The 72089-nt window shown below is 30.0% G+C and overlaps 4 protein-coding genes across 20 annotated transcripts; 2 read left to right on the forward strand and 2 right to left on the reverse strand.

Moving 5' to 3' along the window:
- Window positions 1-8513: 8513 nt before the first annotated feature.
- LOC111306289 (HMG-Y-related protein B-like) lies at window positions 8514-10136 on the forward strand. The gene is made up of 2 exons (XM_022904190.2): window positions 8514-8831; window positions 9393-10136. The coding sequence occupies exons 1-2, from the start codon at window positions 8766-8768 to the stop codon at window positions 9891-9893; spliced, it is 567 nt and encodes a 188-aa protein (XP_022759925.2). The 5' UTR covers window positions 8514-8765; the 3' UTR covers window positions 9894-10136.
- Window positions 10137-27147: 17011 nt separating this feature from the next.
- On the forward strand, window positions 27148-30194 carry LOC111306574 (repressor of RNA polymerase III transcription maf1-like). Of its 7 annotated transcripts, none has more exons than XM_089750386.1 (8): window positions 27158-27461; window positions 28330-28421; window positions 28543-28613; window positions 28691-28740; window positions 28840-28910; window positions 28999-29061; window positions 29398-29475; window positions 29707-30194. In XM_089750386.1, the coding sequence occupies exons 2-8, from the start codon at window positions 28390-28392 to the stop codon at window positions 29771-29773; spliced, it is 432 nt and encodes a 143-aa protein (XP_089606512.1). In that variant the 5' UTR covers window positions 27158-27461; window positions 28330-28389; the 3' UTR covers window positions 29774-30194. The 7 variants fall into 7 exon arrangements, with proteins under 7 accessions (XP_089606516.1, XP_089606514.1, XP_089606512.1 ...); XM_089750385.1 differs by having other exon boundaries at window positions 27160-27461; window positions 29398-29557; XM_089750387.1 differs by having other exon boundaries at window positions 27163-27461; window positions 29755-30194.
- Window positions 30195-31515: 1321 nt separating this feature from the next.
- On the reverse strand, window positions 31516-40103 carry RAD4 (DNA repair protein Rad4 family). 11 transcript variants are annotated; one of them, XR_016331696.1, is made up of 14 exons: window positions 39888-40057; window positions 39296-39367; window positions 38786-39201; window positions 38594-38686; window positions 38423-38515; window positions 38237-38338; window positions 37797-37846; window positions 35360-36136; window positions 34445-34820; window positions 34164-34358; window positions 33891-34043; window positions 33081-33290; window positions 32364-32478; window positions 31516-32202 (listed from the first exon to the last, which is right to left on the reverse strand). XR_016331696.1 is itself a non-coding variant. In XM_022903470.2 (13 exons), the coding sequence occupies exons 1-13, from the start codon at window positions 39928-39930 to the stop codon at window positions 31825-31827; spliced, it is 2958 nt and encodes a 985-aa protein (XP_022759205.2). In that variant the 5' UTR covers window positions 39931-40103; the 3' UTR covers window positions 31516-31824. The 11 variants fall into 11 exon arrangements, 6 of the variants coding, with proteins under 6 accessions (XP_022759205.2, XP_022759200.2, XP_022759201.2 ...); XR_016331695.1 differs by having other exon boundaries at window positions 39296-39370; XR_002692041.2 differs by having other exon boundaries at window positions 32065-32202; window positions 33852-34043; window positions 39296-39370.
- A 1806-nt stretch (window positions 40104-41909) lies between these two features.
- Window positions 41910-54971, reverse strand: LOC111306575 (protein TIC 40, chloroplastic-like). The gene is given in 12 exon segments (XM_089751127.1): window positions 41910-42291; window positions 47527-47574; window positions 47684-47787; window positions 47868-47962; window positions 48866-48911; window positions 51442-51511; window positions 51620-51717; window positions 52541-52814; window positions 54103-54120; window positions 54230-54312; window positions 54592-54705; window positions 54779-54971. Coding segments are annotated over 12 exon segments (1203 nt in total). The 3' UTR covers window positions 41910-42231.
- Between the last annotated feature and the right edge of the window lie 17118 nt (window positions 54972-72089).

Here is a 72089-nt window from a genome sequence, read left to right on the forward strand (position 1 = left end):
TGCCCATATACTTCACAATAAAATGGTTGAGCTAAAAGAAAACATCGTCATATTCTTAACATAGTTCATGCCATTCTCATTTTCACTTTCCTTTTTGAACATTTTTAAGGTGCAGCTGCTTTCACTGTTGTTTACACTATTAATCATGTTCCTATTTAGTATTAGGTACATGGTCTCCCTATGAGTATTTATACAATAAGGTACTTAATTATCATTCTCTCAAAGTTTTTGGATGTGTTTGCTTTATTCCACTTATTACTCATGAAAGGACTAAACTTAAACCTAGAGCTAAATTATGTTATTTTTTTGGGTTATGATATAAAACACAAAGGGTATAGGTGTTATGATCCAGTGTCTAAATGTCTTTGCATCTCAAGACATAGTTTTTTGGAAATAAAAAGTTCACTAATGTGTCCTCATTACATTTGTCATGTTCTTCTCCATGTATTTTTATAAATTCATTTTTTAATTTTTTTTCAAATGAAAAGACTATTATAGGTACTTCTTACTCACATAGAGATCCATCTTCTTTCACTCCTACTACGTCTAATCTAACAAAGGCTTTTATTGATATAGTTGTCTCTTTACCATTCATATCACTTTCATTTCATCATTTCATTCGGGTAAAAGAACCTAACACTCACCTTTATGATTTTCACTTTTATTATGCTTTAGCCACGTTACATGAACCTCACAATTTTCATGAAGCTGATTCTAATCCTATTTGGCAACAAGTAATGGCAGAGAAACTTCAAGCTCTTAAAAAAACTCATACTTGGGATATTGTTGAACGACCTTCTAATAAGTCGGTGATTGATTGTAAACAGGCTTACAAGATCAAGACTAAATCTGATAAGTCAGTGAATTATTACAAAACTCGTCTTGTTGCTTGAGGATTTACACAAAAATATGGCTTGACTATGAAAAGACTTTTACCCCAATTGCACGTCTCATATATGTTCATTCACTATTAGCAGTTGTTGCAACCAAAAAGTCACCAACCTTTCAAATGGATGTTAAAAATACCTTTTTAAATGGTGATCTATCTGAGAAAGTCTATATAAAGCCACCTCCTAGTTATCTATACCTTTCAATATGGTCTGCTATCTTTAATGTACTTTATATGGTCTTAAGCAAGCCTCTAGAACTTGGTTCTCAAAGTATAGTACCACTATTACACAACTTGGTTTTACATCTAGTAATCATGATTTTACCATTTTTACTCTAACTACTAAAAATGGTACTACTCTTCTCTTACTTTATGTGGATGACATAATCATTACAGGTAATTACGTAAACGGTATTCAAGATTTGAAGATTTTTCTTCATTCTAAGTTTGAGATGAAAGATCTTGGTCATTTTAGTTATTTTTTGGGCCTTAAAGTCACTAATGATTCTATTAGCTTACATTTATCTCAAACAAACTATGCTTCTGATCTTCTTGCTCAAGCAAGTTTAATTGATAGCAAGATTGCATTATCACCACTTGAACAAAATTTAAAGCTTTCTCCTTCGATGCTGCAACACTTTCAGACTCTTTTTTGTAGCAAACTTTGATGTGTAGTCTGGTATTCTTAACAGTTACTAGTCTAGATATTGCCTATACTATTCATCCGGTTAGTCAATTTTTGTTTGCTCCTCAATCTACTTGTTTTGTTATTGTCTTTTGGATCTTATGATATGTCAAGGGTACTATGTTTCACGATTTGTATTTTTTCTCTAGTTCCTCTTTGGACTTGCATTGTTATTGTGATTTTGATTGGGTAGGAAATCCCACTGATCATCATTCTATCACAAGCTATTATTTCTTTCTTGGTTTTTCTCTTATTTATTAGCGAAGTAAAACAAATTATAGTGTCCCATTCTAGCATTGAAGTTGCGTATCAAGCTCTTATAGATGCCACATCAAAACTTCTATGGTTATGATGGCTACTTCAAGATATGGGTATTTCTCATCACTCTAGTACTCTTATATTTTGTGATAATCAAAGTACCATTTAGATAGCTCACAATGATGTTGTTCGTGAGTGTACTAAACATATTAAAATTGACTGTCACTTCATTCATTAACATCTACTTACTTAAACTTATTGACTTGTTTCTGTTACCAGTGTTGATCAAAAAGCAAATATTTTCACCAAATCACATCCACCTAGTCAATATTTTGTCCAAGTTTCCAAACTCAAGTTGGCTTCTACATTACCATCTTAAGTTTTCATGATGGTGTTAATGATATTCTAGTAATATTTTGGTAATATTCTAGATTAATGATATTATTCTAATAATATTTCAGTAATATTCTAAATTGATTTGATATTAATTTAAAGAATATTAGATATTGATTTAACTGATTATAAGAATTGATTTAATCATTATTTTTATTTATTGTATTTTTTATTTTGTAATATTTTACCTCTATATAAATAAGTTTTAAGCCTCATTGTAATATAAAAATCATTACAATAAAATTTTCATCATTTTTTTCTTTTTCAGTTTTCATTTCAGTGGTAGTGCGAACTGCTTCTTCCTTTTCACTTTTCATCTTTCGTCAAATGCTTCTCTTAAAATGCAGGCAGGAGGCATGTAACATTGTACCATATGTTGATAGAAATTTTAGTCCATGCATCCTTTACTAGCCTATATATATTGCTTTATTTCCATAAACGACAAATTATATTGAGAAAATTGTTGTTTTGTTGATTGTAATCATCTTTTCAATGGTGACTAACACATAGTCTTTGGGAGTTTCTTGAATGTAATTGCTTTTGAAAATTTCTTGACTATAGGCCTTTTAAACAAAAAGAAAAACCAAAATTTTAATTGTTGATAGAAAGAAATTATTGTAAGAACAAGAATTTGAACTTTTTTAGGTTTTTGGGTAATTGATTATTTTGAATTTATGTAGCATATAAATTAAAATATGGATCTTTATTTATTAAAAAAAAAAGCGTTGATTTGGTTTAGGTGATATAATTAAAAAGTATTGGTTGAGAATTTGAAAATTAATTCAACTATTTAATAAGTATTTTTAAAATGTGATATCCAACAGATTTAAAATGTAAATCTCAATATCTTTACCCATTTCCCTATTTCCAAGTGATGACCTTTTTTATATATAGAAAGACACCAGTTTTAAAGTTGCATTTTAGAAGGAAAAGAGTTGCACCAAAATAAACAAACTTGAGTATCCATGATTCTTATTAAACATTCATGAGTAAAGCATAATTAACAAGCTTGCAATTGATTTTATGTAACAACAAAATTGAAACTATGCTAAAGGTTTTTGTATTCTATTAAAATTTGAAATTTAGCTTCATATTGTAATTCGTATAAATTTAGCTTTTCTATTACTTTGATTTGACAACCTCAGTCTAATTACTAACTTCGTCAGTTTTTTGTTATTAAAGATGTTGACATAGCCATTAATTTGATGATGCGTGACTTAGATGTATGAATTCAATTATTAAATTATGTAAATAGTTTACGTACTCACACGAAATTTGAAACTTAGTGCCTCTAGTATAATTTCAAAAAAAAAAATTGTCTTTAGTTGAATTTAACAACACTAGTCTAATTACTAATAAAAATCATATTTTTATTATTTCTTTTTAAAGTCAGATTTTAATTTTTTTTTTTTAAATCAATATCTCAAAAATTTTAAAACATTTCCATATTTTTAAATTATTAAATTAAATATTTTTTAAATATCATAATTTTTTAAAAAATTATATTTTTTGAATTCTTTTGGAATTGGATTTTGCTTTTTAAAAATAAATAATATTTTGATTTTTTTAAAAATTTTCTAGATTTTTAAAAATATTAAATTTACTTTTTTCAAATATTTTAATTTTTAAAATAAAATTCATTTTTTGAAATTTTTTCTATTTTTAAATTTTAGCATTTTATTTTATCAAATATTTAATTTTTTAATTTTTTAGAATTTTTATAAAATTTTCTATACCTTTTAACTTTTTGTATTTTTTAATATTTAAATGAATAAATAAATAAATAAATTATAAAGAGAACAGAAGTTCTTAGAATTTGTTCTATTTTAATATAATTGAAGTGAAAGAGCATAAAAATATAAGGTAAAATAAAATAACAACGAAGCACAAAAAGTTTTTGATTTCAATTTATTTTTCATTGAATAACATAAAAACGTGTAAAAAATTTTTAAAATTTATAAACTCTGTCTAAAACAAAAAAAATATATAAAAAATATAAAAATTTTATAGAAAAACATAAAATAAAAAAATGTAGAAAATTTTATAGAGATTCCAAAAATTTTTAAAGATTAAAATTAAATATTTTGTTCAAATAAAATGTTAAAATTTAAAAAAACAAAAACAAAAACTTTCTAAGAATTAAATTTTAAATTATTAAAATATTTAATATTTAATATTTTTAAAAAATCTATGAATTTTCTTAAAATATTGAATTTTTAAGAAATAAAACCAGATTTTATAAATTAAAAAAATATTATTTTAAAAATTTTAAATTTAATATTTAAAAAATATGAAAAAGGATTCTAAAATTTCAAAATATTGATTTTTTAAAAAGTAAAAAATATGATTTTTATTAATAATTAAATTAACATTATCAAATTTAACTTGTACAAAGACATATTTTTTATAAAATTATATTGAAGGGATTAAAATTTAAATTTCATGTATGCACACGAATTGTTTGCATAATTTGATAACTAATTTCATCATTCAAGGTGATATATCAACAAAATCAATATTACATCAACAAAGAAAACGCCTACGTCAACAAGTTAATGGTCATATTAATATTTTTAATGATAAAAATTGATAGAATTAACAATTAAATTAAAATTATTAAATCAAAATAATATAAAAATTAATTTTATATGAATTATAATAGAGAAACTTATTTTCTACTTTTGACAAAATACAAAGGCCCCTTGCGTAATTTAACCAATAACAAACATGTAACTGCCAACAAGATGAAACTCAGCGGAATTCCTTTTCAAAACAACAAGGGGAGTGAATTTTTTTCTTTTTTGTTTTATGTGTGTGTCTGAATGAAAAATGCAGTCTTTTGTCATGACACAAGTAACAGAAAGGCATCTTGAGCAGAATCATGGTCCTTTCAATGATTGTGAAATATGATGTTTAACTAAAATAAACCAATGCTTATCAGATTGTTTTGCAATGGGTCAAGTAACTGATATCCTACTGGATAAATCAGAGTCCTCCAGCTTTGCTAAGTAACTCAGGCTTGTGGCTGGAACTCCTCAACTAGCTCAACAAGGCTCAATTCAAACTTATCCCATCAAACATCTCTAGTATCGATTACTATCAACTTGGTTGAGACTTGAGAGTTGAGACAACATTCAAGCGGGTTTGGTCGAGTGATAGTTAGATTATTATTTTGACTTTCCCCTTTTAGCTTAGTGGTTGAGAGGCCAGTTAAAAATTATGTAAGGTGTAGGTTCTACTCCATCATCTCCTCTCCCCTTTTGTAAGAGCACTAGCCCTCTTTTGCAACCAAAAAAGATAGATTATTTTAGATACGAGTCATCTTAGATTTGAGTAATTACACATAGGATGAGTTTTAAAATAAAATTAAAGAATAATATTTTAAATAAATACTTAAATTTTGCTCAAAAATATAAATAAATTCGCTATCTTTTATTACATGAAATTTTTATTTCATTATATTCCACCCACTAAAATTTTCATTAATAAAATCTAATTATCATAATTTTTTAAATAAGATTCCTTCAAACATTTGAATAAATCTAAATAAGCATATTTTATAAGTTAAATCATCCACCAAGATGATACAAAGAAATCAATCCTTGCCGGCAAATATCAATTTCCAAACATAAAAATCAGCAACCTGACAAACCTACCAAGATTCGAACTGGTACTGAATTTGATGAGAAACGATCGAAAGAGTTATGCTTTTGGTGTGATAGAAATATGCATTTGGCCACAAATGCAAGTAGAAGCATTTGTACATAATTATAACATATCACGTAGGCTATAGTGTAAGAGATCTTTATACCCATCATTATGTAGATCATTAAAGATATTTCATTTTTTTTTTATTTCATATTTAGGATTGCATAGAGTAGATTTACTTTATTCTCTTTAATCCAAGTTCTTTATTTATATTGATACTTTATTTACATTTTGTTTTAATCATGTTAAATTCACATTTTATTTATATTTTTATCTAAAGTATTCTCTTTATTCCAAGTTCTTTATTTATATTCATCCTTTTTTTACATTTTGTTTTAATTATGTTAAATTCACGTTTTATTCATATTTTTAAAGAATTTATCAAATATACTGATAGTAAAAATTTTTAATTTTATAAACGGGATTAAAATGATGACATATGTCATTTTTATATTTAAAACAATTAATTTAAAAAAAAAAAAGGGACATGTATTATCATTTTAATTCCGTTTGTGAAATTAAAAAACTCTACTATCAGTATATTAAATAATTTCTTATATTTTTATCTAAAGCAAGTTTTAATTATGTTGTTATTAATTTCTATGGAGGTTATAAATTGTATTTTAGCACCATATATTTTAATAATCAATAAATTATCTAAGATTGTTAATTCATTTGTATCTTTTTAAATATATGAATAATAACAGAGAATATTCAATATTCAAATTGTTTATAAAATTATGTGTCTGTATTAGGTAACAAGATGATATAATGCGAAAGAATATGTTCTTAAAATCATCCTAATAAATTAAACAAAAAAATATTATAAAAATACTCATACAATATTAAAAAAAAATTCAACATTTTTTTCTTCATATTAAAGTCTTGAAAAAATCAACAAAAAAAAATATTTAGAAAAGAAAAAGAAACAAAGTAGCAATCTTCCGTCCACATTTTTGCCCGTATGATATTAAAAGAATGAAATAAAATAAAAAGGTTATGCTTCAAGGCTTCAAAATGCAAAAAAGTTATTAGTAATAAAAAAAACTGACATAAACATAGAGTAATGCATGCATATTTTAAATATTTTGAATTCATATATTCTTTTAAATGTGGGACCGCACTTTTTTTTTCCAAAGCAATTTGTTTATTTATATTTTATAATTAAAATATTAGACAACTTGGAAAATGGGGATAACCCACTAAATTTTGAAAAAATACAAAAAATTTCAAAAAATGAAATTTTAAAATTTAATTTTTTAAAAAAATGTAGAAATTTTTTAAAAAAATGTAGAAATTTTTTTAAAAAATTGAAAATATTGAATTTTTCTAAAAACTAAAATTAGAATTTATTAAATTTAAAAAATATTATTTTTAAAATATTAAATTCAATATTTTAAATTAAACATTAGGCTTCGAAAAAATTTGACCAAATAAAATGATTCTGATCAATTTTAACAAACTTTGACCCTATCTCACTTCAAGGGTATTTTGATGTTTTGCCGATTTTCATTCAAAATTCAAAATTTATTTTCAAAAACCCAATGTATTGATTTGATTCTTTCAAAATATCTTAAGTTTGACCTTATTTTGACAAAAGTCCATCAATTTCTAACAACTTGGACTAAATAAAATTTTAAGTTGAATTTTGACTTTTTCATTTGATTTTTACTATTTTGTTTCCATCTTTCTAAGAATCAACTTATTTAAAATTTTGAATAATATGTAGGTCTTGATTTTTAAAATATCATAATTGATTAAAATATGTCTAAATAAAATTAGATGTTTACACTCTTTAATCCAAGTTCTTTATTTATATTCATGCTTTATTTACATTTTGTTTTAATTATGATAAACTCATGCTTTATTTATTTTTTTATTTAAATCATGTTTTAATCATGTTGTTATTAATTTCTATGGAGGTTATAAATTACATTTTAACATCATACATTTTAATAGATGACAAATCACTCATAATTATTAATTTACCTATATCAAACGTATAAGTGACAACATAAAATATTCAAATTATTTATAAAATATGAATTTGTATTAAAAAAGAAAATAATATATGTGAAAGAACTCGTATTTAAAATCTTTGAAAAAAATTTAAACTCAGAACAATATTATGAAAATACCCCTACAATATTATAAAAAAAATTCAACACTTTTTCTTTATATTAAAATCATTAAAAAATCAACAAAAAATTTTGAGAAAAATAAAAGAAACAAGGTAGCAATCCTCCATCAACATTTTTTACCTATAGGATGTTAAAAAGAATGAAATTAAAAAATAAAAAAGTTATGCTACAAAGCTTCAAAATGCAAAAAGTTTTTAGTAATTAAAAAAAAACTGACATTAACTCATAATAATGCATATTTTAAATATTTTTAATTCATAGATTCGTTCAAATGTGGGACCACATTTTTCTTTTTCCCAAAGCAATTTGTTTATTTATATTTTATAGGTAAAATATTAGACAGCTTGGAAAATGGGGAAAGCCCAGAAATTTCCCAAAAACCCCATCCCCCAATATTTTATAACGCCGAGTCATAAATCCAAGTGAATCCATTGTCTAAACCGTCTGATCGTCACAGTCCCAAAATAAACAATTAAAATTTTTTTTTTTTTTTGGAACTGATCATCAAACAGTAGCTTAAGCTGTTTTGGCTTTGGGTTTTTGGTTTCTCTGTGAAAAAAAATTGAAAACCAAAGAACAGAGAGAGGTTTTGTGGGGACTGTCCTTTTAAGTTTAAAGCTTTGTTGAAGGAATTATCACTTTTTTTCCCCTATTTTTTACCTTCTTTCTTTGAAATTTTGTCCTATTTTGTATGTGTGCAAAATTAATGGCTACTGAAGAGGTCAATAAACCTCCTCCACTTCCTTCTTACCCACAGGTACATCTACTCTCCCTCACAATTTTTTTCTTTTTTTACTTTTAACCATGATCAAAATTTGATCTTTTAATTTTGTTTTATAGTTGCATTTTTTTTTTTAGTTTTGGAGAGAGTTTTACATTTTTCATAGAATTTAAAAGAAACCCATTTTCATTCAACCTCAAATTTGGTAGAGTTTGATCTAATTTGATCTTTATTTGTTTACTGATTCAAGATGGCAATTAAAAAAGACTTTTTTTGTTTAAAACTGTCATTTCCAAAAAAAAAAAATCTCATCTACAATTGAGTTCTTTGCATAAATTTCTTCATTTGTCACTGATTTTTTTTTTCATTTCTTGTGGTAAAATTTTTATTTTTTAAAAAAAAATGGTTTTTTCTTTCAGAATTGCCAGAAAAACTTATATTTTCATTGAATTTCCTTTTAAGTTTCTCATTTTGTTCTTTCTTTTATTTTTATTTTCTTGATTCTCTTAATTTTTCAACTTTTAAACATAAAATTGGAGCTTTCTAGCTTAAAATTGCATGAAATCTAAAAAATTCATCTATATTTTCAACATGCAGCTGATTATTAATGCCATTGAAGCATTGAACGACAAGAATGGTTCAAACAAGACTTCAATATCCAAATACATTGAGTCCAAGTATGGAGATTTGCCTGCTGGTCATACCACCCTACTTTCTCACCATCTTAATAGAATGAAAGAAACTGGAGAGCTTGTTTTTTGCAAAAACAATTACATGAAAGCTGACCCCAATGGCCCACCTAGGCGTGGCCGTGGTAGGCCTCCAAAACCCAAGGTTCCATTGCCAACGGGTGTGCTTTTAAGCCCTGCAAGGCCTAGAGGCCGCCCTCCTAAGGACCCCAATGCTCCCCCTAGGTCCCCCAAGCCTAATGTGGCTTCTGGGACAGGGAAACCCCGCGGAAGGCCAAGGAAGATGGCGCGGCCGGAAGGGGGAATAGGTGGGAGTTCCACAACTATGACGGCGGCCACGGTAAGGCCTAGGGGACGTCCTCCTAAGGTGAAGGCTTCGGCATTGACTGAAGTGAGTGTTGAACATTAACTAGGATTTTTAATGGTTTTAACTTGTAGTGGTGCTCACTGTTTTACTTGTAGTTTCTGTTTGTAGAATTTGGACGGTGTTTGTTAGTATGATAATTATGTGTGTTTTAAGTGTTCTTGTAGAGTTTAATGTTGTTGTTGTTGTGGTTGAGGCTTTGAAATTTTTCTTTTTCTTTGGTTTAAAGTTGTTGTAGAGGATGATTAGTGCTAATGATGATCTCTGTTAGTCTCTTTGTTGTGTTTTATAAATGTGTCGAGATTGTTTTTTGTTCTATTAGTGTGCTTGAATGTTGAATGTAATGCTTACTAATTATTATGCCATGTGTTTTCTTGCCTAATATTTTCTATACTATTCAACTAGGCTATTTTGAAGTAAAGACTTAACAGTACCATGAAATTACTATAAAACAAGCTAAAAGTTTCAAATGAGTCAAAATGGTGAAATTTGAGTTTGACAATTTTCCAAGTTTTAGACTTTAATAGCAAGTCCAAAATGTAATGTAAATAGTAATCCCTTTTATTGTTTGAAAATTTGTTAATACGGGTTTATCACTTATGGTTTTCCCTTTTAGAAAGCTTTGGAAAAAACAAAAAAAGTTGTAAGTATTGAGATTTGAATTTTAAATTTATTAAATTTCATCTCTTTAAGATGTTTAAAAATGTCTACATAGATCAATTGAATTAAGTATTTAATTCATTATTCATGTTAATTGGATGGTTTTGTTGCCTGAAGTTGGTTTGGAAATGCTATTTGAACGGTGTAATTCTTGGTGTTTAGTAAAATTATTTGGTGTGAGGCGTGACAAGATTTGCTGAGCTTGAAGATTGGAAAAGAATCAGACAAGTTTCGTATGATTGTTGTTTGGTGACTATGGTAGTGACCTTATTACTCTTTTTATGAACAACGCCTTTGAAACCTTGAACAGGTTCTTGCCTTAACAAACACCGGAGAAAAGCGATAACTGGTCTAGATTTCTGATCCTGTTGTGTGTTTTGGTCTTTGTCAAAAAAACCCTTTTGGCCCACTCTTTGATTGATGATTATTGATTTCTCAGTGCTTCTTTCCTTCATCATGTGGGACACTTTGCTTGCGTAGATAGACTTGGTCACTGGAATAGACCTGGTGGGGGAGGGACTGGTCTCTTAATTAGATTTTGTCCGAGCAATATGAATATAAGAAAATTTGAATCAATATATGCTTTTTACACTTTGGACTTTGCTTGAGCGTTAAAAGGTAAAATTGTTTGTCGTTGTCAAACCATTCAGTTTTTTAAAAAATAATATATAGTATTATAAAATTTTAAAAATTTAATTTAAATTTGAATTGATTTTATTTTTAAATCAATTTGATACGAAATGAATTTTACTAACTTAATTTGATTTATTGGCTTTTAATGTTTAATTTTTTATTTTTATATATTATTTTAATAAGATTTTTAATATATTTAAATAAATTTATTATAAAATAATTAATTTTATTTTATAAAAATTTAAAATATATATAAAAATTAATAAAAATTTATAATTTGATTTAATTTAATTTAATTATATTTTATATTTCAATTTAAAATTTTACTCAAATTTAATAAATATATTTAATATTTAAAATTAATTTGAATCGAAATTCGAAGTACATCAAATATTATAATTTTGAATAGGTTGTTTTCACTCATACGAATAAAAATAAGTTGTTATTTTCGTTGTCGCTTTCGTGGGCTACAACATCTTCAAACTGTAAGTCTGACAGTCATTGAGTTGTACTTGAAAAACTTTGAAAACTGCAAGATTCGTTTCAATGATAACTGAAGATATAATGAAATAGTAAGTTTGAGTTTGTCAAAACTTACAAAGTTGGGGAGACTTTGGATTTTTGTCGTTTGAGATTCCTTTCATTATATTTCAGCATTCCAACAACCTCGATAAGATGGTGATGTGTGGTTTCAGCTTTGGCCTTTCTTTCCTTTTACTTCATTTTCTTTTTATTTTTGGGTATATATATATATATATATTTAAAATTTTAGCATTTGTTTATTAAAAAAAGTTTGTTATCCCACGGAAATTACCAACGTGTGTAAAGGAAAAAAAAAAAAAGAAAAGGACGATTATGCTTGAATCAATATAATTAAACAAAAACACAATCAGTAAAATCAATCCAAAGTCAAGAGCTTGTGCAAATCTCTTTTGAAATGTACGATGGGTATGGGTGTACGAGTTTTGAAATAATTGGTGTTTATAAATTTTTATAAAAATATCAGATTTACCTTTTTAAAGCATTTAAAACAATATTTATTTATTTATTATGAATTATAGTTGAGCGACGTGGGTAACCGAGTTCGTCAGATCTAAACTTTTTATGTATAATTCAATACAATAGAGTAGGCTTAAACATTAAAAAAAAAAAAAAAAGAAAGTATTCGTTTTATTTTATGAATTCAACCCAATCAAGCATTGTCAGTTTTAGCTTCTTAAATTTGACTTTTGATGGTCAAACGTTTTTAATTTAATTTTAAATATATTTTAATTTTTTTAAAAAAACCTTGGGGTTTTTAAATATGTTTTTTTAAGTCAGTTTGATAAAACATTTAAAATATCAATTATTAAAATTAAAAAATTTTAATTATAAAAAAATCAAACCAATATTATTTATGAGATTGAGAAATCATGAAAATAAAAAACTATTGGATAATATAATACTAGCAATTCTTTTTTTTAGTGGAATTTTGTACAAGGAAAAATGGTCCATTTTGTTTGTAATTTTCATCTTTGCCTTGAATTCATACCAAAATTGCATCGAATGAGCAGTGGAGTAGATTAGTAATATCAATTTTTAAATTGGAATAGCTAATTTCAATGCAATTTTAAAAACCAAAAATATATAATGATAATAAGTTCAACTAATCTTCAATACATGCATTATGCATGGATGTACGTATGGTACATGCTTATGTTTACATAAGCATAGCACAACCTCTTTAATAAAGGTTAAATATTTAATTTATGATTAAATTTTTAAAATGCGGCTCATTTCGAGATTAAACATATCATTTTGTACAAATTAAAATTAAATGTTTTTGAAAATTTACAATTAAAAATATATTTTAGATGAAAAATTATACGTGTCTTACATGCACCACATTTGAAAGAAAAAATGGTCATGTATTGCTTCCTTAGTGATTGAATATCATTTTAAATGGAAAAACTTAAAAATAATCCTAAAAATGTGATTCTTTTTTCAAAAAAAATTAAAAAATGGTTTCATTCATTCTTTTTATTTTGATTAGGGTTTGGAAATTAACAAAATAAAAATCCAAAATTCCATTTGAATAGAGTTCCCATGACCTTTATTGGAGGAGAGCATATTTCGATTATAATCAAAATAAAAAACTCAAACCAATTTAATTAGATAAAATCAATTCGATTATTTTTGTTTTGTTTTAAGTTCAATGTATAGTTCAATTTAATTAGTTTATTCGATCATATGTCAGACATGTAAATGATAATTGACCTAATCAAAAAGTCGATGAAAATTAAATATTTAAAATAATTAATATATATTATTGATTTTTAATAATCACTTATTCAATTATATCCAATCCTTTTTTACCATATTAAAACCCTAGCCCCAAAATATTTTTTTCCTTTCCTGATTCTTTTTTTACTCCTTAAGTCTCTCATCTTTTTTCTTCAATTTCTAACTTGCCTTTGATTCTTCCATTTCTTCTCTTATTTCTTCATGACTTCCCTCTAATTTTTTCATTTTCTCTTAGTATTTTAAATCTAAATCAAACTAAGAGTTTTCTTTAAAATATAAAATCTTAAAGCTACTACAATCCCATTAGAAACAAAATACAGAATATGAAAAATCTTAATAGGGAATTTGGTTCGTAGAATTTTGGATTTTTGGGAAAGTGTGATCCTTCAAAAAATGCGATACCCGAGGTTTTCTTCCATTTTTAGGGCATCTCGTGTGTTCAGATTCACTTGTTTAGTTTGGAGGAATTCACATATATTAATTCCTAAATAATTACCGTAATCTCTTTAATTGACAACTTTTCATTAGCTTTTATTAATAATAAATATCCAAACGACAAATGATGCTTTTAATAGTAAAAGAAGATAAATATTTTATTTGATTGTTGTTTTTATTTATAAAATATCATCAATGAACAAATATTGACGATTATTTAAGATATTTTTGATTGAAAAATGCCTTAAATAATTCTTATATAAAAAAAGGTATAGGAATATTTAAGGCGTTTTCCAACTAGAAATATCTTAAATAATCTTTTTCTATTTTTTTATTAGAGATTATTTAAGGCATTTCTAGCTAGAAAACATCTTAAATAATACCTTTTATTTTTTATATGAGGATTATTTAAGTCATTTTTCGACCAAAAATACCTTAAATAATCCCTTTTATTTAAAGGGGATTATTTTAAAAAGATTATTTAAGGCTTCTTTGGTTGAAAAACACCATAAATAATCATGTTCGACTTTTTAAAAGGGGCTTATTTAAAGTATTTTTCAACCAAAAATGCCTTAAATAATCTTGCAATATTTTTTTAAAAAGATTATTTAAGATTTTTTTGGTTGGACAATGCTTTAAAAAATCCTGTTATATTTTTTAAAGGGGATTATTTAAGGCGTTTTTCATTCAAAAACGCGTTAAATAATCCATTATAAAAATTATTTAAGGCGTTTTCTATACACAAACGTCTTAAATAATCTTTTTATTAAAATATAAATTGATCATTTATGGTGTTTTTGTAAGCAAACACTTTAAATAATCATTTTTAAAGGTTCATTCCCCATACTTAAACTTTGGAAAACCAAACGGCTAATACCATGAATGATAAAAAGCTACATTACGTGTAAACCCGTAAACCACAAACCCATTTAGTTTGCCTTTTGGTTTCTTCATCTCTCTCGTCATTGCTGATCGTTAACCACTCAATGCCATTGCACCTCTTTTTTACCAATATGTGTGTATTTTTTTTTTGTACTTTTTTCTAGTTCGCTACAAGCATTTTTTTTTGCTTTCCTTACTATATATATATATATATATTTTTTTTTTTTTTTATGTTTTTATGCATATTCTACCATCACCTACGTCACCTAACCACCTTTATTGCATGCATGATGTTTTTTGGTTGTTTGGTTTAAGTATTGTGGTTTGCTGAATGGTTTTATGAAAATTAGTTGTTATATTTGTACTCAGCATTTGTTTTGCATGAAACTCTTATTTAAGGTGGGAATCACAGTATGACTTGTAGTTGTAAAATATTATTGGTTGTAGGATGTTTTATGTATAACGGTCTAGTAACTGTAGTGGATATTGGTTGTTTTTTACTATGTGATATTTAGAGAGATAGCTTGGATATTTCGTATAATTATGTTCAAAATCACAAGTATTATGGAATCTAAAAAACATGTGTCTCTTGCTGTTGAACATGAAGAAGACACACCCATAGTTAAAAAAAAAACATTGGGACGTGATAAATAAATTAATTTGAGTGACACGAAAATTCACGTCTACTTCAGTCAAAGTGGGCAACCTGTGTTGGATGGAGCTGCCAAGTTGGCTAGTCATATTGGTGTAGTCATCCATAGTAGTATTTCTATTACGTACCATAATTAGCAGTGAGTTCCTGATAATCAATGAGAGTCAGTTGTGGTATGTTTATTCAATAATATCCAAAAATTTGTTTATAGTTAGAAATTTGATTGAAATAATATGTTTATACTAATTATTTTAAATTTATTAGGAATGGATTGACGTCCTAAATAAGTATAAAAAGTTTGTGTTATAATCTACTGAGAAAGCATTCAAAGACTTTAAGAGCATATTGACAACCTAATATATTTTATCATTCGCTGATAATAGTGATTTGTTCGCTGATCTTCTATCGTCATATGTACATATTATCAATTATCAAAAGTAAACACACCTTGTTCGAAATCGTCTATTAGAAGAATTCTTATTATGCATACCTATTTTGTTAATTGTTTATAATATTTTGTATAATATATTTGATATCTTAATGTATGATTTACCTTTTTTTTTTTTCCAAAAAATCAAAGAACAACAAAAGAACATTTAGGCCAAACAAGTATATTATCATTAGACATCGAGAAAGGGTTATGCAAATGTCAAGCATGATCTTATAAGTATTCACACACTTATTTTAAAACTCATATATGAATATTTATGAACATTCGGTTAATAGATTCTGATTCTTATATCACCTTAATTTATCAGGAATCATCTAGCTTTGGCATCAAAGCTCCTAGATAGGATGTATGGAAATAAGGACATATGCGAAAGGATGGATCATTCACAGATAAAGCAACCGAAAAAATGGCTAAAAAAATTATATGTGTAATTGATTAATTTATCACGTATGATTGACTTTGTGCTTGTATGCATGACTATATAGTACATAACTTTGTTGTTATACACCATCTTATTGTGTTTTAGGATAAATTTACAACTAAATTTGAATTTGATGAATTGTCAACCAACAATGGCAAAGATCCATTATCTTTAGCATTATGATAGAAGGAAAAACATGGTCGAGTTTGTCTGGTTGATGGATTTATGTTGCCATCAAAATTTTTTAGTAATCAACCCAAAACCCCTTTAATGAAAAATGCAAAATATGAAGTAATCATTTAGCAACAATAGTAAAGACTTGATGAGTAAAAGCAACTCCTGAATGATCAATGACTCGTAGCTTTGGAGGCGATGTTGGCAACAATGTAACCTAACATGCTTAGAAGGTAATCAATTACCGACATCAGTAGGGATAAACTTTCACGAATCAAGTCTAGCAACAAACCCAAACTCCGATAATAATCATTATTTTTATTTTGTTTATTCACTTAATATTTATATATATTATATTTATTGATTTGGTTTTAATACTTATATTCAATTATATATTGTAACAGGATATTGGGACTCAGAGGATGCCCTTGCTAAGGCTGTCATTGATGCATTATCTAATTATGCACTTGATCATTTATTCGAAGAAAACGTCATTATCGTTGGGTCCGATGATGGGTTATTTAATCATCCATCCATTTCTTACATTAAGGGCTTAAGATTAAGGCATTTTGCACCTTGGATGAAATATCAGCTTTGATATTATTACTTATATGAGGTTTGTTTATCAATTAATTTAAATATTCAAAGTTAATATCTATTATTCTATATTATGGTGTATTACTAACTGGTATTATTGATTATTATCATACAGCTTCCTATATAGAGAGATCAAGGGGATAGAGAGATCAAGGGGAGACAAATAACCCATAGATTTAGATTTGTTGACTCAAATGTGATAAGTTAAAAGAGTAGCACTATCATTATTCGTGGTCATCATGTGGGTCAATGCATGCAAAAATGGGTCAATTATTTTCTGGTGCCTTATAATGCTACAAAAGTTCTATTCGTCTAACTAAAATTCCAACATTTACGTCTAAGATGATGCCTAATATTTCTATATCATGTCTTTTATTTTACAAGTGTCATTGGTAGCTTATTGTAGTTGATACCAATTCATGGACGTCATACTTATTTAACTTTGCTCAACCAAAAACGATGCCTAACCCCGATATTAGTAATTTAATAATGAGGTATTACATGTTATTAATAAGAGACAATTAGATTATATTGTGTTTCTTCATAATTACTTATATTTTTGCATTTACTATTGTTTTTTTGTTCAATTTAAAGAAATAGCTGCAGTTGATAAGAAAGCAAAGATAAATTAGGTGTCATTATCGGTAAATAAGAAATATATTCTTTTATACTAAGTTTGTTTAGATAAATATTTTTTAAACCCAAATGTTATTTTTTAGGTACCTTGTCCACCTAGAGTTACCGAATATGGATATTATGTCCTTTGTTTTATGAGAGAAATAGTTTTATATAATTTTATGAGCACACTATTCAAGGTTAGTATTAATTTCATACAATAGTAATATCTTTTAATAAAAAAAGTTAAACTTTGTGTTCATTTAATAACATTGACTTTCGATTTTTTGTTTATAGTGGGAGAGTAAAGAAAGCTTAACGAAAGATGAACTTGATGAAATTCGTAAAGAGTGATCTGATTATATATTATTATTCGCTACACCTTGAGGTTGAAGAATGTTGATTGGTTATAAATATATGATTACATTAGTTCGGGTTTTCTTGTAAAGGCATGCTGGTTTGATATTTTTCAATTTTTGATTGGGGTATCAGTCCATCATTATTGGTATATATTTATTTTATATCAATTGTATTATATGAAGACACATACAACGATAAGCACCAATCTGTGAAATATATTTTTAAATGCCAACACTATCAATTATATATCCAAATTATGGTTTAATATTGAAATATTACGATATTTGTAATTTAAATACAAAAATAAAATTCATAGTATCATAAATATGTATTTGATTTACACAAGTATGTATCCATTATAAATAAACCCACGTTTAACATGCCACATAATTTGTATATTTACAATGTTCCCTTTCCTGCCTTAGTTAAATAAATAGGTTTACAAAAATTATTCAATGAATATGTAAATAAAACACAATGCGATCTACATGTGTCCAGGAGGAGGAAAGTCAAACGATGGTCAATATGCATTACATTCGTTAACTATTTCCTAATGTAATTACTTCTAAATACAATCGGCATCATAAAGAAAAACTTAACTTTGAGATTTTTTTTTAACATTTACTCACCAACAGTGAGTATTTCATTAAGCATAAATTCGTTAAGTTGCATTATTTTATTGAAAAATGACTTTCTTTTATCTGTATTCTTGACTTCTATCTGGAAGTAAGCTAAAATGCCTTCCATCACATTCACAGCCCTATCATATGAAACATCAATATTGTCAATCTGATGTGCCAACTTAACAATTGGTCCATCCTCTCTCTTAGAATGCTTTTTGCCTAACAACATCGTCCTAGTGTTGCTCGAAGGAAAAAAACCAATTTTTTCATCATTGTCTCCTTTCTTTGCATTTCTTTTAGCATTGACATCAAACTCAGGAAAGAAGTAAACATCGTCATTAACATCAATGATTCAACCGCATTGGCTATTATTTTGGCTCGTTAACCGGTTGCTCTATCATATCCAAATATCACTTTAAAATCATCAAAAAATGGAAATGGTTTATTCATTAACCCTTTAACATATGGGTATGACTGGTATAAGTTGAAGCAAATACGAATCAAATAAAACCTATAGAAAAAAATACAAAAAAGATAGATAAAACCATAATATAATCTTAAAAAACTTACCCAAACCTATATTTCAAATACTTCTTTCTCAACTATGATACATTTTTCTTGATCATTCCACCCAAATCCATTAAAATTTTTCATATTACAAATTGCATGATATTGTCTCTTAAGCAGCTTAATCCTGGATTCGATGTGAGATGTGGCTTTAAATTGTGAAGTAGAATGAGTTGCTCCAACATTCATTCAATATAACTCAGATATCCAATGTGGAATGTCCCATTATTCGCTCTCCACCTAGGATTTTCAGCCAAACAATGTAGGCATTAAACTAGATGAGAATTTTCCTTTCTAGTCCATGAATGGTTAGCAATACCTGAACTATTCAATCTTTTTATGGAGACACCTCGAATGGATTGCGATAAATTGGCATGGATGAAGACATGTTCAATTCCTAATCTCATGGTTAGATATTATAAAATAATATCAATATAGTAAATAAAAAACAATCAAGGCAATAAAATAAATGAATACACATGAAAAGAAAGCAAAGAAGTGCATACTCCAAATTGTAATACGCATTGGACATTCACGAACACCTTAAATATATTGTAAACATATATTCAACATTGATATAAAATAAATTCTGCACTCAACCATATGGTACATACAAGAAAAACCATTAGGTAAACAAATAATAAAATACAAAATATATTTATAATATTATTATCCTTAGGATTACAACTAATGAGTGAACATCTCATTAGCCAGATTATCTCTAAATTGAGACCAAGAATTAGATGGCTCAACATGCATAATTAAATCTTGATGTTTTGATTCATTTGGTTGGAAAATACTTCTTTTAACAACATCCCCTTCAATAAGGTTAAAAACCATTTCAGACCTAATAAAATTATGGAGAAGGCAACAAGCAAAAATTTTCTACACTGTGTTTTAATTGAATAAAATGACTTCTCCCTTAAAATTGCCCATCTAGCTTTCAATATACAAAAATATCTCTCGATACAATTTGTTGCTTGTGAGTGTTTCATATTGAAGTATTCGTATGAGGTCGTCAGTTAGAGTCTTGGCCTTTAGTTGTTAAGATGGTACCATTGACCTCTATAAGGTGCTAATAATCCTTTTCCATTTGTGTATCCGATATCACAAAAATAGTAATTACCTATTAGAATGCTTAACAACATTAATAATATGAAAATAAGGTGTTTCATTATTAACATTACATGAACATAATAAAAATAACACCTTGCGGGATCCTTAACCCATTCGTTCATGTAATGGCATCATTTAACACTCTGCTATCTATTACAAAACCTTTTTCATCTAGGTAAAATATATATGAATTGTATATTCAGGGTGCAAACACCAAGGACATTGGTAGGAATTTTATTTTTTTTAGTCCTGTATCTAGGCCTATCAACTGCATCTACATTGACTTTGATATATGTATCATCTAAGGCACTCAAACAACCTTTGAACCATTTTCATTTATTATCAGTTGAATTTTTTGGTATGGGTTCGTGTTTTTTAAATAACAGCATATACACTCTTAAAATAGAATTCAATACAGAATGAAATTATCTATTAATCGTCTCTCCAGATCTGGTCACTTGACTCTTCATAACCTTATTTTTTATATGATGGGCAATGATGTGGATGAAGCTAATTACTAGTTCTTCTATTGATAAATGTCTAGATGATTGTAACCCATTTTTTATTTTAAGTAAATAACATAATTTTGCAAAAGCTCTCATGTCTTTTCTAATATTATCTAGACACTGTATATCATTGTCAAAGACTATTGCGTTTACTTGTAACTCTCTAATACATAACCTATCATAAGATGTTTCACCATAAGATACTTTATGTTATTTTCTTATGTTAATATTTAATAAAGTTATAGCAACAAAACACAACACATACAACAATGTTTTCATTTGGCTAAAATACATCATAAGCAATGTAACCAATTGCATATTCTTTTTTAGTGATAAACCAGCCACAACTGTTTAGAAGACAGAGTATCGTTAAAGTTTAAAACATAATGGAAATCAAATCTTAGCATAAGGTAGATGGAATCTATCACATATCATCAAATAAAATATAAATTACAAATAAAACACTGGAAGATTGAAAGGAGCTAAAACAAATTAGCCATAAAACAAGGCATTTGTAACATAACCTAAATCCAGATCTAAACAACATCTAAAAAAATAAAAAATAAGTTCATTGGAAGGCAACATCAATTATACACTATCAATCAAAAAGTATACATACTGTTTCGTGTAAAAAGTGAAGACAAACTTAACAAGACAAAGATTATATGACAGATAACGAAGCTGATATTTTTTCAAAGAGAAAAGTAAATGCTATGAGCTGAGATTTGTTGAAATATAAATAAAAAATGTATTGGTTATTGAAACATGATGAAGACAATGAAATAAATGTTCTATATATACAAACGGTATATTTGATATATAAATTATAGGCATTTCTACTTCATTATTAGATGTAAAAATGTTCATATTGTCAGTTCTCGATCATTGAAAGGGAAAAAAAGGTTTAATATGGGGCAATTAAGGCAGTTGTAGGAAGAAACAACTCAAATGATAATTATTTAAAGCGTTTGTCCAAACAAATGCTTTAATCGCTTGTTTATGGACATGTCTGAAAATGATTATGTCATAGCACTATAATCAATGAAAATAAAAAGATTTATTTTAAATTATCAAATAAGGCATTTCAATTGAGAAAATGGTTTAAATAATTGAGATAAGGATTATTTGGGGCGTTTAAAAAAGAAAACACCATATTTGATGATCATTTAAAGCATTTCTGAGGGGAAAATGCCTTAAATGATCATCATTTATGGTGTTTCTTCAACAAAAATGCCTTAAATGATGGATTATTTAAGGTGTTTTTTCATGCCAAACACCATTAATTGTAATAAAAAAAGTTTTTTAGCAGTAAAAACATATAACTAAGTTGTAGTCATTTTCAAACATGCTTTTCAAAAGGATAACAGCTATTTCATAATTTTTTATTCAAGTCAAATTTAAAAATAACATAACTTTTTCACTATAATCCCAGAATACCACAAGGAGATATAGATTTTTTATTCCAAAACTTTAGGTACTATTAGAAATCTGTCACCTTATCTCGTAATCGGATTACTCTGAATCAAACATGAGAATCAAATACCCATCATCAAAATTTCAGGGAAAATTTGTGGATTCTCTTCAACCATACTCCCTCTAAAGGTAAGTGAAGAAAAAGAGCACCTTTATGAAGGTATGACATCCAACTAAGAACAAAAGTTATAAACAACTTGGGAAAAGTCTATTTCATAGAGACCCAAGGCTTCATAAAAGATTAAAAGGGGGTTTTGGACTGAGAGCCATGTAACCACTGCCAGCAATGGCATCTTTATTGCATATTTTTTTATTTCCATAGGGAGGTTAAGCAATGATTTTACTATCTTTTTCATTTCTTGCATCAATTCCAATGGAATCTTGTGGCTTAGTATCCTGAAACAACCCCATTCTTTACATGTTTTTCTTAGTTTCTTATACTCCTAGAAAATCCAACATAATTGAGAAAATCGATCAAGCCAACCAAATTAAATTGGTTCGGTTAATTTTAGTTACCTATACCTTGGCAAGTCGATCAATCTGGTTATTCTCAAATTAAATCAGTTAAGTAAGATTTTAGAAATTAATCAACCGAAAAAACGAATCAAACCATTTGCTTAGAACCTTTACTTTGCACAACCATGAACCATCATTTTTTTTTTCATAAAGAAAATCACACTAGATTTATTGTATTCAAAGAATCAACCTCATTACAAATGGTCCAATAAAGTAACAAAGAATGAAATCAGATAAAAAAAAAGAGAGAAAACAAATGATATATCAAAAACCAATTGCAACTTTAGAAACACCTACAAAGAATCCAACAATAGTGTCCAAGGGTTAAGAATGCCACGACCAAAGCCACCAAAAAAGCCTGCAAGATACTAACTCGAGCCAATCTTGAAAGAGAATAGGTGAGATTTTTGGAAATTGTGAGAGATTTTTTTCATTGGTTTTTTTTTTTTTTTTTTTTTTTTACATAAGATAGACATAATCCATGGAAAAAGAAAAAGAGTCTTAGTCAAAACTTAAGCTCTTTAGCTACTAACCACAAAGTCAATGACTATTTTTTTTTTCAACTATCAAATTTTCAAGTACCCATTACTAATCTAAAAAAACTTAGAATCACATACTATAATACAAAAACCCATAACTAAACCACAAAAAATTTTATATTAAAACTTGTGTAAAAATTACAACACATTAAATTTCTAATTCTCTTGTACTATGAATAAAGATGTTAAAAAGGAAATGAAAGCTACAGTTAGAGGGATAAAGTAGATACTAAAAAAGAATAGTTGAATTAATTTTTTAATTATTATTTTGAAATTTTTAGAGGCTTTTGAGTGACGGATCAATATAATCAAACAACTAAATCTGTGAGGCACACCCAACCTTTCGTTTAAATATATCTTTAATTGTAAACTATCGGTAATGTTTAATCTTGATTTGTATAAAATAAACATTTAATCTGGAAATGAGTAATACCCTAAAAATTTAGTTCTAAATTGAACATTTAATCTTTAATAAATTATAAGTTGTGTCAAATGGGTTGGTTTCCTGTAATATGACCCATTTTCGATGTATATTTATTTTTAATTAGATTAAGCATTTCAAATTCATAAATTTCACATATTATATTAATTTTAATTTTTGTAAGTATTCATTGTTTTTTATATAAAAAAATATTAGTAGAAAGTAAAATATTAAACTTTAAAATTTTAATTTTAATTTTTTCATATTTTATTAATTAATTATTTTTTAAAAAATAAATTTTCATATTTTTATCATAAAACTTAATTAAAATGATAAAAATATAAAAATTAAAATTAAAATTATTTTATTTTATTTTTATTTTAATTGTTTTAAAGACTTTTCACATTCTATTAAGCATTGAATTTAAGTAAAATATAAGGACACGAAAAGTCACAATATGTTATTATATTAATTTTAATATTTTATTTATTTATTGATTTATTTGTAACTTTTACTCTTTCACATTTAATTTATAAATAGGTTTGTTGTGATGGAATATAATGAAGATTTTGCTCTAACAATACAAAATTTTTTTTTTTATGAGTTTCATAGTGTTGTTATAATTAGGGTTGGGGTTAGGATTTATGATCAATGGAGGCAAATATTTTAAGTTTATATAAAATTTTTTCATTAAATACAATTTAATTTTAAAAATTATAAATAAAATTAGCATGTATAACATTTTTTTGTATATGAAAAAGTTTTTTTTTGTAATAAAAATAATATTTGCATAATTAAAATTAATTATATGATTTTTTACGAACATAACTTGAACACTATTTAAATAAATTATCTTTCATAAAAGACACACATATATAATAATTTAATAAAATTTTACTTACAAAATTCTTAAAGATGGATGTAACATGTGAAAGAATGAAATAAAAATTGACATGTCTAATTTTATTATTTACTTTTAATATGTTTGGTTTTATCATTCACTTTTAATAAATAAATATATTTCATTTCTTATTCATATTTGGAGAATAAGAAATGATTTTTTTTCTTGCATAAAAAAATGGAGACATAAATCTATATTAGTTAAAAATGAATTTTTATTTTTATTTTTATTATGTCATGTTTTATATGTTATTTTTTTATGTTAAAAAGTGGTTAAAACCTTTTAAGTAGTGCAAGCTCAAAGTCTCATTACAACTACAATATCACCTTCAAATTATTATGAGGAATTAGAAGTTTAACAATTTCAAATTTTCTAAAAGTAATTTACTTCAATTTTTACCAACTCGAAAAATATATATAAGTATATATATTACAATGAAATTGTTTAGCACTTAGAGTATCACTATTCATTTACTAGATAAACAATAAAATTTTTTTTTTTGTATAAGCCTAAATTTAGTAAGGATAAATATCAACAAAAAGATTTTCAATGAAAGCAAAACTTTTGAGATTTTTTTATAATAAATCCAAAAAATTTTAAAAACTAAGTAATGCAGGTGTCTTTTCGTGCTCATACATAGATCCCGTCTTAGTTATAATTAGATTGATCTTGATGTTTTTTTTTTTTTAATTTTTTCAATATGATTGTTATTTTAATTTTTTATATATCTTAATTTTATTTACTTTTATATTTTTATTCCATTAAAATATAGCACAAGTAATTTAAAAAAAAAAAAACTTTGCATACTTTAAAAATATGAGTACCGCTAAATGTACTCTAACCTTTTTTTTTTCACACCTCATTTTTTTTTAATTTTTTTAAAGTGAAATTACTTAATTACATTTTCTCTTTTATGCAAATTTTTGGAAATAAATTTTCAAAAAGTTATAAAATTTTCCACAAATAAATTTTCAGAATATTATAAACCTTTCCAGAAATGAATTTTTAAAAAATAAAATTTTCGAAAAAGTTTATGACTTTCTAAAAATCCATTTCTGAAAAATTATAAAACTCCAAAAAGTTATGGGAAAGGTAATTAAATAATTTCACTTATAAAAAATTTTGAAAAAAAATGTTGAGGTGTGAAGAGAAAAAATAAAGGTGCATTTAGCAGCATTCAAAAAACATAGTAATACTCATAAAAGTAAATTACATAAAACCCATAAAATTTGATCGTAATTTACATCAGTCCTCTAGTATGAGAAGGGGTGTTCTAAACACAACCAAATTTTTTCTATACACCCATAAGATTTTTTTTTCAAAAATACCTACACATCAAATGCCAATTTTAACCTTTAATAAATAACAAAAATACTCTTAATAGCTTATACACCCAAAAATCATCTTGTATATTTCAAAAATGGATTTTCGATCGAAAATTCATTTATGAAAAAGTAACATAATTTTAAAAAATGGATTACTTAGAATAAAACACACCCTTCGAAAATCCATTTCTGAGAATTTTTTGAATTCTCGAAAATTGATTTTTGAGAGTCATCTGTATTCTTGGAAATTTGTTTATGAGAATACATAAATTTTTTAAAATATATATTTAATATTAAACTCTTGATAACTGAAAAATTGAGATCTCTAATCTTGGAACTACTTAAAAATGTCATTAGCAGATTGACAAATTTGACAATAAAGACTAGTGATCGAAAGATTATATACTATCAAATTTGTTAATCCACTGATGACATTGTCAACAACAATGTTTTACAAGGTATTCAAGCTTCGACTAGCATGTGTGCACACACATGAGTTATTGATATGCTTATTCTTATTTGATTATATGTGTGAATGGAAGAGAGATGTTAATTTTCAAGCATGCATATGCATGAGTATAAAAATATTTTTGTCCTAAACCCAAAAAACCAAGAATTCCATTTTGCTCATGCAAAACTAAAAAATAAAAAAACAGTGTTTTTGGTTTTCTAGAAGCTTAAAAGAAAGAACAAATTTATGCTATGCATGTTGAGAACATCAATTTCAGTTTCATTCGCACATATAATCAAGTAAATAGGTTCATTAGTATATGATTAAGATTTTTAATTATTGAAAATAGATATCTGAAAAGTTTCAAATTTTCTTGGATATTTATTGTCGAGAAATTTTGAATATCTGAGAAGATTTAAAATTTTTTGAAAATAGATATCCAAAAACTTTTGAGTCTTATAAAAAATTAATATCCAAAAAATTTTAAAACTTATCTGATATTCATTTTTAAGAAGTATGATTTTAGAAAGTGAAGAGAGAAGAAAAGAGAGAGTAAAGTGAAAAATAAAAAGTGAGAGATGAAGTGTATTTAGTAAAAATAAAAAATTAAATTTTAGATTTGAAATGTGGTTAAAAATGAAATATATATAATAATAATATGATGTAAATAAAATTCCCGGTATAAGAAATATACATCCAGCCCCCAAACTTTTGCAAGAACATCGCAAATAAATCCTGCCGTCAACATTCCGTTAGATTTAAAAGTCGAAATGATGATGCCAAGAATATCCCTGATTTATTATGAGCTTAAATATTAGGAAAATAGATATTTAAATAACCATTTTTTTTCTTTTTCTTTCTTCTTTTTCTGGAGACTTTCCCGATTTACCCCTTCATAACTTTCCCTTTTTGGTCTAATCCCTTCGTTCAAAGAAGGAGGCCACTAACAACGGCGGCACCTTCAAACAAGCCCTTTTTGTCTTCTTTGACGTTTAATTGAACCAATTAAGGGGTAAGATCCGTTTTTTATTTTCTTAGTTGATTTTAATATTTACTTAGAAATTTCTGTTGTTTGATGTGATTTGATTTTATATTTTTAATTTGTTTTGTTTTGGTTCAATTCATGTGAAAAAATAGGATTTTGTATGATAGGGTTTCCACTTTCCAGGGCTGATGTAGATTTGCTTTTCAAAGATTAAAAAAGAAAAAGACCCAATTCCTTAATGATTAACAAGGAAGAAAAATTCCAAAGCAATTTTACTTTTTTTTTTATTATTTTGTATCAGAATTTCTCTTGGATGCATGGTTTCGAATTGATGTATGGATTTGGAAAATTGAATAATGGGATTTTTTTTCAAAATTTTCAAAGTTTAAATCTTCAATAATGGAATAATGGGATTAGAGATAGAGATAAGGTGAAAAATGCTGCGCAGTGACAAAATTGATGGCTATTCTAAGATCCGTCAAGGTGTGTTTTTGTTTCATAAATGAAGAATGATTTCTTGAAATTCTATTTTTAGCTATTATTGGTTTATAATTTTTTTTTGGCTATCTGAGTTTGACTTGCATTGAAGTATGAATTCTTTTTTTATACCCTTCTCTTCTTGCAATTTGAAAGATGACTCTGCAAGGGTATTTTATAGCCCATTTGCTTCTATGCGGATTATGGCCAAGCCTTGTGTGTATGTAATACTTAATAATCTTCATGCTTCAACGATTAATGATCGTGAAGCATTTACTCAGACATTTAAAAAAGGCTATATATATATATATTACGATGTGTATAATGCATACCTCAAGTGATTGTTTGCCTTGTTGTCTGTGCAATAATTTGTTTGTTCTAGTTTCAATGTATGAATTCTGCTTTCTTGGTCATGCAGGACCTTCTAGTTTGGCATCTGTGACAGTAAGATCCGACAATTTGTCTGAACATACTCGCTATGAAGGTCTTAGAATACACTCCACTTAACGAGTAATTTTCTAACATTTTGTAATCGATTGCCTATTTTCCTCTTCCTTTTGAGATTCATGAGACTTGCATTTTCTGCCTTTTTTTTTTGAATTCTGACTCAAGTTGTTTTTTATTTTTCTAGAATAAATGATTTCTTAAGTGAATTAAAACTTGGTGAGCGTACCATCAAAGGAAGCCTTGAAGCATACTCTTGTAGGTTCAAGTACATAAGGTGACCCGAATATTTTAGAGATATTTGATTTCAAACCCAGTTTTTATCTTGCTTCCAGGCAAACACACGGGAACAGATAAAAGACTATCTCTCAGTTTGGAGAATGAGGTTTGACAACATTCAACATATCATATGTTTGGTTCCTTCTTTCTTTAGAAGTTTATTACTGGTGGGAACTAGGGTTTTCTGATACTTGTTTCAAATCAGATCCTTGACTATCTTGGGAAATCTTCAGATACTGACTCCTCACCAGTTGAATTTTTGTTGAGCAGATCAAGGTTGTAAATATTACATTCGGTCTAAGATAGTTTGGTTTTCCTTTCATTTCATATTTGTTTGACCAGATTTCTATCATGTAAATGTCAGCCGGAAGACATTGATCTACTTGGTGCTTACCCTCTATCACATGTATCCAGATTATGACTTTAGGTATCTCTGTATCTTGTGTTTCATCAGCACATTTTCATTTCAAAGAGAGTTTAAAAGGAGGATTATGGGTAATGCCACTGTCAGCTTATTGGGCGACTTGACAACCCACTATATAATCCTCTTTTTACTGCACTGAGAGTGTTGTCAAAAGGTTTTGACAGGCAGTTCAACCTACTGTCGCTCTTGGAGGAGCTGAGAGTTCAATTCTCTCCATTTCCCAAATCTAATCCTTCTGGTTATGTGTCTGTTTGTGTCCAATTCAAGTCATTTTTGTGCTATTGAGTGCTTTATACTGACATTCATGTGTGATAATGTACGTGCCTTTGTGGTTTTCAGTGCAGTTAAAGCCCACCAGAGGAAAGCTAGGATACTTTTAAGCAGATTTTCGGTACCTACATGCCTGAAGCGTCAAAGGTATTGGCATAATCAATCATTGGTTTGCCTGAAATTGGCTTTTGGAAGGTTACAAGGCACACACTTGTGAGAAAGAATTTGCGTATCCTCAAATAACTTACCTTGCAGTTACTATTATTGCACTCCTCACCTATCACGGGTTCCTATGGGTACTTATGTTGGTCATCAATATAGCTGTAGTGGTTTTGTCCAAAATATGTGTATTCATTGGTTGTTTCTTGAGTTTGTTAGAATCATGACACTTTGGGCCTGTGGTGTGTTGTGTGCATGTCATTCCAGGTGGGGGAAGTGGGGGTGAGATGCTGGTGGTGGTGGTGATTCGTAGTATGGGAGACCAGTGATTGCTAATATTTATTTGATCGTGATATGCCTTATCCTTGAATAAATCACTATGCCTTGCATTTAAGTTTCCTGCTCCGCATCATTGACTGGAATGGGTTGAGACTTATGGGGGCAGTTCACTTCTGGAAACTGTGTACAAGGCTCTAGATGAGGTGAGAGCATAATTTGTAAAAGACTAAATGCAAGTCTCAGCAAGTGGCGATTTGAAAATACCTGGTTATACAGGTTGTGAAACTCTCAGAGTGTGAAATTTACAGTTATAATCCAGACTCTGATGCAGATCCCTTTCTGGAGAAAGGTGCAATGTAAGATTTTGTTAATACTTTAGTGGCTTGTCACTTGCCATAATTGATAATTTTAGCGACTTATTTTTTTCAGATGGTCATTCAGTTCTTCTACAATAGGAAACTAAAGCGTGTAGTGAGTTTTAGCTTTTGCTGTTTAAGGTGGGTCTAAGTGTGTTCCGTGATATTTGTGGTTCTTTACAAGCTTCCATGGTTATGTTTAGGCCTCGCTACCATATGTTGTCTCTGGCAGTAACTTGGTGGCTGATGGTTTTCTTGCTGACAACTTATGTTGCGAGGAAGATAGTGAAATATTTGATAACATGGACATATGATCATGAACGTGGAACATGTGCATACTGCTTGTACATGTATCAAAACCCTTTGACATTGGTCTGTAGTTTTGTTACTGTAGCATCAAACTAGCATAAGCTGAGTACATTAAATTTTCTACTTTGCTGTGTGTACATTCAGTTGGTAGTTTGGCCACATGTAATTGGAGGATAAATAATGATGTCTGTAAGAATGTGTGTCAATTTTGAGTGTAGGTTGATTAGTTTGTAGAAGACATTGCTTGGTTCCTTTGTTTGAGGTGATAGTCTGTTGTACCTGTATAAGTTTGAACAACAGCTGATTTATGTATATTGTTGGAAGATGTAAGCATGTGCTGAAGTGTTGATGATGGTTAATCAAGTTGCTTAAGCTCTCATGTCAGAAAAAATGACTGAAACCAAAATGATTGCAATTAGTGTGTGATTAAAAAAAAATGTCAATTGGCTGAAAAAAAATGCAAATTTAAACTAAATAATTATAGTTGTCAACTAGATATTGGTGGAATTAAAAAGTTACTTTGTTTAAATCCTTCAATTAAGAAGATTTTGTTGCAACCCTTTGTGGTAATACTTCAAGGGCGCTTAAATGTCCCATGAATAAATTTGATTTCTTAATTTCTTTTCATTTATATTTATTTATTAAACTTATCAAAAGGTTACAAATAATATTTCAAAATTTGTTAATTAAACATACACATCATATATATATATATATATATGTGTGTGTGTGTGTAACAAAATTTATATATATTCCATTCGTTTAAATTTAAAAATGTAAATGAATATAATGTTCAACAAATAATTCGTGAATAGATTCAATTTTTATTTGTTTATATTTATTTATTTAACTTAAGACACAATCATTAATAACACTTTAAAAAGTATTAATTAAATGAATATTGTAAATTTTATTTATATTCAGTTCATTTACACCAACTAAAAGGGAATAAAAGAAGTTAAAATAAGGGACAAGGCAAAAAGATTAATTTGGAACACCAATCCAAATGAAAAACCTAGTTAAGCTTGAATCCAACCACACCTTATATGAGCTCATTTTCTCATTTTGTGAAAACACACTCAAATCAAGAAGTGGGGGAAACAATGTAAATAAGAAATTTAACAATATCCCAGAAATATATAGCTAAACAAGATTCATCCACAATGTATGCCTATGACAGAGTGCCTGAAATATTTACAACAGCCACCTAAACAAAATTCCAGGACAAATTGTAAGTTTTCGACCCGGTACTTTACAGTCTTTCTGTACCGGAGTGCAATATCAGATTTTAGATTATCTGATCCGTAGGCAACTTCCCGGTAACATTTTGTCAACTTATATTCAAAGTAGGTATCTGAAAATTCTTCCACTTTCGGATTGAATATCCAACATGCTACAATTCTTCCACTTGGATTGAAAATCCACACCGACATCGCTTTGTTAGGACTGAGTTCTCTGCGTCAAAACTCTCATTCTCTATTAAAAATACATGTTCATGCTCTACCTCTTTATACATAGTATCCCCCATATCTCCTTTCTGAAGGCCAGTAGATTGCCTATCACCCTTACTGCTTTCAACCGTTGCATTTATCTCATTATTTTTATCTTGGACATCTCGGGATGGCTGAGATGATGAACCATCTCCATAATAGCTGTTCAACTTTTGTCTGGTTATAATGGACGAGAGAAGTTGATACCATCTTGAGATGGCTTGTGCTTCCTTCCGTTTCTTCTCTTCAGCCACTCTTCTCTCTTCCTCTTCTGCATAAGCCTAGAGAAAAAGGAAACCACAACTTTTCATTCAGGAACTTGAGCCAGATTAGAGACTCAGTTACAATATCTAATAAAATGAGATTACTGTAAAAATACTCTGATATTAGAGAGTAGAAATTGTCAACCCAAAGTTTAGCTCGGTTGGTTCACTCAATCAACCTTAAGAAGTGGCATTTAGCAAGGCTGGAGCTCAAATTTCAGCATCTGCAACTCATTTCCCCACCCGGACTATGGCCTCCTTCGTATAAAACAAAAGATTTGCAATCGCAGAAACCTTGATAGAAACTAATTAAAATCGATGTGTAGAGAGTTCAAATATTTTGAACATAATACTCCATTCACCATTATCTGTCTGTCCATTTCTTTTTGTGTGTCTGGCCTAAAGCTTTGAAAAAGAAGGCTGGTTTAAAGATATAACAAGACAAACTATGGCTCAAACCATGTCTATGCTCTTTAACTTGTCTAGTTTTTCTTGCATCATTTTTTCACACCATAAAACAATTATCTTTGTAAAAGATGAGTGCTTGAGGAGTAATAAAATCTAAATTGTAAAGAGCCTCAAAACATGTCACAAACAGGTAAATTAATGCATCTTCAATGTGCAAAAACAGAGGCAAATAGTCTTTATTGTATTCTAAGCTTAAGGACAAATATATTGTACAAAACATAGGAGAGTTCAAGAGAAAAACTAGACTGAATTGAGAGGAACAACGTAAATGCATTCTTCATTTTGTCTAGTTTTCCTTTGGGTCATTTATCCATTCAATTATAATATTTTTTGGGTCAAACAATGGGCAAATTCAAATGGAAATTCACCATTTTATCCAATTTATCTAACCATTTATCTCAATCATTAAGTAAGCTGGATATAGTTACCTCTAATATTGCATCCTTGAACTCTGTACAAACCACAATGCCGTCAAAGACAGGAGCAGCTCGACCATTTCTAAACTCAAAACCAACCATGGCAGGTGCATAATCAATCTCTAACCTCTTGGCAACAGCATAAACCCTTGGCAACCTTAAGTGAACAGTCCCCGGCGGAAGGCACTTCTCAGACCACACGTCAACCTGACCACGCTCATTCTAGAATCAAATCAAGAGATCCATTGTCAGAAAAAAAGTAAAGCTTCAAAAAACTAAAGAGGCAGACCAAATGAATTTCTAACACTAATAGGTAGGTGGAATGTCTCAAGTGCAGTGTGCGCTTCCAAAGTAGTTCCTAACAGAACTTGCATGATTGCATCTTTAAACATTGAGATGAAATTGTGGAACACAACTATTTATTTTTCAGAGAGATGTGGGAACAATACTATTTGTCTTGCAGCTATATTGCTAAACTGTTATGATAACCATATCCTCAATTTCCACTAAAAATGAAAAGAAAGGAGGCCAAAATAAATAACAAATAGATCTGAATGGGGGCATAAGATAAAGTAAAAAAAAAAAAAAAAAGAAGAAAATGGCGGCAATATTTTCTTGCAAAAACATTTTGTTCATCTACCATAGAAATGAGTCTCCACATTAGAAGTATCCAAGCACGATAGGAGAACAACACTCACAGAAATAAGCATAAAGAATAGCAACAAATTATTCATTGGTTAGAGGAAAACAAATGATTAAGTTATAGGTTTATTCACATAAGACCTTCCAGAATGGCATCCACAAGAAAGCAACAGCAATCACCTTTGGCACAATTCCATCAACTGCATGAGGGAGACACAATGGCTCCAGCTGCCACTTCCCATAAAGTTCAATAGTTCCTTTAGAATCATTCTCATCATAATCATCTTCTTCAGAAACTTGAACTTTTTTTAATTTTGCAGAACGTTTCAAAACCTGAGAAAATTAGTTGTGAATTGAGATTTATTCAGATTAACTGAAATGATAAAATTAACCTATCACAAAACTAATGCAGACGCTATTACAGCCATGGGTTGTCTATTAGATAAGGCAGACCTTTGCAGGAATCTCATTGCCTTTAACCTGCAGTCCTTCACGCAGCCATCTTTCTCTTGCCTTGAGAGTTTGCACACAAGTGCGAGGATAAACTGGATGACCAGAGCAGTAACCAAGAATAGGACCTCTTGGATTTAGTATCTGATACTTCGTAAGCCATCTTTCAAGTGCATATAATGCATGATTTTTATAGGCCTATGAACACAGACAAAAATTTAAAAACAAAGTCTAGGTTAGCAACTTCTAAGAATAGTGTTGACTGGACCAATCAATCACCATACCTGCTGATTAGTGGGAAGAGGCTCAGTTAGTGCCCTAGTTTCAAGTTCCATATCTTCAAGAGAGTTCCTGGTAGCAACAAATGAATCCTTTAAAGAAGATTCAACTTCGATCTTACTCCCATACTCTTTGGAAGCTTCTTGGCCTGACTTCTTAGGTAAGATAACATGGTTTGAAGGACTATCTGCACCTGGATATTCAGACATTCTAGATACTTTGATTTTCTCCTGCTCATTTGAGGCATTATCATGGAGCTTGTCAAAATTAATCACACCCCCAGTTGCTCCTGACTCTAACTCCCTCAAAGGTGCCAATACTGAATCCCACCAAACTGAATTAACTCTTTTTGGTGCTATTTTGTACCACTTCACGCAATACCTGTACCATAAGCATATTAGCAAAGGTAATAACATAAACTCTCAAGCATCTGAGATCCTCTTTAGGGTTGACCAATTGGAAGGTAAGAAAAAGCACATGAGAGCCTTGCTATTAATTCCCAATCTTATCCTGACACAAACGTTTGCATAAGTGTATAAATCTCCAAGAAAATACATCTACTTCATAAAGAGAAAGGTCCATTGGGAGCTGACTTAAACCATTAAAAGCAAAGTGTCAGAAGGTCAATTTGATGAAAATATCATACTGAGAACAATATAAAATGCAAGAAAGAAAATATATGAACATATTAAAAGCAGGTAGGAAAGGGGGTGTGTGCATGTTCATGTGTGATAAAAACCATAACATGAAAATAATACAAGAATTAAATAGATGAAAATTCAAAAGTGGGTATCAGAATATATATATATATATATATATATAATACTGTAAGTGATTACCAAAATATGGTTCTCTTAAAATGTGACTTATGCATCCTGATGTTAAAAAACAAACAGATGTAATCAGGAAGGAATCAAAACCTGCGGGTCACATCTTTAGCCCCACGACCTGCAAAAGCAACTACGTATCTCAATGATGTTTTGCATGCAGCAGCTGCATCTTCTACTTTCTGCTCTCCATCTATAATTGCATTCACAACATCAACATGCACCCACTTCCCAGTCAAGTTCTCCCCACCACAGTACACTTCTGCCCAAAACAATGGAGAACCTATTTTTCTTGATCCAAGTGCAGTAGAAAGTTCTGGGGAGCAAGTCGAAGATTCTACTCTTTCGATCCTTTTCCATCTTTTTGTAGGAGTAGATGCTTCTAATGAATTATTACCATTTAAAATTTTCAAATCCGATGACCCAGAAATGTTCTCATGAGTCCCAACAGTAGTAGCAGAAATAGCCATTGCCAACTGCATTTCAAACTCAAGATCCCCTTTCCTCCTCAACCCCTGAGATTTTGTAGGACGGCATTGTCCAGATGTATCTGACTGCACCTGACAGGTTGATGTTGCATCAGTCAATTCATTAGCAGCAGTAGAATATCTGGATTGAGTGTCACTGCATGTTGAGCAGCCACCCTTATTTTTGTGTGAACTCCTCAAAGAATTTTCACTATGATCAGCTTTCTCATGGCACGAGGATGATTTAACATGGGATGAAGGGATAGAAATTTCTTTTGGATTAGCCACCATCAGAGTTGAAGTACTGAATATCCCTCCACCCACTCTTTTTGCCTCTTGGCTCGAAGATTCGTATTTATCAGCCTCAGGTTTTACGGAGGCAACATCCAAAATGGACACAAACCTGAAAAGAGGGTATATGACTAAAATGAGAAAGAGAATTGTTTTACCAACCAACTTTACAAAGACTGCACAACAACAGAGAAATAATCAACCCCATTCAAGAACAAAGAGAAGGCATTTGAGCTTCATAAAACAACAAAAAGAAAATACAAAGGGGAAGGTGGCAGGGGCAAAACTAGCTAAAACCCTAATGGCATAAAGAAAACTGCAATATGAGAGAGGTCTATAGCTCATAAAAGATTATTATTACACTAGGCCAACAACCTTGTGGTTTGTTGGTAGACTATTGGACTCTTAGTTCCAGTGATCAGGGATCAAACCCTGGCAACCTTAAATATAAAAAAATATATCATATTAGTGCTTGGCATATTATAAACTTCAATGGAAGAAAAGTATGCTTAAAATGGATAAAAAAAAATGAATTTAGAAGTGAATTGAGTAAATCAGGCACTCACCCACATTCCCCCTGCAAAAAAAAAAAAAAAAAGTGAAATGAAACAAAACAAGGAGCACCAAAAATATAAAGTATGGGAATCATTTTGTGGCTTTAGAAAGTTAACTAATTCAAAGACTCTTTATCCTCATAGCACATAGAACTTCACATAAAATCTCAGAAAAGAATGTTCTGCCTGAAAATTAAATTCCTGCATCTTCCCTGTTGCCACAAGTCATTTTATGAAAATATGGAGAATGTGCATTGGTTGTTGTATCTCACGCTCACTAAGATATAAGTAAAGATGTTCCATTGTCAAAAGATCTATAATGCTTGAGCAGATTAAACAGAGGTTTGGGCTTGTAAATATAGCTTGTTTATAAAAATGAAGAAATGTTACAGTTCTTCTATTTCCTTCTTCTTCTCAAAAGTAAGAAACAGATACAAAAGAGCACTGATGAATGAACCAAAACCCCACAAGGAATAGAGAGAGAAGAAAGAAAAAAATCTCAACCACAAAACATTATGATTACCTGAGCCCTAGATCAATTAGTCATATATTTCAACATTCTGATCACCCAAGCCCTAAATCAATTAATTACATATTTCATTTGATATGGTCAAAAGGAGTCCGAATTCTCTTGTTCCGGTCATCCATTGTTCACTCCTATCCTCTTTAATTCAATACAGATTCCTTGAATCGCAATGTTTATTACATAAAACACTCAAAGAAATAAGAAATTTCATACAAAGTCATGATCCTTTTAATCCATGTAAAAGATACAAACTTTTGAAGCAGAGGATCCATCCAGACAAGCTTCCATGTATGTACATGATTAAAAACAAGGCCATAAACAATAAAACTTCTGATATTGATTATATGGGAACAAAAATTAAAGTTCATACAACAATATTTGGAATATTAGATAGTAAAAAGAAGACCTTTTTATTTAAGGCAGATCACCATCAAGTGAAGCTTAATATGATTTAAAGTATAAAATTCCCTACTTTTTCAACCTATTAACAAGGTACGCATCCATACAAAATGGTTATGCATGCCTTGATAAAAATAAGAAACAAAGAAAGAAGAACTTTTTACTTAAGGTAGACCATCATCAAGAAGTCAAGTTTTCAAAGAAATTATTAAAAAAAAACTACATAAATTGCTCAGGTGCACTATTAGCAACCAGAAAAAGACAACACTCTTAGTTTTATAGTGGAATCATACCGTGCTGTAAACTTCAAAGCTCTAAATAATGCCACAGACAATGCTGCAATCTGCAAGAAATGACCTGTCAATACTCATAAATTTAGCTGTTATATGATATACTTACGTGACATGTAGCACAGAGATTTATCATACATTAACCGATATTAATATTTCCAGAAACAGAGTGGATCACACCAGCCAATTCTGTTCCATCATACATAAGTGAACTACACGCTGAAATTCATACCAGGTTTTGTTAGCATGTCAGCATCCAACACAGTACTTTCTAGCAGAAAAGGACAAAAAAACACTAACATTCAACAGAGCAAAAAATATTCCCATATAAATAACTTTTTTAGCCTACACCCTGTTACCTACAATGAAAAATAAAAAGAAAAAAAAAGAAATTCAACCCATGGTCATCTCTCAGATTATAGTACAAGATACACTGAAACTACCTCTTCTGAAGTCCCTTCACGAGTTTCGAGAGCAAAGGCCAAAGCATTAGGAAATGATCTTTCTGCCCGAACCAAGCTTCTTACATGAAAATTATTATGGAACTGCAAGTTTTATGCCAGTTTCAGAAAGATAAATAGCTAATTAAATAATGTAAGTAATATCTAGACAGCTCAAAATATACATACCCAAGTGACAAGAGGAGACAGAGCATTTGCAGTGACATTTGAGACCTCTGATATCTTCGATAAGTGTATAGGTAGAAGAGAAAGTAAAGAAGCCTGTCAAGGAAATCAGATTCTTTTAGAAATAAGAATCTGTATTGAACAATTGTCCTGGGGCATATAAAGAAAATCAACCTGAATAAGAGGATCATCACAAGCATTGTCAATTAATCTGCCCCTGGCCACTAAACAAAGCAAATGAACTTTATGCACAAGCTCAGCCAATTCCTGTTCCGAAAAGAAGAAACCTTTTGAGTTCAAAAGATGAAACTGCAAAGATTTGTCATCAAATAAAAGCTATGTCAAGTATTGTTACAAGAAATTCACCTTATCTTCAGCAGAAGCTCGATGAACAGGCTTCCGTCCAGCTGAACCAGATGGTTCATCAAATTCAATAGTTAACCCCTTCACATGCTCAGTTGGGGAATGGTCTACAGGATCCAATTTGGGAATTGAACCATCTTCCCAATCTGAGTCATTCATGTCTTCACTATCATCAAAAAGAGTATCTTGATGATTTTCAACATCTACTTCTAATCGAGAAGTTCCAACTGCATCTCTAATACAATCTTCAGCCATTGAAGCATTCTCTGCAACCATTGTATGTACAATTTCTTGTTCATTTGTTTTTGGGTCATTCTGCCGGACATTTTCATTCTTTTCCTTTTTCCTTGAAGAGTAACGTCTATTAGCAGGTCTTAGAACTTTGTTCACCCCCTCATGTGATATCCCAGTCAGATTTCCTATATCCAAAGACTCTTATTTTAGTTTTCACCAAGTCTGTGACAAAAAACTTAAGTTAACAAATGATCAAAAACCATACAAAATTCAACAAACCAGTATCATGAATTGACCCCAAAGGACTTCCATTTTCTGATTCACATGTAGTTTTCATCCTTTTATGCTTCCCTGCTAAAAATTAGAATAAAACTCACTATAAATGTATAAAATGATAAAACTTATTAAGCTCAAAATTTTAATTTCCCATATTTTTTATTGACAAATTAATCATCTGGCAGCAGAAATAAACAGAGGTAATAAATAAACAATTAAAAAAACTCATATTTTCATATTACAAAGTTCAAGTTTTTCTTTTCCAATTAAAATGAGAATTACCATAAGCATTTCAATACATCCAAATTCTCTACCTTTCCTACAAAATAGTACAATTCCAATAAAATTACAATTTAATGTAATTTACCTTCCCGAAAAAAAAAAAAAAAACACTTTCCACCCAGTTATCCCCTTAAAAGAAAAAACCCATTTTGCATCTCTCTTTGTATAATACCATACAATATTTATAACAACTAAGGATGTGTTTTTTTCTTTCCTTTTTTTTTTTTTTGGGAAAATTAACAAATACCCAAATAAAAGAACATGAAAAAGTTTGAAACTTTGATATGAAATAAGAGCGAAAAGAAATGTTTACCTGAAGATTGGGTTTGGCTTTTAGACTTATCTCTGTTTCTCATTTTTTTTTCATTTGAGGAAAAAAAAAGAAAAGAAAAGAAGAAAAGAAAGAGAAAGAAAAGAGTCCCGCGAAAAACTGTTGAAAGGGTTTTGTTTGGGGATTTCAGTGATAAGCTACGCGCAGGTGCATGGACTACACTTTATTGACGCAAGAAGAAAGTGTTTTTCTTTTATTTTTTCAGTTAAAAATTTGATGAAAACCTTTTTTATGAAAAAAATAACTATTTGAAGATCACTAATTACAATGAAAAAGTGAGATTTAAATAATTTCAAGTTGCAATGTTTTTTATTGTATAAATTAATAAGAAAATTCAAAATTATTTTTATCTTTCTAGACATTGAAAAATTTAATTTGCATTCATAAAATTTGCTCATTTCAGCCACCTTACTAATTACATCAAAATTTTAAACAAATAAAAATTGTTTAATATAATCAAATAACTATTTTTTGCAGTTCCACTATGCTTTCGCAGTCAAAATCACACAACCACGCTTGAAAGAAAAATCCTAACAGCTCTCGAGAGCCGACGACATCGAGGATGCTCATGCTCCCAAAAAGGAAAAGGTGGGTACACATAAAATAATTGAAGTATTTCTTTTTAATTTGTGTTTTGAATATTGAATTCCATTTAAATTAAATAAAAAAATCACGTAATTGTGTTAATGTAAAATCTAATAATAATATTTAATACCTCTAGAGAGAGTTCCGTTGACAATGAATTATTTTAAAATGTATGATGTAAAAAAAAGTCGATGCGTAGGGACTATTTAAAAATGTATTTCCATTCTCATGATGTAAAGGAAACAGTGTTTATGCATGCGGACTTGTAATTAAAAAAAAATAATAATTGCATATTCTTTTAATCAGAACTTTACCGGAAGTGTATATCAATCTGTTCTTAAATTTGTCGCGATGGTTCTAAGTAATTTTTTTTATGGATAACAAAATAATTCCATTATAAATGTAATTCTGTAATAAAAAAAATTATAAAAGTTTAATTGCAAACTGAACAGATGGATCTTGACCTGTTTTATTTTATTTCTCTTCAATTTTCTGGTCTTACACAAGATTTCGTCTTAAAATATCTTAGAACTTATATCTATTAGAAATATTTTTCTCCAAATCTGGCAAATATGAGAATTTTAGTCCAATCCAACTTCTTTTTTTTTTTGTACTTTTTCCAGGAATAGTTCCAAGGAATGATTGCATTAAGACCGATTCTGGTCTGAGTATAACCCACCATGCCCTTCACAAACCTAAACAACCAGCCATGGAAAACGCAGGATTCAGTACTTGAAAGAAATGCCTGAGAAAATCAAGAGAAGGGTAGGAGTTGTAGCAACAATAGCTCTTCACTATTGATAAAGGAACTTGACCTAAGAACGGTAGCAGCAGAGCAGACACTTGAGGAAGCAAAAATAGGGTTCAAAAGCTTTTTATTGCGAGTGAAAGATTTGATTGAATCAAAGTCTTGGAGTGAAGCTCAGACTTCACGTGTTTAGGCTCTCAATGAGAAACTATAAACCGGATGTGTCATCTTGATCGTTCTTCTGCCATTAGTGCAAAATTCCAGCAAATGAACGACATATACTCTAGACAGCAAAGATATAGGGATGGAAATGCTTCAGCAAACAGATTCAAGTTGGAGGCATGCAGGATTGTAACTTTCTGAGCTTTCTTCAACTATTACATTTGCATGGCAATGCAAATTCTTGGGTATCATGTTAACATCCCCTTAACTTGTAAGTCAAATAAACTGTATTTTAAATTGCAATCAGAAAGATACACGCACCACCAAGACAACCTTATTGCCAGAGTTGATTAAATTACTTACAAGATTGCTTGTGAAAAAGGGCAACCAGTTAATAGTCTTTCAAGTCATTTTCCGTAAGTTATTCAATCAAAGCTGATCTATAAAGCATATACTGCAGGCATTGCCTCTATCTCAACGTGCAGTGTCAATGATCGAAGAGAGAAACATGAGGGGAACACTAACTTGCTTATAAAGGACACCATTTACAGTTATTTTCAGTATAAGCCCAGTTGTGAAAGTAAGCATTCAACTTCAAATAAAGGCTACAGCTAATGAAACATCTAGATTAAAGTAAAGGGTGAACATTTGGAAGAAATGAACGGTAATGCTCATTTTCATACTAAAATCAAAACTCTGAAACTCAGAACAAGTGATTGAGTATCAATGCTCAGTCTTGGACTTGAATACGCCATACCTGATAACCTCAACTATCTGAATAAATTGAGCACAATATGCTCCAGAAGCAGTACCTTCAATGAACTACCAAAATCAAGGTGAACCTGTAACTCCAGGGAAGAGTTCTGATATTTTGTTGAGCACATCAATAACCTGAAACGCAAAAACAAATGTTGTGAAACAAATTATCAACAATAAGACGTACCAAGAAATCAAGTTTGAAGATAATATCTGCTCTGGTCAAGAGCCAGAAAATGGCACGAAAGTACAATGATATGATGTGTCACAGATAGAATCTTAATCTTGCATTTGTGAAAAGCTCATTGAAATAGCAAAATCACAGCCATATATACATTTGCATGTAGACATGTATGTCTACACAATTATGTCATGTTAGAATTAAAGCCCATACACAAGCATACACTAACACTCCCCCTCAAGCTGGAGCATATATATCAGTCATGCTCAGCTTGCCACATATATAGTCAACTTGAACACCTGGAAGTGAATTCGTAAGAATATCGGCTAGTTGTTCCCCTGCGTGCACATGCTTCAATAATATTGTTCCACTCTGCAACTTTTCCCTAATGAAATCACAATCAACTTCTATATGCTTGGTTCTTTCATGAAATACTGGATTGGAAGCAATATGAATCGTGGCCTGATTATCAGACCATAACTTTGTAGAGGTCCGAACTGAAAGCCCAATTTCATCTAAGAATTAAATCATCTATAATACCTCTGTTGTAACCAAAGCCATGGCTCTATACTTTGCTTCTGTGCTAGACCTAGCAACTACTTGCCGCTTCTTGCTCTTCCAAGACACCAGATTACTTCCAAGGAAGATAGCATAACCAGATGTAGACTTCCTATCTATAGGAGAGCCTGCCCAATCTGCATCTGCATAGGCTCAAATACCGCTATCACCGGTAGAACTGTAAAGTATTGCTTTTCCAAGATTTCTCAACAAATATCAAAGGATGCGCATCGCTGCTCTGAGGTGAGTATCTTTGGGAGCTGCCATGAATTGACTTACACACTGAAAAAGATATATCAAGTCTCGTCATGGTGAAGTAATTCAGTTTTCACACTAGTCTCCTGTAAGGTGTGGGATCATCAAGTAAAGGGCCATCTTCTGGAGAAAGCTTGATACCTAGATCCATCGATGTGTCACTTGGCTTGGCATGGAACAAGCCTGCATCTCTCAAAATATCCAACACATACTTCCTCTGAGATACAAAGATTCCCTTTTTACATCTTGCCACTTCAATATCCACAAAATATTTCAATTAACCAAGATCCTTGGTCTCAAACTGGGACTTAAGATACATCTTCAGTCAGTCAATCCCTACACTATCATTGCCAGTGATGATGATATCATCTACATACACTCCCAACAATATAAGGCCAGAACTCTGCCGTATATTAAAATACTGAATGATCCTTCTCACTCTGTTGCATGCCATACTGAACAAGAGCTGCACTAAATTTGCTGAGCCATGCACATGGAAATTGCTTCAGACCATACAAAGACCTACGCAAACAGCACACCTTTCCAGACTCCCCCTGAGCAACAAACCTCGATGGTTGCTCCATATATACCTCCTTAGTCAAGCCACCATGTAGGAAAGCAATCTTCACATCCAACTGATGTAATGCCCATTTATGTATAGCAACAAAACTGAGAAATAGGCGAATAGATGTCATCCTTGCCACTGGTGAAAAGGTATCAAAATAATTTACTCCATATGTCCGCGAGTATCCCTTTGCTACTAGTCTTGCCTTCAATCTAGCCAATGAACCATCGAGATTCAATTTTGTAGTATAAACCCACTTGCACCCAGTAGCTTGCTTTCCTTCTGGTAGGGAAACCAAGTCCCATGTATGGTTGGCCTCTAGGGCCATCATCTTATCCTCCATAGCGTTACGCCATCCTAAATCCACAAAAGCATCACGAAGAGTATGCGGCACAGTAATAGCATCAATTGTAACAATACAACTCTGAAGTTGAGCAGAAAGTCCTTTGTACGAGGGCATGTATAAAGGAAAATTTCTGCAAGTTCACATACCTTTCCACAGAGAAATCGGTACATCTTCAGACATGGTATCTCAAGGTGGATCCATTGACAGAAAGACTGTCTCAATAAGGGAAGTTTCCGTAGGCGAATCTACACAGCTCTTACTAGTGTACGTATGACCAAATCAAGTATTTGGGCATGCCTCAGAAGGAGATGCTTTGACCGGTGTACTATGTATCTAATAGATGAGAAAATTTTCTTCTTTTGATATGATAGGTGATGGATGAGATTGTAATACTAAAGGAAAAGGAACTGACTCATGAAACATGACATTTGCCAAAATAATAAAATGACCTAGGTCTGGAGAGTAGCATCGATACCCTTTTTGGACATGTGAATAACCTAGGAAGATACACTTAACAGCATGTATGTCTAATTTAGTGCGACCTGAACAAGTGTCACGAACAAAACATGTGCATCTAAACACCTTGAGGGAGATTGGAAATAACACAATACTTGAAAAGGAACTTTTCCTTCAAGAACCAAGGAAGCAAATGATTTACAAGATAGCATGCTGTGAGGACAGCTTCACTCCTAACCACCTTAGGGACCTTTATTTGAAACAAAAGAGCTCTAGCCACTTCCAACAAATGACGATTCTTCCTTTCAGCAACCCCATTTTACTATGGGATATCTATACACGAGGACCGATGAACAATACCTTTTGCATTTAGGAATTGAAAAAACTCTATAAAAAAATACTCACCCCAATTATCACTCCGTAAAATTGATAGACTTACTGAATTGATTCTCTATTTCTACATGAAAGTCAGCAAAGACAAATAATAATTCAGAGTGGCTTCGCAACAAATACAACCAACAAATTAGTGAACAATCAACAATAACTGTCACAAAGTATCTATAACCAGATTTTGAAATAATAGGACAAGGCCCCCATACATAAGAATGAATCACAGCAAAAGGAAACTTCTCTTTTATTAAATCGAGGTCGATAGGATACTCTGTGCAATTTAACAAACTTGCACAATTCACAATCAAAACTAAAAAATGATAAATTAGGACACGTAGCTCGTAAAGTTGACATAGATGGATGACCAAAATGAGAATGAGACTCATAAGCTGATGACAATTCTCCTGAGTATGTCATTAATCTAAGCTATATCTTTTGTAAGTCAACAAACACAGAAAGACCTCCTTTGATCCTTCCCTTACCAATAGTCTACTTCGTTAATAGATCCTGAAAAACATAATACGTAGGAAAGAAGGAAACACTACAATTTAAATTTCTTGTAACCTAACTAACTGAAAGTATGTTAAAAGGAAAAGAAGGGACATGTAGCACAGAATGTAAAGGTAACGTGGATATAGGTCGAGCCTTACCACTTCCCGTAATATCTATAGAGTTTCCATTAGCAACCAAAACAGAATGTTTTCCTATCATAGAAGTATTTGAATAAAGAGTACCTATATAATACTGATCATGTGATCTGAAACTCCTGAATCATTCACCCAAGTCCTAGAGAAAGTAGCCAGGCATGCAGTAAATTGACCTTGTATAAAAGTTGCTGTCGGAAAGGAGATCAAAGTTTGATTCTGAAGCATTTGAATAAGCCTATCATACTCATCCTAGGATAATTGAACTCCTTTCCCCTCTTGCTATTGGGGCTGAAACGCAACATCAGTCACATATGCTGCTGGTGGGCTAGAATTGCCCCGAAGCTACAGACAAACATTCTGTAAGTGTCCTTGCTGCCTACAATGATAGCAGGACCATGAGTCTCCTCTACCACTTCCACATCCTCTACCTTGTCCACCACATCCTCCGCTTGGTGCTCGCCCTTCAGGCTCTGGGGCCACAAATACTGCCCTATCTTCCTATGGAGGATCATGCTAAGTGACCTTGCTCAGGCACTTATAGCATCTAGCAAAGTAAGTGGATCTTGCCTACTAACATCTGAGTACTAACTAGCGTACTCCTTCCTCAATCTTGCTAAGAAAAACACTACAGCTAAAGCCTCTCGTTGCTCCTGGTTTGTCTTCAGATCGGTAGACAAGGGCACGAGTTCATTAAACTTGTCATATACCTCCTTCAACGCAGCGAAATATTCCCTCAGGCTCCTATCGGACTGCTCTGTTCTAGTCCATGCCCTGGTAACATATGAGATCCTTTGCCAATTTTCGGAATTTGCATAAACAATTTTTAAAGCATCCCAAAGTTCCTTACTTGTAAAGTATTGATTGAACATCACTTTGACTCGTCGTTCCATCGAGTTGAATAATTGCCCAAGTACTCAATTGTCCTTTGCTCCCACACTGCATACTCCGATCTTTCTTTTGCTGGCAGGTCACTTGTCAAAAACAGAGCTTTTCCAAGACCTCGCAAGTTCACCAACGCAATCTTGCTCCATGATAAGTAGTTGGAGCCATCAAGTTTCTCATCCAACAACCGTAAGCCCATGATAAACTACTGAGTTATCACTTTCTATGCAGTTGCCTCTTCCTTTGCCATGGCCACAGAACCTTCTTCCTTTAGAACACAACCAGTAATCCCTCAATCGAGTAACACAACCCCTAATCAACAACCGGGAACTTTGTCTCAAGTTCTACAACCACGCTCTACACTGAGAAGAACTTGTCTCCCTTAATCTATCATTCAAGAAGAGATTGCAACCCCTTCTTCTTGCCGCCTTTGAGAATAAAGGGGGCAGGCCCCTTTCAACTAATGAGAGACTGCTGAAGAGGAAGGAAAAGTTTTAAGTACGCAGCTTTAGGGCTGCAAGATCAAAGTCTGTAGTAGCAACGGCTTAGGTGACGACGTAGGGGCTATTGCAGAGGGTTTTGGGGAAAGAGAAAAAAAAGGGGTGGCAGCGGCTAGGGTTGCACTACTCGCTCTGATACCATATTAGAATTAAGGCTTTAGAGAACAACTTGCTAATCTCTTGAATTAGCCTTTCATTATATAGACAATACTAAGGAAAGAGAATCAATTACAAATTACACACTAACGCTCCCAATTAATCCCTTCTAAACTATCTCCCATGAAATATTCCCATAATATTCCAACTCACACATAAGCATACACTAACATGCAGACAAGTAAAAAAAAAAAAACTATTTTTGAAGAAAAATTAGCCTTTTTTTTTTGGATAAATAAATTTAGCCATTTTCAATCAATTAAAAATAATTGAAACTTCTCATAGACATGCTGAAAATATAGTCATTAAGGAAACAAAAAATTTGCTTAAAAGGGCAGATAGAGGCAAAAAACTCCAAGTGATGAACATTAAGCCCATCAATAAAATTTTAAATAATAAACATACAATGTGAATAGAAAGAAGGTCTATATTACCTCCTTGTCATTTTGATATTTTGCAATACTCAGCGGGTTTTGGGAACACTGCAAAAGCAGCACATAGTAAAGAACATTAATGCTAAAGATTTAGTCTGCATGCATGGCATCTAGACAGATATTTAAGGATTCATCATATAAACCAGATAAAACATACATCCATGATTGCTGCTTGAACTCTAGGGTTTTGGAATGCCATAGCAATTTCAGGATTGGCCGTTATTTTGGAGATTACTTCTTCAGGTGTAAGCCCAATCTGATCTGGCAAATGGGAAAAGGAAGATATTAAGAACCTTCATCAGGTACCAGACCACATCCGAGCATTAAAGCCTCAGACTTACCAAATTGCTGCTGGACCTCAGGACTGTTGAGATCAAAGTTCTTCAAGGACTCCATCATCCTATTGTCCCATTCAGTACTTCCACCCATATTATTTCTGAAAAGAATTATCAAGGCATAAAGATAAGCATCTAGATTCACCGTAAACTGATGCAAATGTAAATAACAAGAAAATTAATAAGCAATAGCAAACCATAAAGCTAATAGGGGTCAACAACAGTTCACATCAAGTTAATAAGTTTCATCTACCAATGACAACACTTACCTTCCAACATAAAGTAAAAAATTCAAGCAGAATGGTAGGGGATAATATAGACAAATTATGATTCAATCAGCAGAGTACCAGAGTAGATTGTGGTTCTTTTAATGCAAAATATAAACAAATTCTCAAGAATCAATGAACCACCAAATATTATGTTTTCCTGATTAATTGAAAATTAATGACAATTGAGGAAAATAGAAAAGGATAAAGTTAAAGCCTTGGCATCCGATAAATGCATAAAGTATGTGAATGACTGACATCAGAATAAAAAAATATAACAAAAATTGAGAGACGTCCACACATATTACGAGTTATTCAAATAACCAATTTGGCTATAGGATAATGCTAATTTTGCAGATAAGAATGTCATGAAAATTCGTTTTTCTCCCCAAGTCATGTGAACTTTTGATAATTATATTCTTAGTTTCTTATCATTCAAGCACTAACATAAACATTTGAGAAAAACCGTAACAAGAATTCAAGAACATTTTAAGATTGGAGTATAAACACAATATAATCCAACTCTGCCTGTCAAATATTCATACAAAGATGAGCAAGACCAGGAATTATATATCAATAAAATCCAGACAGAATAGCGAGCAGGATAGCTTGACAAGAGCAAGATCAGAAACAAATAGTAAATTTTTTGAAGGAAACAATGGTTGTAACAACTGCAAATCAAGAGGAAGACAAACCCTTTAAAAGTAATAAAATGCAGAAAGTCAGAAGAAAGCTTACAGCATGTCTTGCAGTCGTTGACGGTATTGAGGATTTTGTGGCATCCCTGTTAAAAAAATATGCACAAAAGTAGGAAATTTTTTTTTTTTTGTTACAACAGTAAGAAAATTGGCACATATTAAAATAATACCATAAAATTGCAGCACTGCTTATGCATAAAATGTACAAAGCATGTTTGCTAAACAAATAATTCAAATTTTTCAGGGAAATGAAACAAATTTTTGCAGGCAGAAACTTGGAGAAATTAATTAAAACTGAAACTCTTAATATAGCAAGCATACAGATACTAATTTCTTAGCATTAAAAAAGCTTTGCAAAAGCTGAAAACTCTAATATCAAATTCAACCAGACAAGAGACAGACCATCATTTTTAACATATAAAGTTTACAGAGACCACAAAACTTATCCTTCCTTATTCCCGCTCACCCATCCTCCTCACCCAAAAAGAAAAGAACAGAGAAGGAAAGCAGTGTTACCAAAAGTGTGGGCTTACATTTAAACATCAGTGTTCCTCATTTCCTCAGGCAAATACCTGTATGGATAAATAAAAGATTAAATTTTCCTTTGGCAATAGTAACACAAAGGTTGCAATGAAAGGTTAATTCAGTTTACTGACAAACAACTACTAAGGGAACAAAGAAAAAGTCTGATTTAAAAGCTTTTAACGGAACACATAAAAAAATTTACCTGGTGATATTCTTTTTTAGGGTGTGCTTTTAGGGGGTGCTATTAGGAGTCAACCTAAGGCCTTATATTAGAGGAAAGCACTATATTTCAGATCCCATCCAAACACCCCACCCCCTCCGTCTTCTAAGTTCTAACAACCTAATCAAAACTAGATGGCTTCTCTTATATAGAAACACCACATCTGGCCTCCAAATAGTCCACTTTCTAATTTTCATACTTGAGTTTAGGTTGAGGTTTCTCCAACAAGGACATTGAAAAACAACTTCCAGATGTGAAAATTCAAAAAAGACTTCATACTATAATTTAAAATTTATGAGTTTTTGGGGGATTTTTTTAGCCAACTTTACTCATTACTATACCTTTTTCCTGATGAATGTGCATGTACGTAAAGTTAATGAAAGTCTACAAGCTTTGCATTCAAAGTAACTTGCTTGGATCTCATTTTCCAAAAGCATTAATAAGGTAGATCTGATGTCAGCTCTCAATCACTAACTTTGTGTGCAAGGCCACAAGGATAAGGAGAATCGACTAATGGGTACATTTGATGCCAGCTTTCAATCACTAACATCATGAGCAAGGTCCATATGAATTAGGAGAAATTATGAAGGTTGCATTAGTGGAAAGAGGTTTCTGGCTTAAGGTCTGAATATTATTGGACTGTTGCTGGAAAAAGAAAAAAAAATGAGAGACAAAAAAGAAGAAGACAACTCAGTTTGATCAGCAACATTCACAGTCCAGTACACTAGGATTAAGAAAATGGTATAAATAGGTATAAAGATCATTAAGGGACATAAATCAGAGTTGTCAAAGGTTAATAAAGATTGTAGAGACATAAAATCAGGATTCATTAACTAAAATGATAACAAAAGCTGTAATATAAGTCCACCTTCATTCATCAAAAAAATTGAGATACCTAATACATTTTGTATGTGAAAAGATAAATCAGAAACTTTTATAATTTTATAGACCCTGCATTTTGTCACTATTCCAAAGAATAAGAATGATATAATGCACATTGAGACAGATGCATAAACTTTCACCACCCCTTAGGGCACACCAAATGACATCAGTAAAAAAAATCAGGATAAGATATTTGAGGAAAAGAAGCAATATTATGGATAAACCATCTTCTGCACTGTTGTATCTTCCATCATTTTCTCTAAAGCATCCACAGATAAGGTGGAACCTGCTCCTCCTGCAAATGCAATGCAATGCTTTCTTAGGTATTACTCAAGAGAACATGAAAGAAACTAGACAGCATGCCCAAAATGTGCACATGAATGATTAAAGCATAGGTATGCATGAACACAACTAAAATAGTAACAAAGAGGCACCATATATAATCTTTAATCATAAAGCAAACAAAGTGGCACCCTATTAAGAAGGCAACAGAAATTCATCTGTATCAATGAGGTAATAAACTATTTAAACACCATTTAGTTATGCCAATATATACATCAAAATGAATTTCTAAAGAGCTTAATATTGAACAAAATAGCATTATTACTAAGAAAATTATATACTTATGGACACATGAAAAATCTTGTAATTTTAAACCCTTACTCCCTTATTCCTACGCTGCCTCCTGTTAATGTTCCTTTCTTTTAACATACAAATGGCTTAATCTGTCTTAAGGTAATAATTATTGATCCCTAATATGTTCAAAAGGAAAATTGTTTTTTTCATGTTCAAATTAGTACATCCCATAGTCCCAGTAAAATTTTAAAAAATGTGAAGATTGTAAGAGTTAAAAGTGTTGCACTTGACACAAAGCTCTCCATGTTTTATATCCCTTTCTTCAGAAAATTATTACAGCCAACTACAAACCAAAATGTGCCACACTTTCATTTCAAATAATCATAAACTCGATCAGTTACAACTTGCCTTTTACATACTGCTTGTCTGGAAACCCCCTAAAGCACCAGCATCCTGCTTGGATGCAGCTCCATTATCAGAAACCTTCATACAATATTCAAAAATATTAATTCCCCAAATAGATACTCTAAATAATAAAGAAATAATCCATGGTACCACAGCTCCATAGTAAGAGGAAAATCAAAAACTTACATCCTTGGGAAAGTGAGCATTATTTGATGAACTTAGCTCAGCCGCATCTTCAAAAGCACTCTTCTGCACAGTTTCTTTGGGAGAAACATCCACAAAACCTGCAAAGTGAACTCTGCATCAATCTTGGAAAAACAATTTCAAGAACAACATCAGCAGTTGGAATGATTTAGTTGTTAATTGAATCTACAACACAGTTTTGTCAATGGCACAAGGTGCACTCGAGGCGTTAGAACCCTTATTTTTCCTGAGGCATAAGGTGTAAAAATAGTGCACGCCTGAGTGAAGTAAGGCGCAATATGTATATGTCTGTGTGTATATAAAATAAGCTTAAGATATATACTTTTGTTAATAAACTCTAAAGAGTGCTCCACTTTTATCTTACAAAACATGCAAAATTTCTTTTTCTTTTTTCTTTTTTGGGCCAATATGCACTATTTCCTTATAGTCCCAAGTTTGCTGTTGAATACTCAAACATTGAGAAGTAGAGGTTTGATATTGTCCCTTTTTTACTATTAAAGGTAAAGTTAATGAAAATTAAATAAAAATAAAAAATAAATAAATGCAAGAGAACTTCAATAAGGTGAGCTTTTTTTTGTGTTTACTGCCTTACAAAAAAGCATGCCTGATCAAATGCACCTCGCTCGAAAGGGTCTAAGGCGCTTTTGTTGTCTACCGCTAAGAAGTGCACCTTGACATCACTGCTACAACCATCATTTGAGGAACTAGAAAATTCCGGTGATACTAGAGATCAGTTTTATAGTTTCACATATAAAGTAAACCCCTTATTATGGGGAAGGACGAAAAAATATCTGTTAGTTTTGCTAATGTCTCATATACATGAATTATAATGTTCCTTTTACCTCAAAAAGGAAGAGTTGCACATTATAGAACATTTTATGGAAGATAAAAGTTATATATTACCATATTTCTTTGGCTCTGCTGTTTCAGTTTCACTTTTCATACTTTTCACTTCAATAGCTGTATCAGTCACAGGGGTTGCTTCGACTTTTGTTGCAGGCACATCAACTGTAACTGCAGGTTGAGAAGATGAAGAACGGGATGTGGCAGGTCCTGCTGATGGAGGTGCTGGAAATGGAAACGGGGATCCCGAAGGAAAAGCAGCATTGCCAAATTAATTATTTTGAGTATTCATCTAGCCCATCATGGTTTTGAGAGCTTGTTGCATTGCATATTTCTGAATAATGGGAAGGTAAATATCATAAAGCAACAAAATAACAAAGATATATTATGACCTGCTGCACTGTCAAAGTTTTAGCCATTCACGTCATCTTAAGCACATAAAGAAAGTTAAGTATACCCAAAAACAAGGACCTTAATTTAGATACAATAAGACACAACTCAACCACAAACCAAAGGCCCATGAAAGAGAGTTGAGTTACATATCTAACAAGCCTCGATAGGGCTTTGATTCTTTATGACAACAAGAAACTCACTATAGGAAAATATTTTTTTTATCATACCATTATTTTCAACACTTGGAAACTGATAGGTATTTTTCTTGGTGCCATAATAAGGGGGACATAAGATCGTGCCTTTGCAACAGTTATGTCAAAACAAGCTTCTGCCATGATGTAAGGTTCTCAACACCATTCAACTGAGGTCTGATGGAAATTACAAAGGCACAAATTATACAACTAGCTCTTTACGTACGGGTTGACTGGAAATTTCATATCCAGGACCCATAATTTCCATTAACAACAACTCCGTTGTCAACTCCAAATTGCACCCCCCCCCCCCACCCTTGGGGGCCCACACAGGGTTCATCTTCCTCTAGGATGGATGAAGAGAAACTTTTTACATATATCAAACCACAATTTTTCAGGTCAACTCTGGGCCCTCTAGGCAAAATATTGTATTCCCCAATCTTGTTTTGAGCTAACACTATCCATTATAACCTTGATTCTTGGATTTCAAAGAATTTATAACAATTACAATCAAGTAAATGGCCAAACAATTTTTTTTAAATTAGGTATGGTGGACGAGTTCGTATCATACTGTTTAGTCTTCTTGAACAATGTCAAACACTCTTACCATGGCTTAACATAGCCCATCCAAAAGAAAAAAAAAAAAAATATATATATATATATATCTTTGGCAGATAAAAGAAGGCACCTTTAAGATAGTATGTGAGATACACGAGAAACTTGAAAAACTAATGAATGCCATTAACTTCCTATCATAGTAAATTGATAAAATACTAGCCAATACAATAGCCAATTCGATCTAAAATTTCCCCTCACATGCGAATTTCTGTCTTCAAATGCTACAAGAAGCATAATCCAGACCTTCAATTCGTAGAAAACATCCAAAGCATGCAGACTAAATAGATTTTTACCCATCACCATTTTTCATTGCTTCATTGAAGTACCCAATTCTACTTCCAAAACTATAGCAAAACATTCAATCATACAGATTACAGGCAAAAACAATACAATCATACCTCATATGAGAGCAACCCTCACCTTTAAGCTTGAAGCTACCTGTCATTTCACTCAACATCATCAAAATATGTATAAAAAAGAAACCATTTCCATTATCAATAGAATAATACTAAAAATATCATCCAAAAAAATTAATCAATGTGCTCACCCATGTAAAAAGTGCCGAGAGCCCAACACCTACTCCAATCCAGAAGAACGGTGACCCTCTACAAAATATATACGCACAAACGACTAAGCAAATAAATAAATGTTCATAAAACACAAAAAATAATCTGTCTACCTATTACTTTTTATTATTATCACCAAAAATAAAATTACAATAGCAATTGCAACCAAATCAAAGTATAGTGCCAAAATTCTACCACCACCTATGGTTTACTAGTACTTTGTTCAATCAAATGTTTTGTTCTCAAAAAAAAAAAAACAATTTTAAGCTTTAATTGTTCAATTTATTTTCCATTTCAAAAGCAAAATAAATAGAAAAGAAAAACAAAAGGGTGAATGAATTACATTTGAGAGGAGGGGGTGGTATTATTGGATTAGGGTTGACTCCAACTGAAGAAGTTTGTTGATTACTTGAAGAAGAAATGCTCGCAAACCTCTCATCTCCAGGCTTTTTCAAAACTGCATTAACACACAAAATATTCAAATTATAAAATTTTAAAAATCGAAACAATAAAAAAAATAAAAATATTACCAATTTTAGGGAGACGTCGGGGAGGAGTAGCGTGGGCCGAGATGGAAATTTGGGAACGACGAGGGGCAATCTTGGAAGTTCGAAAAGCAAAGGTTTTGGTAGGGTTTTTGAGAGTAGAATAAGGATTATTGTATCCTAATAGAAGTAACTTTGGAGGAGAAGAAGAAGAAGAAGACGAAGAAACTAACGCCATATTCAGATTTTCCATTGACTTTTCCCCAATGAAAAAAAATAAAACTAAAAAAAAAAAGGAAAGAAAATGAAAACAAATGGAAGTTAGAAGTGAGACAGAGTGAAAGCGATACAAGCAGAAAAGAGTGGGAGTGGGTAATGGAGGATGATAAAAGAAACAGAATGGGAAAAACGCCTGTATGTTTCGTTCGTACCTAAATTTTGGAACTTTTGGATATGTTTGTTTCTTTGGTTAGTTGGGTTGGAATGGGATTTCCCTATTCTAATTTGGATTTAACTTACCTATAATTTCCCAAAGTTTTTAGTTCCAACTTCCAAAGACTTTAGAAAAGCACATTAAGAACAATTTGATCTTTTTTTCAAATGTGGTTTTGGATTATACGAGGATAGTTCTCTTCTATCTCGAATTTTATCAAATAACTAGGTTGCATGAAATTAATATAAAAATGGGTCTAGTGATTTTTTATTAATTTCGCTTAAATTTTTAACAAAAATTTTCAAGTTTTGTCTAACTCGTTTGTGAAAATATTTTCTTATTAAATAATTTATTTTATTTTAATTGAAAATATATTTTTAAATATTTTAAGCATTTCATTCACGAAATTATCAATTCTATGCTAAAATTGAAGCATTTCATTCATGATATTTGTACATATTTTCTTTAAAAAAATTATATTTGAATCTTTATTCTTCCAACCCTAAAATCAAAATATAAAAAAAAAAGCTTATTCAAGTTGCTGATTTTGATTTTTGAAAGGAAAAAAATTGGCATAATATATGCCTATATGCTAAACATATTTTCAGCAAATATGCTAACATGCAAGTTCAGAATCTTTAGGTTCATGCAAAAATAAGAAAATGAAAACCTACAAACATGAAAATATACCCAATAAAAGTAAGTGCAATATGTTTAATTTGATATTCCATTAATGATTTAGCTCTACTATCTGATTCAATTGAGGAAAAATGAAAGACAAACTCTCTCTCTCTAACTATTTTTATGATTTAGCTCTACTATCTGATTCAATTGAGGAAAAATGAAAGACAAACTCTCTCTCTCTAACTATTTTTATAATTTATGTAATAAAAACTTTGAAATCTAAACCCTCAAATTACCATAAAAAATAATATTTGAAATTTGAATGTTATAGTTGTAATAACGTATAAATTTATGAACTTATCGTTAGACATAAATTTTAAAGAGTCATCACCAATCTTTTTTATTTAAGTATGATTAATTACCTAACTGAATCTGTTTTTTTTTTTTTAAATTTATCACAAACTTAATTCAGATATCTTTAAAAGGTATATTTTAGTATATGAAACTATATCTAAGTCCAGAAGTACAATTACATGTGAAAAATGTTATTACACCCTTACAACACCTATCAAAGAATGATACCAATTTGATTTCATGTTATCCAGGCCTTAAAATGTGTTTGTATTTTTACTGAATAATTTAATTATTGAAAATTAGTTTTAAAATTACTCCAATAATTTGATAGCAATTTAAGATAACTTTCTCATTTCATAAGTATTTATTAAAACTAGTGTCTTATTCTGAAAAGGTTCTATTATCAGATTCATTAATATATTTTATTTAGGAAACAATCAATAAAATATTCTAATAATTTAATAAGATTTTACTTTGATCAGATCTCCCAATAGTTTGATGAGATTTTATTTGAAAATCATTTATGAAATTCATTTTAAGAAAACTCACTAAATCTTATAATAGTTTGGTAAGATTTAGTTCAAGATTTAAATTCTCCAATAGTTTGGTAAAATTAAAAAATTTATTATTATTATTATTATTATTATTATTATTAAGCTCTCCAATAATTTGGTAACACTTAATTCAATATTTAAATCATACAAACGTCTAGTAGGATTAAAAAATTATTTTTCATAACATTTTATTAGAAAATTCTCTAATAGTTTGCTAGAATTCATAATTTTAAAAAAAATTCTAAATTCATGAAAATCTTCCAATAATTCAGTTGGATTCATGAATTTGATTTTTTTTATTTTATTTAAACTAAAATATTTTTATTTAAAAAATAAATAAAATACAAAATGTAAAAAAAGGAAAAAAAAACCAAAATTGCTATGGATAGGCTCAACGACTTAAAAGATCAGCTTGGATTAGCAACATAGAACTAGCTCCGAGTGGGTTAAGAGCCTGAGTCATACGTCGGTCCTCAGCAAGGGATGATCAGCAGCCCTTCTTCAGCCTCAAACGACACCGTTTTAGATAAGCATTAAAGTCTGTAATTTTTTCTTTTTTATCCTTTATCAAGGTTCTACTATCAAATTATCCCTTCTTTTTAAAACCTAATCAAGAACGCCATTACTTGTACCCAAAACTCAATTGAAAGCCACCATAGCCTTCACCAGTTGCTACCATTGTTTGCCACCACCACTGCTCACTGAGCCTGTGTCAGAAACTCATCTTTCAAATCCTTATTGCAAACCTTTTTCTAGCCTGAAACCTCAACCAAGGACAACCATTATCTTAACTCAAAAACCAGCTGTTATGCTATCAATCTCACCTATATAATTTTTTTTGCAAACTAAAACCAAACTCCAAACACCTAATTCTAACCGAAACTCCCAAGAAAAACCTTTGTCAATTTTTCAATCTTAAAATGTGATTGCTTTGATTCATATAATTATTGTGTCTACACTTGTTGCTTTAGTTATTGAATTTTTCTGTTTTAGTTTGGATTTCTTCTGGCTTGTGTTTGTAGATGCTTTATTTGTGCATGGGTTTAGTTCTGGGTATGAGTTTAGTGTGTTGGTGTTTGTTGGGTTGAAGCTTGCCTTAGGTGAATTGGTTTTGGGTTTTTTTTCTTTTTTTTTTTTTGCTTTTTTGGATTGTTGATTTGGTTAGGTTGAGGCTTGTTTTGCTATGGATAGGTTTGGTTTGAAGCTACTTCATCGTAGGACTATGTAAGGCTAATTCTATTTTTTATTCTACTTCTGTGTATGAGTCCCAATTGTTATTCCTTTCCCTATTTATGAATTGCTCAAATTGATTGCCCCTTTGGTTACTTGTTATTGTCTCTATATTGATACCCTTTCCTTGGTTTATTAAGGCCTTCTTCTGTGTTACTTCTTGCTTGAGCTTGCTTCTTTGGTCGAAGGTTGCTTTTTGCTTTTTAATTTATCAATGCTTATTTTTTGCTTGGATTTCTTGGGATTTAGGCTTAAGTTTGATGAATTGGAAAATTGCTATTGATCCCTATTGCCTGTGAATGATGCTTTTTGTATGTTCTCGTTACTGCTTTCAATTGTTCAATTCTGTGCTTTAAATTACTTCTCTGTTGAACTGCTGGTTAGCTCTTTGATTGAAGTTAGTAATCTTGCCAAATTGCTCATTACCCTTGTTGAAAAAATTTTGCCATAATGGCTTCTGATTGTGAACTGAATTGTTGTTAGGCCCCCTTTTATTATGTATGATTACTTTTTATTTATAGTGATTCAATCCCTTTTTAATTTGAAAATTCAACCGAATCTCTGATTTAATTATAACTAAATTTTATACATTCTTCATTTTTCATGAAGATTAAGATAAACAAAATCCCTAAAATCATTCAATCATTAAATTTAATAATCTACCATTTATTTTCCCTAGCAAAAATTCCACGATTTTCAAACTTTCTATTTCTTTTGGTTTTCCATTTTTTTTAAACTTTGACTTTTGACTTTAACTTCTAATAAAAATCAAAATTAAAATAAAAAATCAATATTAAAATTAAAATTAAAATCAAATTAAAATTCTTGGGTTTTGATCCTATTAGACTAAAGCTTTTCAATCAAGGCCTAATTTACGGTTAAAAGCCATTTTAATTACAAAAAAATTCATGAACAAAATAGGGTGTTTATAGTTGTCTCTCTTTATGCATTTTCTATGAAACAGAAATTACACAAAAATGTAAATACCTATTATATATGGACCCAAATTATTCAACTTTTTTCTTTGTTTTTTGTTTTTATAAAAACTTTTCGAAAACAGAGGTACCCCATTATAAAAATCCAGAGTTCCTTTAATACGAAGGCACACAACTTTAAAAAAGTTAAAGAAGACATCCCAAGGTTTTAATACCATGCTTGAAGGTCTTATAGACCGTGTTTGAAAAACTGAGAGATTATATTTGGATGTCTTACAAATCATTTCTAACATTGACAAATGTTCCTTTAAAAAGGTATGTGGAGGTTTTAAAAGATAATACCCAGAGATCTTATAAATTATATCCGAAGATCTTATAAATCATGCTCGAAAGACTTAGAGACTACACCCAAAGGTTTTACAAATCTCAACTCTAAAACAGATTTAGCTTGAAAAACTTACGAATCTTACTCAGAGGACTTAAAAATTTGTCATAATGTATAGATTCGTAGACCTATCGCTAGACATAGATTAAAAGAATCACCATTAATATTTTTTGTTTAGGTGTGATTGACTATCTAACAGAATCTATCCCATTTAAAAAGGAGTCTCAATATTGACTTAGGCATCTTTAAATAGTAGATTCTAATTCACAAAATCAAATTTTAGGTTCGAGAGAACGGTTACACATGAGAAAGGTTATAGCACCCTCACAACGTTATCCAAAAGATTGTACCAATTTGACTTCAAATAATCTAAGCCTTAAAATATTCTTATAATTTTACCAAATCATTTAATTATTAAAAACTAATCTTAAATTTGCTCCAATAGTTTAGTAACAATTTAAGATCATTTTTTCACCTCAAAAGTATTCATGAAGACTAGTGTCCCACTCTGAAGAGGCTCAATCATCGGTTCATTAATATATTTTTATTCAAAAAAATAATCAGTAAAATATTTCTATAGTTTGGTAAGATTTACTTTGATATAGATCTCCCAATAATTTGATGAGATTTTATTATAAGATTGTTTTTTAGAAAATATATTAAATCTTCAAATAGTTTGGTAAGATTTAATTTAAGATGTAAATCCTCTAATAGTTTGGTAGGATAAAATATAAAATATTTTATTAACAATATATATTTTTAAATTAATTTATAAAGTTCTCCGATCTGTGGGCAATGTTTTTTTTATTTATATATATTTGAAATAAATAAAATTATAAGGTTTTTCAATAAATTGGTAAAACCTTATTTTTCAAAAATAATAATTGCTTTCCAATTTGTTGGTAAGGCTTTTATTTTAATTTTTCTTTTTATATAAAAATGTTTTTTTAAGAATACAAAAATCAATAGATAAATAAATAAATGAATGAATAAGTAAATAAAATAACATACAAAAGAAAAGCAAAATTACCTTCAGTTGACTTGGCTTGGCAATTGAAGAAGGTGGTTACAAGTACAAATCAACTCAAGCAACTTGGAACTTGGCTTCCAATGTAGCTCGACTCAGTGCAGTAGAAGGGGAAATAGGTCAAAACCAAGTTGTACTGAGAGTCATGTCCATAAAACTAAATCTAGAGATTCTTAGAATGCAAAACCCTACAGAAATTCAAGCCCAAAAACACCAAATTCTAATTCTAGAAAATCTAAACAAATCAAACCCATAACCTAAAATTTCTTGGTTGTTAAATAAATTTCTCTCTTTTCTCCCTAAGTTTTTGTATGATCTTTTTCTCCCCTTTTTTTTCTCTCTCAAGAGTTTCTATATATATCTTTTTTTTTAATGATCCCCGTCTTTGTGTGTGGTTTATTTATTTATTAATAGGGATTGAATCCCTTTAATTTTAAAAAATAAATCAAATTGATTATGATTTTATTACGATTTTGTAATCTGTGATTTAATTTTAAGGTTCTCTTTTTACGAGATTTGCATGAATTAAGCTAAAATCACTCGTTTTTTGATTTCTCTCTCTTTTTTTTTTTACCTTTTTTTGAAAATAAGTAAAATCAAATCAAATTAAACTAAAATTGAAAATTTTCTTATTGGGCTTGAAGCTTTCTTTTTTGTCTCAGAAAAATCTCGGACAAAGTGAGGTGTCTACAGTTACCTTTCTTTGTATAGTTTCTATAAAACAGGAATTGCGTAAAGACAAAAGACATCTATTTTTTTTGGGTTTATAAAATCAAATCGAAATTCAAAGTTAAAATAATTCGGACGAAGTCAAATTAGAATGTGAAAATGACTAAACTGAATCAAAGTAAAAAATGAATAAGGTGTGCCAAAATAAAGATAACCATGATTGAGTCATGAGTCAAAAAATTAAATAACTTGGACCGAACCAAGGTCAAAAATGAATAAGTGAAATTGAATCATAAAAAATATCCTAAATCAAGCTAAAGTAAAAAATGATTAACCGAGATTTAACCGTAAGTCAAAAAAATAAAATAACTTGTATCGAGTCGAGGTCGAAAATGAGTTACTGATATTGAACCATAAGTCGAAAAACTAAAATAACCTAAATTGAGCCAAGGTCGAAGATGAATGACTGGCATAAAATCTCAGGTCAGAAAAACTAAAATAACCTAGAACGAGCCAAGGTCGATTATGAATGATCGAGATTGAACTGCAGGTCAGAAAAACTAAAATGGCATTGATTGAGCCGAGGTCGAAGATGAATGATCGGGATTAAACCATAGGTCAAAAAAATTAAAATGACTAGACTGAGCTAAGATCGAAGATGAATGACCAAAATTGAACCACGGGTTAAAAAAATAAAATGACCTAAACAGAGTTGAGGTCGAAGATGAATGACCAGGATTAAACTGTTAGTAAAAAAAATGACATGGATTGAGCCGAGGTCAAAATGAGTGACTAGGGCTAAACTGTAAGTTAGAACAATAAATGATCTAGGCTTAACTAAGATAGAAAATAAGTAACTAAGATTGAATCGCAAGTAAAAAAATAAATGAGATAGACTAAACTAAAATCAAAGATAAGTGACCAAAATTGAACTACAGGTCAAAAAATAATGACCTGGATCAAGCCGAGATAAAAAATGAGTGACAAGAATTAAATTGTAAGTTAGAATAATAAATAATCTGGGTTAAACCAAGATAAAAAAATGAGTGACCGGGATTAAACCGTGGGTTAAAAAATAAATAATCTAGACTGAACCAATTCGAAAATGAGTGATTACGATTGAATCGTAGGTCAAAAAAATAAAATTCACAATTTTAGCGTGAAATCCAAAGATTCACATTTTGAAAATTCAAAGATTTGTAAGGTTCCATAACAAAAGTTAAAATTTAGAGGTTCACACCTAAAAGTTGAAAGATTTCACAACCAAAATTTCAAATGTTCTCATTAAAAAAATTTCAAGGTTTTCAATCTAAAATTTCAAAGATTCTTATTTTAAAAAAATATTTAGAGATTCACATCAAAAGTTTTAATGATTTGCATTCGAAAAATTAGATATTCACATTCAAAATATTTAATGATTCACATTTGAAAAATTAGAGATTTATATCCAAAATTTCAAAGATTCAAAATTTTTTAAATTTTCATTTTAGAAAAAAGCTCATTTAAACAAAAGCTTTATGACTTTAAAAGATTGAAAAAATTTCCTTATCCAAAAAATCTCATCATGAAATATCTTTCTCATTTGAGTATTTAAAAGTAAAAAATTTTCTCCAATAAAAGTCAAATTCTTATGTGCGCCAAATGTCATGGTGCAAATATCTTCTACATGTTGCAAATGTAACAATCTAGATTCTCACTAAATGATGTAAATACATGTCTTAAACAATCATGTAAATGTCATACTAAGATTCAAATATTTTTTACATGATGGAAATGCATACTCCTACCATGATGCAAATGTAATTATCAAGGATTTAAATATAGTGTAAATACAATGTATGTAATACAAATGTTACTAAATCAATGCCATAAAATTTCAGTTGTGGTAACAAGGTTCTCAAGACTCCACCATCTCATACATTTCTTCCCCACTTCTTAGTATTAACAATCTCAAAATAAATTTCATCATTCAATCCATGTTGTTTTCCCTATTTGGTCACAACTCACAAGTTATGTTGACCAATCCATCATTGTATTCACACTGTGTCACCTTATTTGCCATTTTTAAATCATTTTCTCAAGCTTCTTTCACTTCTTTCATCTTGGATTTCTTTCAAAAGAATGAAAAATCTTTATGAACATTGTCATTCATTTGTTTATCATCATTCAAATTTGTGATAGACATGATACATTTACTCAATTCATCAGGGCATATCCACTAGGTAAAGAATAAGAAAAATTGGTTTTCATTATATAAAAAAAAAAGTAAGGTTAAGAACAACTCAAAGATGAATGAAAGCAAAATGTTGTGATTGTGTAAATGGGATATCAACATCTAGAATAATTATTGATAAGATAATTTTGAACTCTAACTCAAAATCTTTTTTCAAAACACATTCGATTGATATTCTCAATCTTTAGACATTATCCATATCCCTGGATCTTCAAATAAAGCTATATTTCCAAGTTTCTATCTTTACTTAAATCGCCCTCTCAAGGTTTTAGTTTAAGTCTTTCTCTTTCTTTTTTTTTCTTTGTTTTATTTTTTTTTTCATTTTTTTTCATTTTTTTACACACCCCTTTCTCATCTTTTTTTTTTCATTTCTTTTTCCCCTTTATCCATCAATGACACTTTGATCAAAGTCCTAAATAATGCAATGGCAAATTTACCCTAATTCAACTTATGATTCTCTAATTCAAGCATTCCATTTCGATCAAAATAGACTTTTAAGGGATGTAATGTAAGTTAGAGTGAGAGGTTATGAAAAAAATAGATAAAACAGGCCTTAATTGTATTTAAAGGGTTATCAAATCAAGAATAATTTTTTTTATGTAGAACACATTGTCATTTTACCCAATCAATTTTTTTTCATTTTTTTCTCTTTTTTTCATTTTTCTTCTTTTTCTTTCATCATTTTTCAAGAAAAATTTGAGCACAAAAGGGCTTTGCCCCTGAAACAAGCTTATCAAATTTTACTCCTAATGTGGGGTAATCATTGGTTATGGTTCCTTAAAAAAAATTTTCAATAGGCTCAAATGGGGTAATAAGATAATTTTACTCATTTTGTGAAAAGTAAAAGAAAAATAGCCATTTATCATTTCAAATATGAATACTCTCAATGGAGAACATTTATTGACTAAGAATAGACTTGTGAATGAACAGTTATAATGATCATGTATTGCATCACTTTCACCTTTCAATAAGCCAAATTTTACTAGAGTTATCTTTTTTTATTCAGTAGTCTCAATGAATCAACAATCTCAATTTATCAATCATATCATCAAAAATGATGTTTTCAAAATCAAATCTTGAATTATTATAATAACTATCTAAACATTCATTATTTAGAATCAAAGAATAGATATGGGAAAAGATATGAAATGGTAAAAGTATTTAATGATGATTCACACAAAAAAGAAAATGTTATGAAAATGCATCAAATCTATCACTTTTATTAAAATGATGAAAAATAATATGAAATCCAAATACATAAAAGAGATCCATATTCTCAAGAAATCTTAAGATAGTAAGCAGTTTCAATCAATTTTTTTCAAAATCATGCCCCTAGATGATTGGGCAAAGAGTCTTTATTGACATTTAGTTCTCCTAATTTGTTAAAGCTCACCAAGCTTGCTAGGTTCAAATTTTGCACCTTGTGCTTGAAAGTAAGGCATGTTTTTATGAAACGACCCACATTCTTAACAAAGTTCTTTGTTATGTTCCTTATTATGTTCTTTGTTATGTTCCTTATCATCTTCTCATAATAGGGTGCTAACGAACAATACAATAATTTCTTCTTAATCAAAAGAGGTTGAACTTAAGCAGTCATATCCTTCCATTATTAGACATATTATTTGAAGGACTTTGTTACCTTTGTCTCTATGCTTTGTAAAGAAAGGGGATCAGAGGCCAAGTCTATAATGTGATGGTACTAATTAATAAATGAGTGGATCAAGACCTTCTATGTTCAAATATGGACCCTGTCTAATTGGACATACTATCATATAGCAAATTTAGTAAGGTCGTCTTAGAACACATATATGAGTAGCTTTTCGTCATTGATGTGGGCAGCCATTTTTTGATAATACATAGTAACATGTGTAATCAAGCACTTAGTACCATTATACTTCTTAAATTTAAGAACCTTAAACTTTGATGAGATTATAACATCTAGGACCAAGCAAAGGTTGACTGCATCCATAGAGCCATAAAAGTCTATACCTTTGACAACTCGTAATCTCTCCTCTAATAAGTTCATCTTATGTTTAGACCTTGAGTCCTCTAAACTTTCAACCATCTTTAATTTTAGCTTTTTGTTCTCCTTAAAGTCATTTGAGTTGGGGACTATAACTCACTTTACTACCTTTTTAGTGAAGATAAGATTAGCAAAACTTTAAAATTGCCTTTGAATTAGGGCAGATGGCATTCTTATGTAAGTGTACCCTACAGAGAATGTGAACTGCTATGGTGATGTGCCTTGAATGGATTATGCTTAATATGGGCTATAGCTAGAAAGATACAGAGGTTCAACAACATCCTACAATGAATGGTCTTTAGGTCTAGCCCCTTCCTCTATAGTATTCTTTTTGTTCAGCTTGCTTAGCTCTTCTAAAATTTTACTTAACTCTCTTTTAAGTTCTTCTTGGGCTCTCTCCAACTTCTTAATGCTAATTGCATTATCTTGTTCCATTCTTCTAGCTTGAGCCTAAGTATTGTACTTATGGTGAGTTAGTGAGCTATCATTGAACCTTAATTTTCCATAATTAAGGTACAAATTTAGAGTGATGTTTATATGACCATCATATTATGCATGAGATTGAATGTAGAGATGCATAAATTAAACAAGAAAGATTTAATGATGTAAATGCATGCATATACAATAAAAAAAATTGTTAGTAAACATCATATATGTAAAGAACAATATAATATATACAAAAAATAACATAAAGGGTTAGTATGCAAAGAAAATGTATAAATTTACAAGTAAAATAAATGTCCTATCATGTATCCTATTAAGGATTTTCTAACATATGAGAAAGTATGGCACTAACTTAAGTTTGGACCTTTAATGTTTACTTATATGCTACGTTCAAAAGTTTGATAGTCTAAAGGTTTTCAAATTGTTTTTTACATTTTGTCCATTATAGACTAATAAGGCATCCTAATCTTCACCCATTTTAGGCTACAAGCAGAAATGGTTAAATTTGAGTGGGAGCTTTTCACTAGCCCATGTGGAGACATGAAATCTCACAAAAGGCATAGGTACTTTACTCACTTCTAGGGGATAAAACTTAGGTGTAGAGCTTATGTTATGCATGTGCAAATAAATAGCAGATATATGAAAATGAATAAATAAATAAATTCTACAAACAAGGAAAAAAATCTCAAATTTATTAGGTTAGGCTTGGATAACAAGAAATTATTTACTGGTCTAACTCTTGATTTTCTCAATAGAGTCGCTAAACTATCATAAGGTATAGATCCATAGACTTATCGCTAAACATAAAGTAAAGGAGTCGTCACCAATATTTTTTGTTTATGTGCGATTGGTCACTTAACAGAATCTGTCACATTTAAAAAAAAGTCCTAAAATTGACTTAAGTATCTTTAAATAGTATATTCTAGTCCACGAAATCAAATTTTAGGTTTAAGAGTGTGGTTACGCATGGAGAATGTTATAACACCCTTACAGCAGCCATCCAAATGATGGTACCAATTTAATTTCAAATTATTCAAGCCTTAAAATATTCTTATAATTTTACCAAATCATTTAATTATTGGAAACTAATCTTAAATTTGCTCCAATAGTTTGGTAGCAATTTAAGATAATTTTCTCATCTTATGAGTATTCATAAAGACTAGTGTCCCATTCTGAAGAGGTTTCATCATCGGGTTTGTTAATATATTTTTATTCAAGAAAATAATTAATAAAATCTTTCAATAGTTTGACAAGATTTAGTTTGATGTAGATCTCCCAATAGTTTGGTGAGATTTTATTATAAAATTATTTTTTAGAAAATATATTAAATCTTCTAATAGTTTGGTAAGATTTAATTTAAGATACAAATCCTCCAATCGTTTGGTTAAATAAAAAACAAAATATTTTATTAATAACATATTTTTTTAATTAATTTATGAAGTTCTCTCATCTATTGGCAAGGTTTTTTCATTTATATATTTTTTTAAAGAAATAAAATTATAGGGTTTTTCAATATGTTTGTAAAACTCTATTTAAAAAAAAAAATGATTGACTTCTTCCAATCTATTAGTACGGCTTTTATTTCAATTTTTATTTTGTTATATAAAAATGTTTTTTTGAAGAATACCAAAAACAATGGAAAAATAAATAAATGAATGAATAAGTAAATAAAATAACATATAAAGAAAAGCAAAATTACTAGCAGTTGGCTTAGGTTGGCAATTGAAAAAGGCGGTTACAGGCACAAATCAACTCGAGCAACTTGGAACTCAGCTTCCAGCACAGCTTGGCTCAATGCAATAAATGGGGAATGAGTCAAAACCAAGTTGCATAAGGTTTAGGTCCAAAAAACTAAACCCATAAATCCTTAGAATGTAAAACTCTACAAAAATTCAAACCCAAAAACACTAAATCCCAATTCTAGAAAATCTAAACAAATCAAACCCAGAACCTAAAATCTCTTGGTTGCTAAACAAATTTCTCTCTTTTCTCTTAAGAGTTTCTATATAATCTTTTTTTTTCCTTTTTCTTTTCTCTTGAGAGTTTTTATATATATCTTTTTTTTTAAGGATTCCCTTATGTATTTAGTTTCTATTTATTTATAGAGAATGAATCCCTTTAATTTTAGAAAATAAATTAAATTAATTATGATTTTATTATGATTTTGTAATCTGTAATTTGATTTTAAGTTTCTCCTTTTACAGGATTTGCATGAATCAAGCCAAAATCACTCATTTTCTTATTTTTCTCTCTTTTTTTTGGGACTTTTTTTAAAACAAGTAAAATCAAATCAAATCTAATTAAAATTGATATTGAAATTTTTCCTATTGAGTCTGAAACTTTGTTTTTTATCCTAAAAAAATCCTAGACAAAATGGGGTGTTTGCAATATTACATGTAAATGTTTTACAAATCTCAACTCTAAAATAGATTAAGCTCGAAAGACTAACGAATCTTGCCTGAAAGACTTAGAGAGTACACTTAGAGGTTTCACAAATCTTGACTCTAAAAGAGATTCAGCTCGAAAGACTTATGAATCTTGCTTGATGGATATAGTGATCATGCCTGAAGGTCTTACAAAAGTTTTAAAAAGTATTACCTAAAGGTTTTTCAAAATTGATACCCAAAAGTTTTAATAAATATACCTTGAGGTAAAATCTTGTTCAATCTCCATATCAAAATTTTTTTTTTCATCGAAACTTTAAACTTACATCTTTTTCTTCTATCCGTAAAAAAATATGTAATGAATGCAACACATTAAATGAATGTGATACATATAATGCATGAAATGCATGCACTCTATACCATATGTCTTAATTGTGGTAAAATGATTTTTGAAACTTTTTTTTCTTTCATTTTTCATGAAATAGCCTCTAGACTGACTGACAAGTTCTTTTACGAAATAAAGCAAACATTCTCAAAACATTTTCATTCTTGAAAACTATTCTTCTTGTCTATTGAGTCCATCATCTAGTGGTCCCTTACATTTGGCATTCTTCTTACCCTAGAAAGAGCTCATTTATCATATCATTCACTTATATTCCCACGATAAGCATTGAAATTCAAGAATACTCTTTGAATCTTTTTAAAAATTTTTAAAACTAGCACTAAAAATTGCCTCACACAAATATCTTCTTAAAATGAATGAATTTTGCACATGTGATCACATCTCTTAAAATTGATTGTAGACACCTAATTTGTTCAAAACAATTTAACACTATTGATCTAGACTCGTTTTTATACAATTGTCCAATTTTTTTTATTTTTCAAGCCTATTACATGATTTATTTTATGAAACCTTGAAACGAAAACCAAAATTGGTAATTTAAGTTGGCCCATCTTAAAGGCCTATTTAAAGCCCAAAGTGTGGTCCATAATGTGGCCCTTTTAGAAGCCTTTTACAAAGCCCAAAATAAAGCCCAAATGGAACCCATAGTGTGGCCCATTATTCGGCCTAATAAAAAAAAGGGAAAAAAAACTTGAATGGAAAATGAAAACCTAAATGACAAGGTGCTTGAAACATAGGATAGCTAGGCATTAGAGAAAATCTTATCTTTATTCACGTGAGGCCTGAAACTTGTATGGACCAAAGAACAATCAGTTAAAGATAAGATAAATTTACTATAAGAGGGAAAAGAGGATAGCATTTGCAGCAGACAAGGAAAAAGACAAGGTTAGTGGTTGGCCAAGTTAGTGGTAGAGTAATGGAGAAGAGAAGAAAATAACAGAAAGTAAAGATTGGTGAAAAGGTTGGTGGAGAGTTTAATAGGACGAGGCTTCTAAAAAAAAGAAAGGGTTTTTTAGGAAGGTTTCTAGTCAAGGTTTTTATGGAAAAAAGGTGAAAAATTGTTGAAGAAAAAGGAGAAAAGGAAAAAAGCCATAAAGAATGAGAAGAAGAGACTTAAAAAAAAAAGAATAAGGAAAAAAAAGCCAAAAAAAAAAAAAAGAACAAAGGAACAAAAGGAGAAAAAAATGGATGGAAGCTTAGAGTTTTTTATGGTGGAGAAGTAAACCAAAACTCAACAAAGGTTTGAAGAATGACTGTTTTTGGCAAACCCAAAATTTTATTTTTCTTATGTTTGCACTAGTTCTTTTCCTTTTTCGGTTGTGGTTTGATGGTGTTTGCTTGCTTGGACATTAAAAGATAATTTTTTAAATAGCAAAAATAATTTATAAACAAGTGAAGAAAATGCTTTCGATTTTTACTTCCACGTAAAGCAAAATATAAAAAAAGAAAAAAAAGTGGAGTAACACATTCATATAGAAACTTTGGAAATAGTAAGGCGTAGAGGAACAGAAGGATTACAATCTTTTCATTTTTGTTTTTTGCTTGATCGGTGAAACTTATAGCTTTGGCTTGTTCATTGATTTTACTTTTTTTCCTATATATTATTCGCTTGTAGAAAATCTATGTCATTTTACTTTGAGTTTTACTAATGGTTTTCAGTTTTATGTCATTTTTATTTTTTGGGCTATCGATGCATTTTGAAACTCCATTCATCCTAATGATATAATGGTGAAAGGGTGATCTTCTTCCCATTTGGAATCCAGAGGCTTTTCAAAATATGAAACAAAATATGGTTTTAAAGGTTTTAAGTTCAAAAGGAAAAGAATAACAAAACAAAAAAAAGAAAAAAATAGTTCTTCTAAGAGGTTCAGCGATTTTGACGTTTTTAAAGGATTTCATTTGAAAATTCCTAGATGTTTTGCAATTTCTATTCTTTTTTTTTAATAAATGAAAGCTTATTGAAAACATGAAGAATCCAATAACTTTTCAAGATACAGCAAAAAGAAAAAAACAAAAGGGTTTCCAAACCCAGTTTTCATCCTTTTCATTCCTTTGAAAACTCACATTTTGAGTTTACTTTATTTTAGGTTTAAGGTTACAGAAAGAGATCCTTTTAAACAAACTATGAGTCTGAAAGCTTTGGAATTTTAGGAATCTTGCAAAGCAACAATAAGGTGTAGAAAGTTTTTTTTTGGGATATCTTTTTTTATTCTTTTTTCCTACACTAGGAGCATGAAGCTCCATTATTTGCATGTCAATCGATTATCTGTTTCAGTATGAATGTCTATGTGTGTTTTACTTAGTAATAAGCTAGCTGTTCAGTTTGGAATGAGGCTTAAGGTTTTTATGCCTATTTTTTCTACTACAAGGTGGCTGTTTGTAAAACATAGAAAGTTTAAAGCTCAGCTAAGGTTCCACCGTGAATAAATGAAAGCTTTCATGCTTATTTCATGTATATTTTTTTATTGTAATCTAGTTGCTTGTTTATTGGACAAATATGGGACTTTTCATGCTTATCTCTTCTGCATAGTGGCTAACTATCAAATATTAAGCTAGGTTACAATTACTGCCAAGCTTCCACCGTGAATCAATTGGAAAAGTTTAAAACTTCCATATCTTTTTCTTGTCCTACCTCCCATATGCCTATTTCATGCCTGTTATTATTACAAGTTCTCAAGTGATCATTTATGGGGGAAAAAGAACCTAAAGGCTAAACCTTTATCCCAAGGCCCTACCATACATTTGTTTTTGGCTTTAAGTTTACTAAAGGTTATAGGCTTGATATAGGTTATTATACTAGTCTCTCATTTCATGCACATTTGTTTCACGTTATTAAAGTTTGATTAAGGTTTAAACCTCATGCATTATAATATTTTTATGTTTAAATTTTTATGCTTAATTTAATCTCATATAATTTGATCTTTCATGTCATAAATTATTATTATTATTATTATTATTATTATTATTATTATTATTATTATTATTATTATTGAGGCAATTTATTTTATTTGCACTCTAGTTTCATGTAAAAAAAGAAATAATAATAATAATAATAATAATAATAATAATAATAATAATAGTAAAAATTTTTAAGGATGAAATTTTAATGAAATTCAAGTAGTGATTATTTGAAATCTTTAGGTGAGAATATTTTTAAAAAAAAAACTACCAAAGTAATTGAGTGTTTAGAAAAATATTTAATATAAAAGATTTTCGTTCATTTATTTTCCTAAAATTATATTAGATAACGATAAAATCATATATAATTACTCTTTTAGTAATTAAATTAATATATAGTGCTACATGAATATTATGATTAACTATTTGTATCTTTCAAAAAAATTAAATTAAAAATTAATTAATTAAAAATGTAATAATAATGATTAATAATAATAGAAATTAAAATTAGGATTAGAATTAAAATTAAATAAGAAAGGTAAAAGTAAATGAAATATTTGAGGATGGGATTCTAAAGAAGTATAAGTAGATTCGTATGAAATTCCTAGGTAAGAAAGTTCTTCTTAAAATACCACCAAAGTATTGGGGTATTAAAAAAACTTTCAATAAAAGGATGTCATTTGCTTTGTTCTCTTAAAAATTTTATTAATAATGGTTGTTGAATAATTAGGTGATTAAGACAAAATTAAAATGAGTAATG

This window comes from Durio zibethinus, chromosome 21 (genome assembly GCF_047325235.1).
Source record: "Durio zibethinus cultivar Kanyao isolate XHJ-2024 chromosome 21, ASM4732523v1, whole genome shotgun sequence".
Taxonomy (NCBI): Eukaryota; Viridiplantae; Streptophyta; class Magnoliopsida; order Malvales; family Malvaceae; genus Durio; species Durio zibethinus.

Bases quoted from the DNA above. Each gene is read 5' to 3' on its own strand.
- LOC111306574 (XM_089750385.1), top strand. From the start codon at position 28,390: ATGAAGGTCTTAGAATACACTCCACTTAACGA. The intron at 28,614-28,690 runs GTAGGTTCAAGT...TCTTGCTTCCAG, and splicing joins AAGCCTTGAAGCATACTCTT to GCAAACACACGGGAACAGAT. The intron at 29,062-29,397 runs GTATCTCTGTAT...TGTGGTTTTCAG, and splicing joins TATCCAGATTATGACTTTAG to TGCAGTTAAAGCCCACCAGA.
- RAD4 (XM_022903465.2), bottom strand. From the start codon at position 39,930: ATGAGAAACAGAGATAAGTCTAAAAGCCAAACCCAATCTTCAG. The intron at 38,687-38,785 runs GTGAATTTCTTG...TTTTCGGAACAG, and splicing joins GAGCTTCTGCTGAAGATAAG to GAATTGGCTGAGCTTGTGCA. The intron at 37,847-38,236 runs GTAGTTTCAGTG...CATTTCTTGCAG, and splicing joins GTGAAGGGACTTCAGAAGAG to ATTGCAGCATTGTCTGTGGC.
- LOC111306289 (XM_022904190.2), top strand. From the start codon at position 8,766: ATGTGTGCAAAATTAATGGCTACTGAAGAGGTCAATAAACCTCCTCCA. The intron at 8,832-9,392 runs GTACATCTACTC...TTCAACATGCAG, and splicing joins CACTTCCTTCTTACCCACAG to CTGATTATTAATGCCATTGA.